Below are 60,948 nucleotides of genomic sequence, written 5' to 3'. Positions count from 1 at the left end.
ATATTTTCACTAATTTCAAAATTATTTTGAAATATTATTATACATTAATAAATTCAGTAATCGTTTATAAAATAAAAATTTTTGTAATATTTTATATTTATATAATTATAATCAATCATATTAAAAAATATTATATTGAGCTAAGTATAATAAAATTGTATTAAATTTATAAATTTTATTTTCATAAGTATAAAATATTTATGTTCAAAAATAAAATCTAATACGTTGGTAAGATGGTTAAGCAAAATATATAATACATGTATAAAAATTAACATGTATTTCTTTAAAGCTTATAATATAAAATCTTTATAACTACTTTAATCATAATATATTTTTATTTCAAATATATATATTTATATATTATATTTAAAAATTCTAATAAATCTGTGTAAGAGTATTTTAACAATAGTTTAATGTATTTTAAGTTATCGTTTATAAAATAAAAAATAAATAAATTATATCATATTTTATCCACTTTATAGTCATGATCATGTTAAAATAAAATTATTATACTTAAATAAATATGATAAAAATATATTCAATTGATAAATTTATAAATTTATTTTCATAAATATAAATAATTGATTTTAAAAATATAATATGATGATAGAACGGCTTAAAATTAACAAACTTTATAATACATGTCTAAAAATTAACATATCTTAGACTTTTGTATATACAATAATATATTATCTAAAATGAATAAGCATAAAAAATATTAGTAAAAAGAAATACAGCTTTGAAACACGGGTCAGAATTTAGCATAAAGTAAATACAAAATAATTTTCAAATATGTTTTTTCATGAATATATTAATTTGCTTAATAACTAAATGCAAATACAATAAGATAAATATATAATAAGAAGTAACCAAATGATTAATTATAACATGTAAATTATAAAATTATTATATTTAAAATAGTTATATAAATATTTAAGTATATGACTAATGTTAAAAAAATATATCACTAATTTTTAAAAATAATAATTTATATATAAAAAAAGTAAAAACAAACACCCGCGCGGTTGCGCGGGTCAAAGTCTAGTCAATAGTTAAAACATATCTTTGACCAAAAGCAATAAACCTTTTTCCTTTGCAATTTGTAACGGTTGGATATAAAATCTACATCAGTTTTTTTTTTCTCTTTTTCTTTTCAAAAAACATATTGAAAATGATAAAAAACTGACATAATTTTTTTAAAATCATCAAATTTTGCAATTTAATATAATCAATAATCAAACACCACAACCTGCAATTTATCTTCCCGTTCGATTGCTAGAACCCACGATCAGCACCTGTTGACTAGTTTCATAAAACTTAAACCAGTGTTACTATCATTAGTGCTGAAAACAAGATCGATCACTGCTATTGACTGAACAGGAATAAAACTAATAACCAATAAATCATGCAAATCATAACCGAAACACGTAAGTGCAGGAGAATTATTTTAAATAATTCAACCGATCCTGCAAAAAATAATGTTAGCTCAAGAACACAAGCTTTACACAATCTCAAAAGCTGGTTGAAGAAAACACAAATCCAGATTTTGTTTCGAGACCGTCGATTAACCTGTTCTTAAAAAAAACAATAACTTTTAACAAATATCAGTATTGTTAGTGCAAAAGCATAAACAATATTTAAAGATTTAAGAGTGTAGGAACCTTATTTTACTACCATAGGACAGCTGATATTTGTAAAGAATAATAAGAACATAAACTAAAATTTCAATACCAAAATATAAAAATAAAGAAGAATTGCAGAGTCGAGATAGTTAATCTCTTTCCTTAAATCTTTAAACGCCCCGTAGTGTGACGGTTTTATGGCGCTCAGATTCCCAAGATACAACTGCAGCATTGTTTCTGTTTACCATCACCGAAAAACAGAATCTATCGAACCTATTTCTGTGATGTACTCTCAGACTCAAAAGAATAAAAAATACTAGCATAACTATTCTGAGTGGGAGAAATGTTCTTGATTGTATGAATGTGTGTATTTTCTAAATGGCTCACAAGCCTTTATATAGAAATATAATGAGAAGCACAAGTTTCATTTTTCAACACAAAAATGAAACCTCCATAGTGCACTAATGGAGTTTTTAATTCTTGTCATTATTATGTGAATTTATTCCACATTTTGACCAAGAAATTAAAGAATAAAATTATTATTGTTTTGACCAATTCAAACAAAATAATATACTTTAAAATGGATTTCTTTTTTATATTTTATCAATATAAAAGATCAACATATATTTGGTTTATAAGATTAAGTCAATGAACATGAAGTCCAACTAACAAATCAAAAAACCCAAATCCAATTTCAAATATCCAATGTGTGTATTTGCTACTTTATACAAGTTTTTCAAATCACACACATTAGACCTCCATTTCTCATTCAAATAAAACTTCTTTTTTGACATATGAATACATTATTCATAATGTTCAAAAAATAGTTCCAACATTATCATATATCAACATGTTCCAGTTTCCTGGATCAGACATATCTTTCTTTTGTTGTTCCTTCTCTTCATCTTGATTCTCATAATCATCTTGATTTTCAGTTTCATCTTGATGATCCTCTTTACATCATCTGAATTCTCAAGTTCACTATTATGACCATTATCATCGACATCTTTATCTCCGTTTTCTTTGTAATCGTCTTTTTATTCTTCTCCTTGAGCAGCGTGAACTCCCAAATTCAGTACTAACTTTTTTCACATACTTGAACATAGAACCTTTTACTTATCAAAAAAAAAAACATAGAACCGTTTATTGAGTAACCGTTTATTGAGTACATGTATGCTTCTTGTTTCTTCTTCCTAGCTCTGTTTCCTGCTCCCGATGGTTGACTTTTCTTAATTCCACAGGGTTTGTTTTTGTTTATTCTTGATGGTGGCTTCTTCTCTTAGGCTCGACAAACAAAAGTACAAAACAAAACGTGATTCAGTGACCAACTAGCAATAAAACATCCTTAAAATTTGCTGATATTCTATGAATAATCGACTATCATTAAGATTGGTGAACACAATAGAAAGCAAAATTGTAATAACTCATAGGTCGTAACAATGTTAAAACATGATACTGCTATCAACTCATCAGTTTTTATAAAAAAATTGGAAAATAATAAAGTAGTCACAGTACTCAAATACCTTGTCCATACGAAAACAATGATCAAAAGAACTGAAGCAAAAGAAATCCTACTATATATTAATTGAGAAGTCACTTTAGTGACTTTTGCTTACGTATCGATCATAGGTAAACTCTTACAAAATTGTTATAATTTGATTGGTTGATGATTTTTAATTTTTATTTATTTTATTTAGATCTAAAAAAAAGGTAAGTCTATAACCAATTAATATTACTTGCCAAATAATTTACATAGTATTACAAATAATGATTTATGTTAAATAATTGTTAAAATTATAGAAAGAGAAAAAAATTGATCATTTCTTATATTTATAAACTACATAAAATAATAAATGACAAACTGTTCATATAAATTATTATAGTGATTTTATATTCTTATTTAAAAGCATTATATTTTGTGTAAATTATCATAATAACTATTAACATCTTCTAAAGTTCATATTACATGCTTTATAAATCATTTATAAAAACAATTATCAAATTATTTATCTTGGCTTATTGTATATTTTAAATTATTATAAGAGTTTGTATGTCATCTATGAGAGCTTATAAATTAATTTATAAAATTTATTTTAAAATCTTATTCTACTCTCCTACTATATATTAATTGAGAAGTGACTTAAGAGACTTTTTCTTATGTGTCGATCATATATGAAATCCTAAAAAATTGTTATAAATTGATTGGTCGATATTATTTTATATAGATAAATTTTGTATATTTTTAAAAATACATAAATTAATAAAGGACAATTTATTTTGATATAAATCAATATAATGATTTTATATTCTTATTTAAAAGCATTATATTTTATATAAATTATCATAATAACTATTAACATCTTCTAAAGTTCATATTATATGCTTTATAAATCATCTATAAAAACATTTATCAAATTATTTATCTTGACTTATTGTATATTTTAAATTATCATGAGAGTTTGTAAGTCATCTATAAGAACAGACTATTGATGGACTAGAAGACCATTGATGACATGGTGAAAGCTTTAGTGGAGGAGCGTCTGAAAGTTCTAGGGAAATTCCCGAAATCAATGATAACCTCTCAAACGCCGGCAAAGAAAATTTTTATCGTTGGCATCACCGCAGCAGAATATGCAGCAGAAGTCTGTCAATAGTCCAGCGTTAGGCGAGACTCCTGGTAAGGTTAGGGGACCGAAAAAGAATTTGGCCAAGGAGCTTGATAAGGATACATGGATGAAAAGGACTTTGGGTGAAGATTTTGGTAGTGTCGCTAAAGCTACTGATCTTGATTTCGTATATGTTTCTCCTTCAAAGGCTACTACGGATGATAAGGATGCTATGGTTCCAGCCTATGGACGTGGCTGCAGGGGCAGGCGTACTGTAAAGGATGAGGATGCCGCTGATAAGAAAAAAACAGTGTATGAAGAGGCTGCGTTGAAGAGGAAGGAGAAGGCTGATGGTAAGAGAAAAGAGGTTGAGTTAAAGAAGCAAAAACAGACTGAGTTAGAGAATCAAGAAGCCGAGGCTAAGATAAAAGAGACCGAGTTAAAGAAGAAAAAACAGGCTGGATAAAGAAGCAAAAAGAGGCTGAGTTAAAGAACAAAAATGTGACTCCACCGCGTGTCAATGTAATTAGATGCATGGTTGAAAAAATCTGGAGAGGACAGTGACTTTGCTGTGGTGAACGACGAAGTTCTTGCGGAAGAGAACGAATTGGCGCCGGAGTCTGATGTCGAGAATCAGGAAGTTGTTAGATCTACGGTAGTAAGGGAATATCGGGAGAAAAGTTTTCAATTTTCTCCAAAAGGGGTTGCATTGACGGCAGTTTCTTCACCACCAGTTTTTCCGTATATTGGAGACAATGGAACGACATGCATGAGGAAGAAGGTTAAGCCTTCATCAGCAATATATGACCCTCTAGAACCTGTTGATCCGGCGCTATTCGAAAAACTTATGCAACACATTAAGGTAATTTCACCCAAACCACCAAAACCAGCAGATAAACCACTACTCCTCTCAGCTGATCATGAGAGTGACTTCTACAGTATACTCATCCATGAAATACCGTGGCCGGAAAAGGAATATAGATGGGTGTTTGATAACGTAAGTCTTTATTACGGCTGAGTTATATATTCTTTTATTATATTGCCGCTAACTTATATATTTGATTACGGCTGACTTGTTAATATTCTTTGTTTAGCATGTCGCTGCGTATATTAACGTCCTCATTAAAAGGTTCATGTGAAATCTCAGCCCATTCTTGTCCAAGCGGATTGCCTTCCTTGACGTTTGGGTCTTAAAGCAGTGGTTATGAAGATCTAATAAACGGTAAGCTTCACCTTGAATTTCCAACAAAATTGAAGTGGTATGAAGATGTAGATCACTTGTACGGATGTCTTCAAACCGGCAGAAATCACTGGGTGGCGTTTCACGTGAATCTGAAGAAGGAGAAGATTGATTGCTACAATCCAATCTTTGGACATGTAACACCCGAAAGTGAGCAGAGAATACTAGATTCATTTAAACCGCTAACGCTTATGCTTCCCGCGATGTTGAGTGAATTTATTCCTGTCAATCTCCGAGCCCCTAGTAAGAAGAAGTTCACATTCGGAAGGAGGAGCAAAAAATACACTCCATAAAACACCCAGATTAGCGATTGTGGGGTGTAATCATTAAAGTTTGTGGAGTGTCTAGCGCTTGGTGTAACTTTTGATGGGATAAACGATAACAATATTCAAGGTTTACGGATGAAGATGGCAGCAGAGATCCTCGATGAAGGAGGAAATATTGGGATGAAAAATTTGCTGTCCAATTGAATCTGTGTTTGTTATTTTGTACTTGACTTAAGTTGTTTAATTTTATTAAGTATTTGACTTTAGCTAATATATCTCAGTCTTATAGTTTTTATAACTCAGCCATGTCGTATATGTGTAACTCAGCCATACCCCAAACATACCTTAAAATCGAAAATGTTCATATAACTCAGCCGAAATGTTATATGTAACTCAGACGTATCCATTTAAATAACACCATACCCTAAAATCGAAAAATGTTTATATAACTTAGTCGTATCGATTAGTATAAATCAGCCATTATGCTATTATAACTCAGCCATACCTCAAATATACCCTAGAATTAAAAAAAAAATGAAATGTTTATACTTTAAAATGTTATATTGAAACTCCAATTATCAATTTGAAGTGAATATATAATCAACTGAATGTGTCTTCTTTATTGAATATTCGAATTTAGAATCCATCATGATCTTCAGGTATATGTTGTCTTATGATTACTTAAAACCTTACATTTAGATATAAGGTGTGAGCATAATTCAAAACTCGTAAACTATTATTGTGTTATTTATTATGAATTTGTGTTATTTATTATATTTCTTACACCATAAATCCAAATCCGAAACCTAAATCCCCAAAAAAACAAACCTAAACCCTAAATAAGCAACTTTAAACCCTAAACCCCAATTATTAAGTCAGCCGTAAATGTTAAAGGAACTCAGCCGTGAAGTATAACTTAATCTTGACGTTTGGCGGGAAAAAGATAACTGAATCTTGGGAAATTTTAACTCACGACGTTTGACGTTCTATACTTCTCTATATATTGTCCCCTCTCTTACACCTTTGCTTACGCCTTTCTCTCTCTAGAAAAAAAACCTAAACAATATCTCTCTATCCCTATCAAAAGTTATGCCGATTGTTCATGGTTATTCGACGAAGTTAGAGAACAAAGTCAATGCAATACTAAGCTCTGCAAATCGTGAAAACCTCCCTCTTCTATACCCTGGTCCGGGTGACTTGCTTGACACAACCAGCACTACCTGGTTCAAATTTTTTAGTGATCTCTCTCTCGTCATCCCGTCGATTCTTGCAGAAGGATGGGTTCATGATTGGCCGAGATACCGCGTCATTCCCGATCATTTTAAGGAACGCTGGTTTCTTCAACTCGCTGTAAGGACGGGATATGTGTCCATATTAGATATATCAACAGTTTGTCCACTCTGTCTACATTGAGAACATGTGTGTTCTTACCAACAGTTATGTAATTTTTTTGTTGTAGCGCAAAAACACGTGGGATCGAAAGCATAATTCGACAGTTTGGACACATTTTAATCTTGTGGCCAGAACGCTATTTCGTTGTCAGATGCGCCATTTGAAGAGCACTTGGGCAAACGGAGGCGACAAGCCTCCGTGGATGCTAACTAGAGTTTGGCGTGATCTCGTCCACATATTTGAAGAGTTTGGTCCTTACAATTTTGGTTTCCGAAGTGATGCCTTGTCTGTATTTTGAACATGATAATTTATGTTTCTGAATGTAATTCGACATGTCGAATTCATATTTCTTTTATATTATGTATTATAACTCAGCCACAATGTAAATATAATTCAGCCATATCTGTTAACATAACTCAGCCACAACGTTTACATAACTCAACAGTGAATGTTAATATAACTCAGCCACAACTTTATGTTAACTCAGCCAAAACGTATAAGGTAACTCAGCAGTGAATGTTAATATAACTCAGCCACAACTTTAAGTTAACTCAGCCAAAACGTATAAGGTAACTCAGCTGTGAATATTAATATAACTCAGCCACAATATTACGCTAACTCAGTCTTGAATGTTTCTGTGAAGGTTTATACCAGAGCGTAGATTATCACTCACCCATTTCATTATTAATGGGAAGTTTCCACTTGCTTAATTGGACTGAGTTGTCGATTAATTATGGCACGTGAGGAATAACTCCACCAACGATATGAGAATATCGAGACTAATTATTATGAGTTTGAAATATACAATTGTCACACATGTGTCGAGTGATTTACAATATCGAGACATTGAAATTTTATATACTTAATACTTAAAAAGGAAAAAAATAAACGTTGCCATTTTATGATGTTGTCTTCTTACTCACCCTAAAGTCGCACTAATGTTTATGAAATTTGTTTGAGAATAAAAATGTCTTCCTCATCCTGCGTTTCAGAAGAAAATTCTTACAGACGACGTTTGAACGCGGAAATAGGAACGCGGAAACAATGTTGGTGTGGTGAACCCTCTAAAATTTTTACATCTGGAGCGCCACAAATCCAGGAAGAGTGGATATTGCTGCACAAAAGGATATAATAAGGTTCATTTTGGTTCGTATTTTGCATGTTCTGTAACGTAATACTTAGATCTGATTATATTGGTGAAAACAGAGACATTTATTCAAATGGGCGGATGAGTGTTTGGTGGAAGAGGTTGGGGATATTAAGTCACTGATAAGTGGCATGAACAAAGACATCTCAGAATTTAGACTTAACGTTGCTCGGTTGGAGAAAGAGATTGAAGGAATGAAGACGGAATCTGAGAAAAAAGGAGAAGAATGTATGAGTCAAGGTCGGTGTTTGAGGAATGTGATTGTTTGTGGGGTTGGAATGGCGTTACTTTGCTGCTACTACTACTTCTTTGTTTAGTCATGTTTTGTAATCATAAGTCAGCCTATGTTTTATGTAACTCAGACTTAACGTATTAAATAACTCAGCCGTCATACTAATGATAATTCAGCCATAATTAAACATAACCCAGCCATAAGTGACGAAAACTCAGCCGTAATTAAACCAAAAGATTCACATTACATCTTCACCAATTCCTTGTGTCGCTAAACTGGCTTATCGGTTCAAAATCACGGAAGAAGCACTTAATGTACTTCGTAACAATAACTCAGCCGTATCATTTTAATAATCTCAGTCTTAACGTTTAGGTTGGTTTAACTCAGACCGTAACGTTTATTAAGTCAGATCTAACTCAGCCGTCATTAAACAATAACTCAGCCATAATTAAACTATAAATCAGCCAAAAGAAACAATAACTCAGCCTTCATTACATTAATTTGTTGTTCGACATACATAATGACATAGCAAAGAACATACGAAAAGATAAGATTCTGATACATTACATCTTCACCACTTCTTTGTGTCCCTAAACAAGCTTATCGGTTCAAAATCACGTAAGAACATGCCCATCTCTTTGATCCAGAAACAGCGGTCACACATGTTGTCATCCTTAGCCACATCAATGTGCCACAAGCAGCGACATTGTCGCTCCACAAGATTTTCACATTGGCAACTATAAAACAACAGAAGATAAGCTGAAATGAACATGGCCCTATGTTGGCGGAACTCGTCAGAATCCACAAACCCCATCCCCATTTTACAGATCGCCTAGTTTCTCGATCCTGTCAACTGATTCTCTTGGAATACCAGCAAAATACTGCCCATCACACCAAAAGGTTGCTCGAGTAATTGCGTGTATATACACAATACACTCATATGCTGCATCTGCAGCACGCTTCATTAGAGAAAGCCCTTCTTCTTTAAGGCTGAATGAGAAGAAAAACTGTACACCTTTTATATAAAGTGTTCTTGAATTTCTCTCAGCGTAGTAAGTTTTCAACAACTCAGAAGGCATATTGAGTACCCAGGGAACGGATAACACATCGTAAAATGGTATACCCTATGCCGCTCTGCTAACACCTTCATCGACTTGGACGATGCTTTGAGGCCATAGAGATCTTGGAAGGAGTTACGGGCCACACGTTCAACCACCAATGCCTGAATTTCATCAGACAATTCGAAAAGAGGGAAATATTTCATTTACTCTCAGAGGGGTGAAGTTGATTTAGAGAGAGAGAGAGAGAGAGCAATTGTGTAAAAAAATAGAGAGTTGAACATGTAATTGTCCGAGAAGTGCCTTATTTATCGGCAGTAAAACGGTTTTCATACCGCGACGTTTCTTATTTTGGGCGGGAAGTTATTCCATAACCCAGACGTAATGTATTTCATTCAATAAACCAGCCATTTATTATAATAACTCAGCCGGAATTGACTTCACGACGTTTCGTATTTTTGGCAGGAATTTTAACAATTGCGTTTGAAAAAGAGAGCTGACATTAGAAATCGAGACCATTATTATGCGTGAGATAAAATTCGGATGCCGTGAGTAATTTAATCTCAGCAAGAAAGAGTAATTTAATTCGCGACTTTCGTATTTTAAGAATCAATAATTATGTAGGGGCTATTAAGTTATGTAGGGACTATTAAGTACAGACATATCATTTTTCGATGTTTTCCTCAGCTGTAATTGGCTAATTATGCCGCCATTGTTTTGGCTTGTAAAAATACGTCTGAAACTAATACCAAGATATGGCAATCCAAAACCCAGCCATAAGCTTATCTATGTTGAGAAATGATATCTAGGTGTATGTGTAATAGTTTTGTTTATGGTATGTTTTATGATTTGTATGTGTATTATTTTAGTTTTGAATTCTTTTGTAAATTTGAAGAGATGTTAATCAAAAGAATTTGGTATATATGTTCATGTTTTTCTCAAATTACTTGAGATTATTCAAATTATTGATACAACATACCAAAAATATTTTTAAACCATTCTACCCACTCATAACAAAACACAACAACACAAAAACTTAGTCAAATTTACTAAAACTAAGAGAGAAGACTTCACAAGAAAAATTAATCAAATTTACAAATATCAAACTTGAATTTTAAGTGAAAGTTAAAATTTTAAATCTCATGTAAGTTAAAAATTATACTTTATAATCTAAAAGGACACATTAAACCACATGACTTGATATTTTTGAACTTACTTATCACTTTTGAAAGTTAAAACATACCTTGAAGTTACTTAACACTCTTCAAAATATAACGTAGAAGACTTCTAGAGAAGTCTTCTATCGGATTAGCTAGAAATATTAGTAAACATAAATATTTGAAATCTCATAATTATCACTAAATAAATTATGAATTTCAACCAGGAGCCCTAATATTAACTAATACACATGAATTATTTAGAAAATATTAAAAAATCATTTTAATTGTAGAGAAAATGAAAGTTTATTAAACATAGACGTAAAAGATTTCTTAAGAAGTCTTCTATTTAGGCCATTTTGCAATTGCAAATTCACGAAGGAAGACTTCTACTATACACAAGACATCTTGAGAAGTCTTCCTTTTTAAATATTGGCTTAATTTTGAATTTGAAAAATTCTCGAAAATTCCAGAGAAGACTTCTCGAGAAGTCTTGTCGGATAAACATGTTAGTTTTGCAATTGACTAAAGGGTGTCAAAAAATTGACTTTTTATTGAAGATTTATGGGGAAGTCTTCTCGAAAAAGACATCTATAGAAGTTTTATGAAAGTCTTCTCAATGTCGCAAAAATTCTACCTAAAATACTTTTGCAATTGACTATATTTGACTTTTTCAGAGAAGACTTTTGTAGAACTATTCCGTCGGAAGACTTCTACCGAAGTCTTCTCTTGTAACCAAAGGTTTGACCAAAACCCGGAATAAAATTTGAGAAGGCTTCTCATTAATATTAAATGTTTCACTATTATTTTTCAATTGCAAAAGTAACTCACGCAACAATGAGAAGACTTCGAGAAAACTTTCAGAAGATTTTTATAGATTTTTTTTCCGAGAAGTCTTCTATAAAAAGTCAAATTTCTGACAAACTTTGATCAATTACAAAATTTCTGGGATTTTCGGTTTTTTTTCTTAATAAAGAAAAGTTAGAAGACTTCGACTTCCTTGATGGAGAACACATCTAGCGAAGTCTTCTGAAACTCTAGTCTTCCAAAAGTCTTCGCGAACAAATCTGAGAAAAATAAAATGGTTTCATACTTTGAGCCTGTGAGATTAGTTGCTTTGCTTCTCCAAGCACCCAAAACTTCACTACAAAAGCTACCTAGTCGTTAATCACCACGAATCATGAGGTTTAATGTCTCTATGAACCTTACAAAGTTTGGAATCAAAATCTTAGTTTTTTTGGATGAATTTGAAGAGAGAGAGTGAAAGATATGTGATTTTTGTGCATAACTAATGAGATATGAAGTGTAAAAATCAAAATTTGGTGCATTAAAAGTTACAAATTGGTTGTTCATGGTGGTTAGTGTATTGATGGCAATGACAATATTATAAATATTTGGTGAAAATGAGGATGATAAGGTAAAAGAATCATTTTCAAAAAAAGAGAAAAAAATGTAATGACATTTTCGTAAATAATTCAAACTTTTAGGCTGAATAAAAAAAATAAAGTTTCAAAAAAAACATGAGTTATTTTTGTATTTGACTTGAAATTTTAGGTCATATTTAAAAAAAACCCATACATTGAATACCTCAAGTTGAACTTTTAGATTTTCAATCCGGTTTGACTTTTGGACATGTTCTTAAGATTAAAGTCAATAACCATTAAAGCCGGTTCTGTTAGTTGCTTATCAATTATTTAACGTCGTATCTTCTTTAATGGGCTTCTAAATTTAATACTACTAGGTGAAATTTGTACACTAATTTTTGTTAAATAAAAATTAACAAAGACACAATGTTTACAAAATTTACAGCAATTAAGAAATACGGGAGATATATAGACGTAAACTTGTTTTATTCATCTTCTTCCTCCCTCCAATAGACTTATAACTAGATTTAGAACTAACAATCGATTTCATCTCTGAAGAGAAACTATAGTCCTCGCATTAATAAACAAATGATTGGAGATACGCATACCTCAAATAATGCACCCAATCTACTGAAGCCAAGAGAACACTACATATATGCACAATCATCACGGAAACCGCTATGACGCAAGATTGGGTTTCAGAATCTGCGTGCAAAAACTAAATCTTCAAAAACTCAATCAACCAATCAGCTTCAGTCATCAGACTACCGGACTCAATAATAGACCTTAAAGATCGACCATCCAAAAAGACCAGTAAAACCAAAATCCAAAACAAAAATGAGTCAAAAATCAAACCCTTCAACGTGATCTTTGTTGGGCCAAATTCTTTCTATATATAATTGGCTATCTCTTTCCAGTTTTCATTAAAAAAAATTGTTGACTTCGAAGCATATCAGACTCAGTGACATGGATCTTTTTATTATAAAACATTAAATTTAATAAGTCACAGCAATCCAGCCTACAAAAACAGAACTGAGTCATATTAAAGAGCCAATCCTTGAATACTAAGGCTTTTATAACTGTTATAACCGTAGTGCAGTTAAACTGCTTGTCTCGTACCGCTCAAACCGTAGTTACCATTCGGAGCCTAATTAATTAAAATATTGGCTCCGAATGGTGACTACGGTTTGAGCGGTACGGGACAAGCGGTTCAACTGCGGTCCGGTTTTAACAGTTATAAAAAATATTTAGATATATAGTATATGTAAAGATTTTTGTTACTGTTAACTGAGGGACGGGACGGGACGATGGTCACCATTCATTCGAAGCCTTATAATGATTTGTTTAGAATATGTTACTGAAACACATCTGGCTATGTTCGTTCCATTCCAAGAAACAGTCTCGTGATCGACTTCTCATCCATTATAATCATCCTATGTTCAATATTTCTCCACATCGAAATTCTTTGCCATCAAATCAAATCTTTCTTCTCAATCTTCACATGTTACGCATTTGATCATCTGACAGCGATATACACCAGATATACACCAACGTAAAGAGAATCAGTATCGTCTTTGCATCCAACTTCTTATATATTTTTTTCTCAAGAAAGTTAAAATATATATATCAAAACCCCAAATGGTGAGAAATTTTTATATAGCGTTTCGTGCTAACTAATTTTATGGCGTTTTTGGTGAGTCTTTCCTGAATGGCCTTAACTTATTTGTGTTATTTACTTGAATAAGAGAATTTTTTTTCTTTTTCAAGTAGTCTGTTTAAGGAAAGTAAATAAATATCAGAGTTTTGGTTCGTTTTGATGATCATCAAAGTCTTGCCTTCTGATTAAAGAATCTGAACTTGTAGATGTAATTCAAAGAACTTCGGTTTCTTGATCAGAACTTGAAAACTTGGGGCTCAATCATGATTATTACCAGACATAAAAGAGATGTAAACGTGTTCGTGCTTCAACTAGGAGCTGCCTTAGCCATTTCATTCGCCGGATTGCTCTTTTCTCGATTTAAAAAGCAAACGAAAAGAATCGGGCCCACTTTGCCTACTCTTCGACCTCAATCTCCTGGTTTGCATTTATGTCTTATTGCTTTTTTTATTATGTGACTTTATTCTATTTACCAATTCCTTGGAGGGGTTTTGAAAATTTTCAGATCACGGATACAGAGGAAGCTCTAACAAATCCGTTGATGTAAGTAAAAAGTTTCTTAATCTCATGAGCAGTTTATGCTACAACTTGCTATTTATGGTTTGACTTATTTAGTCTGTAGATTGATTTGCTTCTGATTGTACTAGAAACTGATAAGGAAATATAGAGGAAGTAAGAATAAAGAATATAAAGATTTCTATATTTATACACTGATAAACTATATATTTAAAAAAGATGGGCAAATGATAAAGATGGGTAAAAAAGAAAATCATCCATAATAATGAGATAAAAAGAGAAATTAGTCGTTGTAATTAATTCTGGACAGCAGAATAAATAATATACTACCGAACTTAATTAATTCCAGCAGATCTTACTTGTTTCTAAGAATACAAATGATTGTAAAAATGATTATAACATTGTTTCTTCGAGTTAGACAAATGGTGATGAAACTCATTTACTGTAAAGTTTGTTTTGCTTTTTTTTTTGTTTCTCTTGTGCAGAGAGGAGATTCAGAAACGCCTAAGACTAGTGAAGAAGAGACTTCAATTGGTTTTTCGCCAAGAAGTGAATGTGATGTTGATGAAAAAGATGTGTTTCTTTTACCGGAGTTTGAAGATGAAGTTAACAAGTTAGATTTGTTGGTCTATGATGACGAATGTGAAACCCCGAAGTCAGATTTATCTGCTCCTTTAGCGTTTCCTACAACAGAGGAAGCTGGTCATGAGAATGAGATTAAGCGGTTAAGAAACACGGTGAGAGCGTTACGTGAGAGAGAGAGGTGTCTTGAGGATAAGTTGTTAGAGTACTATAGTCTCAAGGAGCAGCAAAATATTGCAATGGAGCTTCGAAGTAGACTGAAACTAAACCAAATGGAGACTAAAGTTTTCAATCTCAAGATCAAGTCGTTGCAAGCCGAAAACGAGAAACTCAAAGCTCAATGTTCTGACCATTCTAAAGCAGTCTTGGAGCTGGACATGGCTAACTCTCATGTTGAGGTGCTTAAGAAGAAACTCAACATTAAAACCCAACAACACGTAGAGCAGCTATTGTCACTTAGAGAACGAGTGGCGAAGCTTCAAGAAGATGAGATTAAGGCTACTTTACCTGATCATGATGCAGATAAGATGATGCATAGGCTAACGGAATTGGAAGGAGAGATCAACGAGCTTAGAGATTGCAACATGAGATTACATTTTGAGAATTATGAACTTGCTGAGAAGCTGGAGTCTGTTCAAATCATAGCAAGTTCTAAGCTGGAGGATCCAGAGGAGGTACTTGTCAAACTTTCTTTAAAAACAAGAACTGAATCTTGATTTTCTTTACTTTTTTTTGTTTTTGTTTCAGATGGAGACATTACGAAAAGATGGTAACAGATTGAGGAGTGAAAACGAAGAGTTGAAGAAGGAGATAGAGCAGCTTCAAGGAGACCGATGCAGTGACCTGGAGCAGCTTGTTTATCTCAAATGGATAAATGCTTGCTTAAGATATGAGCTAAGGACTTACAAGCCACCCGCGGGTAAAACTATCGCTAGGGATCTTAGCACTACTCTAAGTCCTAACTCAGAAGAGAAAGCTAAGCAACTGATTCTTGAATACGCACACGAGGAAGATCATACATATTATGATGATCAATGGTCATCTTCTCAGGAGGAAGCATCATCGATGATCACTGACTCTATCTTCTTAGATGATTCTTATGTTGACACTTTGTTTGCTAAGAAAACGAGAAAGTCAGGGAAGAAGAAGCTTATGCATACGTTGATGAAGATCTTACACGGTAAAGATAGTACTCAAGAGCGTAACAAGAGAGCTGGTTCATCAGAACCGAGCAGTTCAAGGACAGGTGTTCGTACCACTCTTACTAGGCTTCGACCATCTCGTTCTATGGACTTCCAGATGTTGCTGTGTGGCAAAGACGAGGAGGAAGAGTTTAAGGATCACATCAGGATGTTACGAGGTAAGAGTGAAGCAGCAAAGTCATCCAACTATGGAGAAGAAGAGTGTAATTTGAAATCAGATCAACAGAAGAAGAAAGAGCTGGTTAAATACGGCGAAGCGCTTAGGAAGTCTAGTTCCACGAAGAAGCTTCATAAGAAATCTGTGTCGTTATTCTTCAGAGAGTAACTAGACTTCCTGTGTGTATAGAGATACTAGCTCAAAGTTGTATATTTGTGGAGCAAAACAAATGGGTTGCAATTGGATTATTAGGTTTCGAAGATAATTGCGGTTTGAGCAGTGCGGGACAAGCGGTTTAACTGCGGTGTGGTTTTAACAGTTATAAAAACGTATAGATATATGGTATATGTAGAGATTTTTGTTATTGTTAACTGCGGTGCGGGGCGGAACGGTTCGTAACATTCGAAGCCTTAACTTTTGGAATGGAATAATTTGCAATGGATTATTCCATTAATTATATTTATTTTTTTACATTTAACTTTAATGGAATAGAATAGAATATTCATTCTATTAATTTCATAACCATTCCAAAAAATTTGCAAAGAAAACATCCATATACAATTCTGATTTGGAATAGACAGAATGCATATATTCCATTTTAACCAATTTAATCATTTTATTTCATTTATTTTTATTCCATTAATTTCATTTCATAGTTGTATAACATTTTCGGAATTCGGATCCATTGGATCCTCACAGATCTTATTCACCTTCCTATGGTTGGAGAAGTATCTGCTCAGTTAGATCTCTAGTTAATAAAAGGCTAATCAAAAGAGTGAAAACATGACAAACTATCTCCGTATGGAATGATCCCTGGATTCCTGCTCCTCACCCGAGGTCAGCTAAACCAAAAACGCTACCCCAATTTTTAAATTTTTCTTTGAAGGTGGATCATCTCATCGATCCGTTGACTAAGTTTTGGAATATGGATTTGCTCAATGCATACATACATCCGAATGATGTTAAAATTATTAGAGGTCTGGCTATATGTCGGAATGATAGGAAGAATTCTTATGGGTGGTCCTTCACAGAGTCAGGAAAATATACGGTTAAGTTTGGATATAGAGTTTAATCATTATTTCCAGATAAAGCACATGAATTACTTCCTTATGGTCCGAATATCAAACCACTTTTGGCTTTTTGCTGGAAACTTAAATGTTCCTCGAAACTGAGACATTTTGTTTGGCAAGTTCTCTCATGTACTATATCGGTTGCAAAACATTTAAGGTCACGGGAGATTAACTGTGATACCCGATGTAGTGTATTTGTGGCACATAGGAAGAGTCAGTTAATCATGCTTTATATGAATGTTCTCCAACTCTGCAAACTTGGGCTTTATCAAAAAAAAATCAGCTCCTGGTATTTTCCCAACGAATTCTGTATTTACCTATATAGATTATCTCTTCTAGAGATTGCCAAAAGAGCATGATTTAGTAATTTTTCATGGATTATGTGGTACATTTGGAAAAATAGAAATAATAAAGTTTTCAATAACAGGGATAGAAATCCTCAGGAAATACTTAGATATGCAGAAGTAGAGAGCGAGGTATGGGCGGAAGCTCAGACTACAATTCCAGAAAGACAAGTTTCGGGTCCACAAACCTTTGATTGGCAAGCATCGGGACAGTCAAATGTCTGTTTTATAGATGGTGTGTGGAAGGAGAATGACAAATTCTCGGGGCAGGGATGGCTCTGCATAGAAGTCCGATCAGAAGATAAGATGATGGGAGCGATGAATCTCCGAAGAAGCTTATCAGCTCTACATGCCGAATGTGAAGCTTTGATATGGGCTATGGAGTGCATGAATACCCTTGATTTTTCAGACATAGTTTTTGCAACAGACTGTTCTCAATTGGTGAAGATGATGTCCTCACCAGACGAATGACCAGCTTTTGTTACACACATGGAGGAGTTTCGACGCAATAAGTGTTTCTTCCCTTCCTTCAAGATTCAATATATACCAAGAGCAACTAATCTAGTGGCAGACAAGCTTGCACGAGGTGCTCGGAGTTCCCCTTCAACTGTGTTTATGTTGATTCTATTCTACCGGTTTGATTTTCCGAGCCGGTAAGTTTTTTATCATAGTTTAGTTAAAAAGAAAGTTCTATAACATTTAAGCTCCATGATCGAATCCATCGTCCCATTCTATGCCTCCATTTCCGCCATTGGCTTCCAACTTTTGTGCCATTGAGAAACGATTTGAATCTAATGATAGAAATATATCATGTCAGCTTTATCAATCTGCGATATTTGCTATATTATGTAATAAAAATCGAAAAAAGAAGGGAATTTGCATTATATAATGATGAAAAAAAAATTAAGTAGATGGACAAAGCACTGTAATTTTTTTAATAACCCAACTATGCCCTTATCTATATATCTTCTTTTTTTAATAACCCAACTATGCCCGTATATGTATTTGTATATGGACTACCTACATCTGACACTATGATCTTACGTATCTAAATCTCTCTCATTTATTTTCTTTTAAATTCGTTATTTATAATTATTTTCTTGCTCACTTTTCATTTGTAATTCCCTTTAATTTTTTGATGTGTTCCTTCTGGTGATTGTCGATTTGTGTTCTTGGTTGGTTACGTAAATAATAATTTAAAATTGATCGACGAAACCACCATATATTTTGAATACTAAAAATTTGAAAATGTATCATGTCACACGAATAAATACATAAATTTACATGAACATCACAAACTCATCTTATATAGAAAAAATGAGTAAAACTTAAAAATACTTAGTTGATATCTAGACTTTTATGTCTGGATCCGAGTTTAACGAGTGGGTATAGTTTGGGTTTGGATAGTATGCCTAGTAAATTTGTAAATAACCAGATTTCGTCGGGTTTGTAGGCTTTTTAATAACTTTTGTGATTTAAATAAACATTAAATTAAAAAGAAGAAAGGGAAGAGTATTGGAGAACTTTTTTTTTTCACCAAGGAGTTTTGGAGCAATTGACTCGGCCGGAAGCCTTATGCTTCATTGGCTTCTAACAAGGGCCGGTTCTAGTAGCTTCCAGAAGATTGGTCGGTTGGGTCTTGTCCTGCCGGACATGGTTAATCAGAAATAAAAACAAGACACATATATAAAAACTGAAAGTTGTATATATATATTATGACCGATCTGATTTTACAGTCATTAAAGCTTGAGAATATGGAAACATATCTTCGTCTGACTATACGCAGTATGATTTTAGTATATAGATATGTCATATGTATATGCTGACGTATGTATGTATTTGTATCACACATATGCATAATTGTCTTAATCACTTTGATAACCCAACTAAGGAAAGAATAGTTTAGAACGGCAATCTTCATTCTTGATTTGTAGAATCTAAAAAGATGAAAACAGTGACTTACGAAAGAAGTTTTTTATTGCCTCTGTCATATATAAGCTTTCTCGGGATAGTGGTGGAGTTGTTGTTTTGATACCTAATTGGCTGATTGCTATGACTATGAATTCAAACTTGTGATTTGTGAATATATTATAAAGAAAACTTAAATAGGTAAAATAAAATTAAAGAAAAGTGTTGGAAAAGAAAGTAGTTTTCTCTCTTTTGCTTTAGGGAATGAGCCAAACAACTTGCAATGTCCACTTTAAGTTTCATAAAATGACTTTAACTCTTGGGTGAGTAACAAGGAATGAAGTTGCAACTTCGAGATGTAATAAAACAATAAATGCAAACTATGAACATCTTGGGTCTATTTTGGGATCATGGCATGCATACAATTGAATCGCTGATAAGATTCAAACCGTACGAACTGGTTGATACTAATCAAACGATGATACGGAGAATATTGCCCATATGTCTTTATTTGAGACAAGAAAACAGATACAAAAGTGAATTTTATATAATAATAATAATAATAGTTCTATTTTTCCAGATGATAATGATGATTGTCACTTGACCAAAACAAACTATAAACATTATAGTATGTCACTGCATTATTTTTCAAAAAAAAAAAATTGGATTCATCTGTTTTATGAAATACTAGTCTTTATAAATAATATAGTAAGTAAAACTATTTTACTCGTCACAGTTAATAACAAGTTTTGCTTACAATATGTATTTTACAGTGTTAACTTGTTTAGGCTTACTACTACTTTTGGGTTAAAAATGAAAAGCTAAAGAGATCTGTTGTCGAAGTATTCTTAGCTTAGAGGAAAGCCAAAGCATTCACTAGAAAGGAATAACTAGTTTAATTGCAACACACATTATGTTGTCGTTGTGGAAGCTTGTGGATTCCAAGATTGATTAATTTCCCTGGAATCAATTTTATTAGCCACTATACAACTTTTCCACATATCAGTTAGAGTTAGAGATTCAAACTAGTAAAACCCATGATTTATTTTTTATTCATAATATCCAATTTTTCAAGATACTCGAAAATAAAAATCCCCCCAAAATATCATTACATCTTTGGCATTGAATCAGCAAAACGGAGAAAAGAGTAAAAGAAATATTTAAGCAAGAAGAGAAAATATGAAGGAACACACTGATCAGATTGATTTTTAGCTGAACTCAATCATCTTTTTCTGCTGATTCAAGTTCTTATAAAACTTCTTTATAAAATCATCAGCGGCTTGGTCCACGTGTGCTTTATTCACGTCACCATTTTCCGGTGTTAACGGAAACGGTGAGTCCGTTACTCTTAATGGCCTAACCAAAGGAGTCCGACCAAACCCTGGAAAGTAAGGAGACAAAGCCGCCGTCAAATACGCCGGCGTAACGTTTCCTTTGTCACCATGAAGAAGCTCAAGAACTGCTCTAGCAGCAGCCGCGTCATCATCGAGCGTCTGAGGCGTTTGACCACACGCAAAGAGACTATTGTGACTCTTTTTCTTCATGAAAGAAATATTTGTAAAAGGGAAAGTGTAGTTTGGAGTGTTGCTACAGCTAAACTCGTATTCTTGTCGTGGTGCAGCTGCGGCTGCGGATGAAACAGCGTCGGAGGAGGTGGAGGCGGCGGGGACGCGGCGACGGTGGTGGAACATGAGATTCTTGCCGCGTTTGAGAGTGGCGTTGAAGTCGGCAATGAGTTTGTGTTTTGAGACGCCTTTGCGGATCATGTACAAGAGGAAACGTACGATGTTCCATAGCTTCTTGCTTATTGGTTCGTTTTGATCCATTATACGTTTAGAGTTTTCTTAGAGAGAGAAACAGAGATATGAAATATTGTTTTTTTGAGGTTTGATTACTTATGAGCTAAGGAGAGGATATGTGAGGGACTTATAAAGGAAGAAAGGTAGAGAGGTGCTAAAACGTGCAAGCTTATACAAAGATTATAAAGACAAAAGCAAAAGCTTATTTTAGATTATTGGAGCATAATTATTGAATCCATGTCACTTCATAAGAAAACAGCTTTTGTAAACATGGATCAAATCTTATATTTTAGATTACAGATTTTTTTTAGGACATATTGTTTTTTGTAGCCTTTGAATAAATTTTTAAATGATCAAGATTCTAGGGTAAGAATTTTCAACATTGTATTAACATTGTTTCCAACCAGGAGATTTCGGACTATATATTGTTCATACTAATTCCCGCCTTCCCGGTTTTGACTAAGTCAGATAACCAAAGTAAAAAAAAAAAATTGGAAAATTAGTAGATTAAAATCCATGATTCTATTGTTTGAAATGGATCATTTGCATGCATGCGTCTAGATATTTTTTTGTGCATTTGCTATTTTGAAAGTGTTTACATCAGAAAGTGAAATACACCAATAATAAAACATATTCTTAATGAGAAACAAAAGTTGAAGCAGTTAGGAGGAGAGATATGATGATTGACTAAGTGGAGCTCAGAGATGAAAGTAATATTTGAACCAGGTGTAAGTGAATGATTCTCCAGCAGCTGATCGATGGGTAATAAGAGAATTTGTGAAAGAGGACCTATTTGATAGGCACCCCAAATCCAAGGGCGCCATTTTTGCCTTCTGTAGAACTAAGGTTCCTTAATCAAAATCTTTTTGTAACTCATCGTCTGACTGATCAATAGAACTTTTTTCAAATAACCCAACATCAAGTTCCTGTATACTCATAGTACCTACCGAATCCAGATTCAACAAACAGGACAATGGGATCTGTATGGATCTGATGCTCCTTCTCCTTATAACCCACTTTAGTTTTTTTTTTTTAAATCTCAAAGTATATAAATCCATATCCTTCTCCAAGCTCCAAGACGTTTGAATACAATTGTGTTCCGTTTGCTTGCAGAGCAAGTTTTTTGTGATGTTTGCTGTTTCTCAAGTTTTTTATTCTTGGAGGAGGCTCTTTGCTTACTTATGTAAGTGCTTCAGCCTAAGCTAGGTCCTCGCTGCAAGCTTTATATTGGCTTTCTCAATTCTAAAAACCCTTTTTAATGATTTATGTATATTTGTGTTGTGTTAGTTGCTTTAATGATATGAGAACCAAATATGATGAATCAATTAAATTGCATATAAAAGTCTGCTACAACACAATGGTGCTTTTCCATTTGAATTATAGAAAATGCAACAAGCAAACCTAATTTTACAAGAAGAAAAAAAGAAACCGATTCTTTCAGGAGTATCTAGCCGTTGGACTTCTCATAACTCCAATAGTTTCAAGATAAGAACTCTTCTTGTTGGTTGTCATAAGACCTGTGACTTTGGACAGCAATGGTTTCTCTCGATCTCCATAATAGCTTTCTTTCTTCACTTCATTGTTCTTGTTACCCCATTGCATAACATCAGATAGTGATGTCCCTGTAGCCGTGTCCTCCGAAAAACTAAGTCTTTCCTCCTTCATTGTCTCTTTCACAAGATATCTATTCTTAGAAGGTGCATTTGTTGGTTCTTGAGTAAGCTGATCAGCATAAAGCACGTCTTCTATTTTCGACATCACCGTGTGAGCCAAACTCTCAAGCACTCTCGAGTAGCCCTCCAATATAGCAAGTCCTACATCCTGCACACAGCCAAAAACTCAAGAATAAGAAGTGTATAATCCTCGCAGCCAAGGAATCAGCTTAATTTCTTGAATTATGGTCTTTTTACTCTGTTGCATTGAATCTTGCTGATGTCAAGCGAGGATTGTGAGATTCCAGGAAACCCTTGTTTCAAAAGAAGCAAGATTGTTTCAGCTCTTTCTTCAAACTGTTCTCTTTTCTCAGTACTCACTCCTGAGCCCCAAGGAGATTTTGTGTCCTTCTGCACCATCTTTCTCTTCCATATCACAATCGATGCTTCGATTTTGTTCTTTAGATCAAGAATCTTGTGCTCGGATGATAAATCCATTTCAATCAGGAACTGATCTGCATCAAACATCTCTACTGTTATCATTTTGTATATCACATCTCCCAAGCTAGCTCTCCCGTTCTGTTCTCAATAAAAGAAAGAAAAAAACATCGGTAAGGAATAGATACATTAAAACAGATTCTTGATGAATGTTTCTGTCTTGACTAAATAACCTTAGGAAGTGATTCCAGGTAGCTTTCAGGAATCTCCATTTCAGACAGAACTTGAGCGTTTATTGCCATTGCAGCTTTAAGGACTTGATTAACACATTCCTTTTGGCTCTGTAGAAACCTTCTTGACATCTCGGAGAGGCCATTAGGTGGGACTTTAACCGCTGGTAACCACCATTTCTCATCATTTCTTGTCTCTGAAGAATCAGGAGAATCTTTTTTGACATAATAAAACTCATTTTGGTCCTTGAATTTGTCAAGACAATCCTGCAAATAAACAAAAAAAAAAGTCAAAATTTTAGGAGAATTATAATAAAATGAGAGATTAACATAGTAATTTTTGTTCTTAGTTCTTACAAGGAGCATTGCATCGAGTTTCTTAAGTGCAGGAACGTTGCAGAGTAGATCTGTTCTCTGTCTTGTTGTCATGACTTCCATTGAAGATCCATCTTTGTTTGTTTGTTGCGTTGGAGCGAATTCAACTATATGATCAGCCACAGAGATAAGCCATCCAAGTTCTCTTCTCCAGCGCGCTTTTCTATCAGCCGGCATTGGCTCCAAACGCCTCTGTTCTCCAAAGGCAGATGCTGCTAGATTGGTAATGGCATTAGATAAAGCCAAAGCCGAAGAAACGCCTTTTCCTCCTCCAGACATATCTTCTCCAAGAAGCAGTTTTGAAAATCTTTCTTTCATTTGCTCCATGGCTGTAATAACATAAGCAGAAGTTTAGATTTATCTGCCCTAACTTGCAACCCAAGAGTTTCGTCCTAACTTGAGAGCCAAGAAACCTAGAATATATGAATCAATCCATTAGATTTTTGTACCTGCTTGTAATTGTGCTTCCATGGATTCAGAAGAAACCATCCTCGGAGTACCAATCTTGTCACTGCGGTTGGGCGTTGCATCACCGCTTGAAGGCAAAGGTGGCCGTTCAACGCTGCCAAAATTTCCGGGTTGACTTCTGAACATCAGGTCATTATCATCATCATCAAAACTGTCTGAACCATCTATTTTCATGGCGCAATCTGAGCTCCAGCTTTTAACATGTCTTGAAGCTGAATGTTCGCTCATGTTCTTGAAATGAAACAATCTTGATTTGTAACTCTCTTGTTCTTGCTCCATTGCTTTTACAATTCTAATCAAAATAATAATAAAAAATAGAAGATTCCTGTGTTTTGAAGTTTCTTTTTAATCTCTATGTTTCTTAATCCTGTAATAAAGAGGAGTTTTAGGAGATTTTGAAGAAAAACAACAAACTTAATTATCCAAAAACGGTGTTTGATTTTTAAACTTAGCAATTACAGAACACAATTGTTTGACTTCTGTTAATGGTTTTGATTTCTTTTCTTAAAATCTGATTTATTTTAGTAACTATAATTATCCGTTGTCCATAACCGTAAACAAGTGAACATGGTCAGATTCTTTAGGGAAAATAAATTACTTATTCTTGGAATGTTTACTATTTATAACTTATAAGTTTGGTGGAATATGGGGTGCACGATATTAGAAAACCAAAATTTTCAAACATACTTTAAAATAAATCTTATATCATCAAGGAGGACATGTCACATACCCTTATTTGTACTTATTATTTTTAATCTCTCAATCAATTAACGAAATGGATATAGTATAATCTTGTTAGCCTGAGCCTTCGTATATCTATATTTAGTAGGCTTCGTATAGTTTATATATATGAAGAGTACTTGATGGGTCGTTGTCCACAAATTATGCTAATTATGTTTATTAATGACTATTGTTGGTGGTCATGATTCTGTTTTCAATTCAGTAAAGAAAAATGTATGAAGATTATGTATATTACAATCTTATTGAGGACACAAGGGCAAACACATAAATCACATATAACTGAAATTTCCCCATCTTAGGTCTATTTACAGACCTAGATTCAAACAAAACTATAAAGAGCCAACAAAAAGATTTTTGATAAGCTATTCAAGTTTTTTTCACAGATCTTCATAGAAGGATAAATAATAGAACATTGGCTTAGGGCTCCATTTTTTAAGGAGTAGAAGCGCCTTTGAAGATTAGGAACTTAAGTGTCTCCAATTGAAAAATAGATGAATGTCCCTTTAGAAATGTGTGAAGAAACACCTAAAATTTGATCCCACCACACATTGCACATCCACTCCCTATCTAGAGAAAATCTTTTCACGTTGACAATAACTTCTGGTTTCTGATAGTAATACCAAATTTGTGACAATGGAGTTCTCGTTTCGCCTTTCTGCAAGAGTTAAGCTACAAAACATAAATATATTCTCATAATATCATTAATTTAAATTATGAAGAAAGAATCATAGAATACCTTTTTAGGAACAGAGAAAATGATTTTGAATTAAATAATCAGAAACTTTTATCACTTTGCAACACTCAAAGACAAAATAAAATCGACAAAGAGGAAGACACCGAAAATATAGACAAACTGTTGAAACATGATTGGGAAATTATAATTCATTGTTGAAACGTGTGATTGCCAAGAAGGAACAGAAGACGCCATAGCCAAGATTCGAAGAAAACAAAAGTTCAACGAGCTAATCGATCTTCAGAAAACAAGCCTCAGAATCCAAACTGCAAGAAAAGAAGAATCGAGTAACAGAAGACGAGCTGGAAAATGAAATCCCTAATCGCGATACACAAGAGATTCCAGAATAGCGATACAGAAGAGATTCAAGAATTGCGAGAATAGAGATACCGGAAAGCTCATATCGAGGCGGAAGATTCATGTGTGTTCTCTGATACCATATTAAACATTGAGCTCAAGATCTAAGATTAGATGTAGAATGATGAAATCGAGAGAGATTGAAGAAGATGAATCATGAAAAGTTTGCAATTCAGCTCAAAGAACTCAACTGTACATAACGTTCTTTACATATCTAACCGATTAAGCAAAAGGAAACTTAACCAATTATCGATTGACCAGTATGATAATTTGTTCTATCTTCACAATAATGATCTTGCTGGACTCATTCTTATCACAGACCGATTGAGCAATGCTTCGGATTTTTATTTTGGCGACGATCGATTCATATGACATTGAATGTTCGCAACAAACTCGGCTTTATTGATGGTATGGTTTCTAAACCTTCTTCTACGCATCGTGATTATGGTGCTTGGTCCCGTTGCAATGATATGGTGGCCACTTGGTTGATGAACTTTGTTTCTAAGAAGATAGGTCAGAGCTTTCTCTTTATCAATACTGCTGTAGGTATATGGAACAATCTCTTAGCTAGATTTAAAAAAGATGATGCACCTAGAGTCTTTGATATAGAGCAGAGATTGAGTAAGATTGAGTAGGGTTCGATGGATGTCTCAACTTATTATACTGAGCTTTTGACGCTTTGGGAAGAGCACATGAATTATGTTGATATATAAAGAATGTTATGTACATTTGAGTTCTTTGAGCTGAATAACAAATCTTTCATGATTCATCTTCTTCAATCTCCCTCGCTTTAATCACTCTGCATCTAAGCTTTGATCTTGAGCTCAAGGTTTGATAATAATTTCGAGAAAAATAGGAATTTCAATAATTGACAGATATTTACAATCAAAGAAACGTGGTAAAATTTTGATTTTTAAATTTTGCAAAACATTTTCCATGTGTTATAATAGGATTGGTCAAATGACTTATATTTAGTATATAAAGGATATGTTGCATAACTTTTGAATTGTTAATTATTTTCTTAAAATTAATGTAAAATATTAATAGCCGGTTAAATCTGGGATCTGGCCATATTGTTGGTTGCTTGAAAAGTAACTCTCTCTCTTTTATCAATACTACTAGATTTTTTAGCCGCGCTACACGCGGATAAGAAATTATATGTATTTTTCAATTCTTAAAAAATAATGTATAATATTGTATTACATTACTGGGGAATTTGCCAAAACTAACCCACAACTTGATTTTAACCCCAAACTTGAATCAAATGCAAAACTAACCTAAAAGCCTTGTAAAATTACAGCCCAGCCCCTTGTGACCAAACAAAAAAACAGAAGCTATTTTTACGAATATAGCCCTAGTAAGTCGTCTGAGATGTTGAAAGTCGTCTGGACAACTTCAAAGTAAGTCTTCTGGTGTATCTGATCTTAAAAATAATTTTTAAAATTTTTAAAAAATATTTTGATAAGCGAAAAATTAAAATCATGTAATTATAGACAGTTTTAAGTGATATAAATTAAAATATAACAACATTGAATTGTTTTTAACATAGATGAGTGTAGGTAGTGAATCATGGTATTCTTTGGTCTAGGGTTTGCCAACATATGTTGTAGTATTGTATGTATTCTTAGGGTTATATTTTGGAAAGCTTGAATGTATTTTTGAAAAAACTAATTTTTTACCTATACGTGTTTATTTTTGTGTATAGTAAACACTTTTGAAGTTTAATCTGATTTTATGAAGTGTTTAGTTAGTTAATTAAGTTTAGGGGTTATATTTAGGGTCTAGACGACTTACATTTCAGTCGTCTGGTGAAGAAATTAAAACAGACGACTTACATGTAAGTCGTCCAAATATTCCTGCCTAAAATTTTTAAAAAAATTATTTTCCCGCTTAAATAATTTAAACCAGACGACTTACTTGTAAGTCGTCTAGAAAGTCTTCTATTTTAGTTTTCTGCTAAAAATATTTTAATTTCTCGCTAAAAATATTAAACTCTTCTGGACGACTTACTTGTAAGTCGTCTAGGAAGTCGTCTGAATCAACAATATTTAACCTAATTGGATTTTCTGTCTCCCTATATAAAGAAAAATTTACACATTCTCTCTCCTCCTCTCAAATGGCTGCAACAAAAATATAATGTTCATCATTCTAAAACTCTCCAACCTCTCTCTAATCTCTTTGACTTGAAAACACCAAACTTTATATGAATTTTTCAGTTTTGTCTCATGTATTTCTTACTAATCTATCTCTTTTGCATGTTTTTAATCAAATGGTACTCATCTTCCACTAATTTAAAGGTAGATCTATTAATTTTAGATATGTATTTTTGTGTGTTCTATAAAGGTAGATTTATCTAATCTTCCACTCATTTTCTCTATTTTTAAGTCATTTGAACGTTTTTGGATATGCAGGTTTTTCAGATCTGGATTTGAAGTCCAGATGACTTCCATGAAGTCCAGACGACTTCCAGGAAGTCGTCTGGACTTCCAGGAAGTCGTCTGGACTTCCAGGAAGTCGTCTGGACTTCCAGGAAGTCGTCTGGACTTCCCTGGAAGTCATCTGGACTTCATGGAAGTCTTCTGACGAAGTCTCCCTTTCATAATAGATCTGAGCGTTTTGGTAAGTTTTTATGTCTGATTTTTCTTCATTTGGTAACTTCTTGTTGTATAAAGTTCTTACTTTTTTCCCAAACTAAAACTCTCCAAACCCACTCTAATCTCTTTGACTTGAAAACACCAAACTTTATATGAATTTTTCAGTTTTATCTCATGTCTTTCTTACTAATCTATCTTTTTTGCAGGTTCTTAATCAGATGGTACTCATTTTCCACTAATTTAAAGGTAGATCTATTATTTTTAGATGTGTATTTTTGTGTGTTCTATAAAGATAGATTTATCTAATCTTTCACTCATTTTTTCTTTTTTTTAAGCCATTTGAACGTTTTTGGATATGCAGGTTTTTCAGATCTGGATTTGATATGCAGGTTTTTCAGATCTGGAAGACTTCTGGGACGACTTACCTGTTAGTCGTCTGGAAGTCATCTGAAAGTCGTCTGGACTTCCTGGAAGTCTTCTGACAAAGTCGTCTGGACTTCCTGGAAGTCGTCTGGACTTCCTAAAATTCGTCTGACAAAGTCGTTTGGATTTCCTCTAAAGTCGTCTGGACTTCCTAAAAGTCTTCTGACAAAGTCGTCTGGACTTCCTGGAAGTCGTCTAGAAGTCGTCTGGACTTCCTAAAAGTCGTCTGGACTTCCTGGAAGTCTTCTGACAAAGTTTTCTTCCATATCAAGTGGAGTCCAAGCTTGTCTTTGTAGAGGAATGATCTATAATAAATTTGTTTGTGGTCTGTTTTGTGAATTGCATGTCTACTCTTTTAGTTGTGATTTTTTTGTAAAATCAGTAATAATGTTTTCCAAGATGTAATAAATGTGCTAACAATGTGTTTACACATTTACAAATCAATGAAATAATAGACTTCAGTAGCCTTTTTCTTATCTTTGGATCTCTCATATGCAATAATAAGCTCCAATGGCCTTTTTCTCATCTTAATAAACAAGAATGTTGGTAGCTTCATATTGATGCAACATTTTAAGAAGCATTTTAATCCTTCTTCCAACTCATAACAATAATCATCATTATTGTTTATAACAATAATACTTAAGAGATGGAAACAAACAATAGTAACTAGTCAAAGCATATCATATTTTTTATAAGTTTGCGTTGAAAAACTTAGTCAAATTTAGTAAAACTAAGGGAGAGAACATATTTTGTAAATATGAGTTTTACATATCTTGAAGTTACTTATCACTCTTAAAAATACAAGTGATTCAAAAACTAACGTAGAAGACTTAAAAACTAGCGGAGAAGACTTCCACGAAAGTCTTCTCGGATCAGTTAGAAACTTTAACTAACGTGAATGTTGGTAACCTCATAAATATCACCAATTAAGTAATAAATTTTATTCAGTAGCCCAAATATTCATTAATAAACATGAATTAACAAGAAAATGTTAAAAAGTCTTTATAGTTTTAGAGAAAATGCAAGTTTATTAAACATTGACGCAAACGACATCCACGGAGGTCATTTAGTAGACTTCCAGAGAAGTCGTCCATTTAGGTCGACGCGGACGACTTCATTCTAAGTATTCCAGATGACTAACATATAAGTCGTCTGGTCAACGCAGAGGTTATTTATGCAATTGACTTTGATATCTGTTATTTGAGACGACTGAAAAATAAGTCGTCTACATTTGTTTGGTTAAAAAAACTCCAAAAAAACTAGACGACTTACATTTCAGTCGTCACATGTTAGTTTTGCATTTGACTGGATTATTTTAGAAGTTTGACTTTCCTGGACGACTTACATTTCAGTCGTCTCGTGAAAATTAAAATATCAATATTTTTTTAAAAATTAGACGACTTACAATTAAGTCGTTATAGGTTAGTTTTGCAATTGAAAAAAAAAACTTAAATATTTAATTATATATAGACGACTTACAATTCAGTCGTCCGTCAGACGACTTACTTGTAAGTCATCCAGGATTTACGAGGTTTGACCAGAATCTCAGAATAAAATCATGGACGACTTACATGTAAGTCGTCGGACGGATGACTGAATTGTAAGTCGTCTGGGTATAATTAAATATTGAAGTTTTTTTTTTTCAATTGCAAAACTAACCTATAACGACTTAATTGTAAGTCGTTTAGTGTTAATAAAATATTGATATTTCAATTTTCATCAGACTACTGAAATATAAGTCGTACGGGAAAGTCAAACTTCTGAAATAATCCAGTCAAATGCAAAACTAACCTATGACCACTGAAATGTAAGTCGTCTAGGTTCTTTGGAGATTTTTTTGTAACCAAACAAAATCAGACGACTTAACTTTCAGTCGTCTCAGAAAACAGATTTCAAAGTTATTACAAAAATAACCTCTGCGTTGACCAGACGACTTCCAGGTAAGTCGTCTACTGCCAGACGACTTCCCATGTAAGTCGTCTGACGAACAGATCTGGAAAAAAATTTGATTTCATACCTTAAATTGGTGAGATAACTTCCTTAGCACACATAACACTTCTCCAAGCACACAAAATCTCAAACGAAAGTGACCCACCCATAATCGTTAGCTTCTATGACTTTATGAACCACAAAAAATGTAAAATCAAAATCTTGGGTTTTTTAGCTCAATGTGGAGAGAAAGTGAGAGATGTGTTGTGTTTAGTTCATAAGAATGGAAAAAGAAGAAAGGTAACTCGATTTTGGGAGCATTAAGAGCTTCAAATTGGTTGTTCATGGTGGTTAGGGTATTGATGACAATGGCAATCTTGTAATTACTTGAAGATGATGAGGGTGAGAGAGTAAAAATGTCATTTTCGGAAAAAAATAAAAATAAAAAGTTGATGGCATTTTCGTGAATTATATGAACTTGTGGGGTGAATAGGGCAAAACTAATTTCCAAAAAAAAGGGAGGTTAGTTTTGTGTTTGACTTTAAGTTGTAGGTCAATTTTGCAAAAAGCCCTACATTATTTAAAGAATATAAAATAAGACTACATAAATATATTTTTAAAATATTCTTTGTGGAAATCATTATGTTGTTTGATTGTTGTACTTGATTCACATATTTGCATAGATATTTGTGATAGATGAATAACTATATTTTTATTATCAGTAAATAATATATATATTATATAAAATAATAAAAATGAAATTATTTACTTTTTAGACAAACTTGTCTCATGTTGGGGACTCGGTTATAGACATATCATATTCGAAAGAGCCATTTTTACAGTTATCAATCTTCTTAACAATCAAGAAACAAATCTGAATATCAAAGCAATATCTCATACGATCTCTTTGTGGAATAATTGCTCTGAAGAAATTGAATTTATGCATCGTCTTTGTAATCTTTCTCATAGTAGTAATATCTAAATAAATCTCTGACAAAAAAAAAATTGAATTTATGCATCAAAACGGACTGGAAATGGATGTCCAGATCTGTTATTTAAGTCAACTTTACAAAGTACTATTCATAGTTCATATATTATTTATGTCCATCCTATTTTTTTGTCCATCCTTTCTTAAACATCTTGAAATAACTGGTGCTAATTAATAACAAACTTTTGGCTCGCAAAAAAAATCAAATTTGTCTAATTATCGCTTAATTTGTCTAACTGATATATGTATTTCTCAATTCTAAAAAATAATATATAATATTGTATTACATTATTTAAAGAATATAAAATAAGACTACATAACATAAATATTTTTTAAAATTTTCTTTGTAGAAATCATTATGATGTTTGATTGTTGTACTTGATTCACATATTTGCATAGATATTTGTGATAGATGAATAACTATATTTTTATTATTAGTAAATAATATATATTTATTATATAATATAAGAAAAAAAATATTTACTTTTTAAACAAACTTGTCTCATGTTGGGGACTCGATTATAGACATATCATATTGGAAGGAGACACTTTTAGAGTTATCAATCTTCTTAATAGTCAAGAAACAAATATGAATATCAAAACAATATCTCGTACGATCTCTTTGCAGAATAATTGCTTTGAAGAAATTGAAGTTAGGCATCAAAAAGGACTGGAAATGGATGTGCAGATGTGTTATCTAAATCAGCTTTACAAAATTATATTCATAGTTCATATATCATTTATGTCCATCCTATTTTTTTGTCCATCATTTCTTAAACATCTTGAAATAACTGATGCTAATTAATAATAAACTTTTGGCTGGCAAAAAAAAATCAAATTTTTCTAATTATCGCTTAAATATTTTATTAATATTGTCTAAGAAGCTTTCAAGTGATATCATAGTTTAATTTTATTAGTATTTTTTGTTAATTTTTAGAGTTTTTTGTATTTATGATTTTTTTCCATATTAAGCTTCTTTTTCTTTCACATAATTGATATATATATATATATATCATAAAAATTACCATCAAATCAGTTTTACTTATTTATTATTTTGTTTTAATGAAAATACACTTTTTAAATAATTTAATTTAAAATAAAATTATATATTAATTTGCTGTATTCTAACAATTTGATTGATTTAATTAATTTGCTTTGGTGGATAACTTAAAAAGTTTTCATATGAAATGGGGAAAGTAAGGTTATGTTGTTATATTATATTTATTTGTGTATATAGAATCTATATATAATGTTAGTGTAATAAAGAAAGAACATTATTTTTTTGTAACTTCAAAAAGATACATTATTACAATTTGAAATTAATCAAAATTGAATAAAATGATAATTAAATATTTGTAAATCTTATTGTTTTTTATCTTGTTTAGTTGAATTCTCATGAAAAGAAATCGATAGCTTAAACAAATGTTTCAAAATTTGTTGTGTTATTGTTTTGTCTATAAATTACAAAATTTATTGAATTGATATATTTAATTATTGCACCCTTAAATAATATCTTATTAAAACATTAGAGAACTATGTTTTGAGTTGTTTTGTCAAAATTGTACAAAAATCTATGCTTTTTCATATTTGTCAATGTTCTCAAACTTTCAAAGAATATATTAGCTTAGTCACTTACTTATTTTTTTAACAAAACAAAGTATCGAAGTCTTGAAAGTTGAATTCATATTATTGTAACTGTACATAAGAGTTTGTGATTACATACTTAGTGATTCTTGTATATGTGTTCAAAAAAGTTTCAATGGCTTAGTGGTAACTGTCATATATTTATGTCATACTAACCCGGATTCGATTTTTTCTTTCGCATTGGTTGATTTTCCTATCCTACGTGGACACTCTCTCCATGGCTTATATTTATCTTTTAGTATTGTATATTGATTGCCAACGTATACACTACTGTATTAATCAATTTTAGTAACTCGGTTTCTAGTTCTTTTTTTTTTCTTTTGAAAGAATATTAAATATATTCAAATCAAAAAAGACTTTTTTTACAAACTAATACAACTTGAGTCTAAACTTGTATGATAGTTTTGAAACTAATTTTGTGGAATAGAACCCATCTAATCTCTAGACGAAAACCAAACCACCATCGTGTTGTTGAAAGATGTTCCAGCTTGTCCCCGGAGAGAACTGATTCGATTTCGTATTTGCTTGTCGATGAACACTGAATATCAAAAGGCGTCACAGCCTTGCTGTGACTGAGTTTCCTTGGACAAGCAAGTCAAGGGTCATTAGTCACACATGCTATGCATACTCCATAGCATGTAGATATAGGAAAATGATCAATTATGCATGTAGCAAGCTGCTTCCGTTGGTCATGGTTACATAATTTTGAAGGTAGAATTGGTAAGCTTTCTATGTAATGCTAACAATTCTTTATCGTACCCGTTTTGTTTTGCAGTTAGCTATCAACTAAAATTGAGTACCAAAAAGTTAAAACCGAAGGATGTCTCTGTTAAAAAAAAGGAATTGTAGTCCAGTTTGAGGAAATGTAGACAATACGAAACATTCACATATGATAATTTTGTGGCACTACATGATTGAAAATATTGTATGGAACCCAAAAGAAAATGGTCTAATAATAATTTGTTAGAATCTGTAATAATTCAAATGAACTGAAAGAAAAAACTTTCTGCTTGATTAGCACTCGCACCCTGTTGATCTGTGTTGCTGACCTCCAGCAACATCAATGGTGTCGGGTAGGTACCTAGAGGAAAATAAGGAGACGGGAATAAGAATCAACATGAAGTAACGCAAATCTTGACAAACAACAGTTATATATATACTTACGGTTCTTCTTCAGGTTCATTCTTGAAGGCATTTTTGGTGATGCACTCAAAAGCGGCGTCTACGTTGAATCCTTCTTTGGCAGATGTCTCAAAGTAAGGAATGTTTCCTTTAGATGCACACCAAGCTTTTGCTTTCTTCTCAGAAACCTAACAATAAGGGGATTACTTTAAGCACATGACAAAACTTTCTAGAAGAAAAGGAGAAAGAAACGCACTAACCACTCGGCTTTTGCCACCATCAACATCGGTCTTGTTCCCCAAGACGACAAACGGGAAGTTGTCAGGATCTGATGGAGCAGCCTATACAATGGACACCATGAATGAAGACGATGAAAACATTTGGAAGCAAACAAACTGTAGAAGGATATTATGTAACCTGAATCAAGAACTCTTCCCTCCAGTTATTAAGATTCTCGAAAGATTTCATAACATTGACATCGTACACAAGAACACAACAGTCAGCTCCTCTGTAGAACGCAACTCCCAAGCTTTGGAATCTTTCTTGCCCAGCAGTATCCCAAATCTATATGGATTCAAATTCAATATATAGATTTAAATACATGAAACATTTCTATTTTTACAAGAAAACACATGAAAAATTGTTACAAAGATTTGAACTTCATTCAAATCGTTACTGTATTAACAAATTGTTACAAGATTTGAAATTTATAATCAACTCAAATCGATACAGTATTTTCATAAGAAACACACAGTAGTAGGTGAATCAAATTGTTACAAAGAATTGAACTTGTTTAGGAGAATCATAAATTTAAAACTATATAATAATAATAATAATAAGCAATAAATGTTGACGATTCATATTTAAAAGAAAAAAAAAAGAGCAATAGATTTATACCTGTAAAGTGAAGATGCGGTCATCAATTTGAACCTCTTTAGTCAAGAAATCAGCTCCAATCGTAGCTTTGTACTGATTACTAAACTTGCGATTCACAAACCTAGTAACCAACCAAAATCGAATTTCATATTAAAAACAGGATTTATATATCAAAAGTTATAGATCTGTGTGTTTGTTTCGTTTTAGAAACGTACTGATTCATCAACGATGTCTTCCCAACCCTGAACAACAACAACAACAACAAAAATCAAAGCCTTCAGAATCTCTTTTATCAATGCAAAAAAGTCAAAATCACATCAAATCGTTTCTCTAATAACGAAGAAAACGAAATCGACGAAAAGAGAAAGTTACCCGCTATCGCCGAGGATGATAACCTTAAGAAGAACTCTCCTGCGAGAAGACATTAAAGACGGAATGGATGATGATGATGAGCTTTTATGATATTATTTTTTTTTGTTACCGGCGAAGAAAGCGTCTCCCTCTTGTTTCTCTCTAATATAACAGAGAGAAAGAGGAAAAGGTATTTTCGCTTTCGCATATTATAACAGCAAGGAAGGAAACGACACTATTTTAATTCATTTCCATATATGTCCCAACTTCGATCACTCGTCAATACTAAAATTTATTAACTAGGGTATAACAATCGCCTTGCGCTGCGTGAATTTTTATTAAAATTACTAGATATATTTAAATTTGTTACATTTATAATTTTTATTTGTATGTGAATTTTTGTATATTAAATTATATATAATTAATTTTTAAATTTAATTTTTATATATTTTTAGTTTGAGGTAAGTATTTCTATTATATGTAACACAATTAACTAATAAAATATAAAGAATCAAGTCCGAGATTTTAGATTTATGTAAACAAAATATAATTATGTATAAAACATAAATTATCTTAGTTTAAAAGATCGGAATCTCATCTCGAATAAATTCAGGAAAAGAAAAAATACTCCAATAACCTACTTAAAATATAAAATCTCATTTTAAAAAAAAGCGTACTTAATAATATTTTTTTTACGTGTAATAGTTGAAAACTGACAATTGAATATCGATTTAAAATATTATTTTAATAAATCTAATGGTAAAATATTAATTGTAATAAAAAAATTTGAATTTTGTAATATTACATGAATTAGAAGTTTTTAAAATCTATTTTAAATGTTAATAAATAAACTTTAATTAAAATAAATAATACAAACTATTTTCAATGTAATAAAAAATTCAAAATATAATTTTATTGTCAATTAAAATAACATTAACTTTAATTATTTATTTTCTTATTATTATTAGACAAATATTATCTCTTCTTTAAAAAAAAACTCTATGAAAACGTTAATGGCTTCATTTTTTTTACTATTCATTTTATTTGGCTATGAAAGTAAGTAATTGGATATGATAGTAAAAACTTTTTATAGTTATTTCATTTCTTTTATACATAATATTTAAGCTATTAAGAACGATAAATATTTTTATATTTAGTTCACCCATGATCTAAATCTTTAGATTGAGAAACCTTTACACGGCTTTATAAATTCTGATATTGGTGCAATGATTCTTTAATCAAAGGTTTGAAATATGTTAAATAGACGATTTGAAAAAAAAATATTTTTTCTTTGAGTGGTTTGATTAGTTTTGAAAATTGATTCAAACAATATGTTTTCGCAGATCTTTTTTTTAAATAGGAGATTATGGAATTAACTATATCATTTATAATATGATAAAATACTGTTAACTTTCTTTTTTTCAACACAATAATGTTATCTAATCAAATTTGAAAGAAACTGGATTGCTCTAAGAACATTATTGTTTCCTATGGAGGGAGAGGAATAACATGTTACACTCATGTGCTGCTAAACCTCATGAAACTACCTTTGCTCACATTGACATGCTTACCTGAAACATCCTTTTTAATTTACTTATTCTTGTGATCCTATCTATGCAAATACAAATAAAACTAAAAGGGATACTTACCACACTTGTTTGACAAAATCAACGTACTTTTCCGCGCGGTAGAACGATCAATAACTGGGGCGACCTTTGAACATGGCACTAAAAGGGATACTTACCACACTTGTTTGACGAAGCTGGGGCGACCTTCTCGTTTTCTAATCAGGCGGTGAAAACTGCAGTGGCTGTGACTTGGGAGAGCACAAACACTTTTACTTCTGACTCAAAACGGCGGGGAGGGATTAGATAGTTTCCGAGAGATGCTCAACGAATGTTGAGTGATGACGACAACACATGTGGTTTTCGTTAATAATATACACATCCCTAATTACAATTTCTTCAGACTGATAGCCTAAAACCACAAAGCCAGTAACCAAAATCTGGGAGTTTCAGTACTGGTAATGTGCAAAAGAAGAATTATATACCAACTTATGGCAACAGCCTGGCTAAACTGTTCAAAAGTTTCAGTATGCTTTCCGGTCAAGAGACTGAGCTCAGTTTCATTCGAGCTTAAGACGTCGACTGAATCCAATAGCTCATTAGGGATTGGCGTATCCATTCCTCCCACGTCAAGGATGGCCGGAACAACTGCTCTCTTCACATCCTGCAACACATCCACCACCAACTTAAGCTACTTAGAAAATTCTACTCAACCCAATGTTCCATTGGCAATCTCATCATGATGATTCAAATAATATATGATCAATCTACATTCTAGTTCCAAATGCTATGTCTTATCCACGACACCATTTCTCTATCTAAACAAAAAGATGCATCCTTGAATAAAATCAAGATTAGAATCAAATAAATTTTAAAACTTGATACGAACTTTAGCAACCTGAATGCTGATTGAGTCTGGAATCTCTATTTGAAGTAGCACAAATCAAGATTAGAATCAAAGATGCATTCTACTAACTAATCCTATTATTAAAATTTGTATTATAGCTGTTATATTTTGTTATTTATGTGGTTAGATTGCGAATAGAATTGATATGGGTGATAATGATTTATGTTTTAAGCTATGGATTAGGTGGATGGTTTTATTGGATGAGGGATTATATGTGGTATATTTATTTTGGTTGTCTATTTCTCTATCCATAGATCTCTATTCTTGAGACTTGTTTCTGAGAGCAACTCCAGCGTTTATTCAGGTGTTTCACCAAGACCGAACCAAGGCGACTATTCTCTCATCTTCGAGAGAGTTAGTTTCGTTGAACCTATCTCATCAGAGCATGATTTTCCTATTGTTCTGGCGTATCAAGTTGTTAGGTGATGTGCTGAATATTTTAATTAGTAAGTTGGATTTTTTCTTTTGGACATGTTTTAAAAAAAAATTATTTGTCAGGATGTTTTTGTCGTGTTATGAAAGATTGTCAATTTTGAACTTTTATGTGAAAATATTATGTATGTTTTTTGTATTTGTTTGTTTGATGTTTTTAATTATTTTTTGTTTGATGTTGTTAATTATGGAGTCATTTGGGATGATTTTAAGAAAAATGATTTTTTTCTCTTTCATTTTCTTGGGGTTACATTATTAGTACTACGAATGCAAGAGTGTTCTTTTAAAAAAAATATTCATGCATTTAATACAAATAATTGTTAATTTGATCCAAAAAATAATTTCAGAGGGTTCATGATCAAACCATCACTTTAAAAATTAACAAAATCTCTAAACTTGGAAAAATAAAAAGATTAAAATTAAACTTACGGCTCTAAGACGGTATATATATATGGAACTAAGTTCCTAAAGGTAGAATAAAGCTCCAGTAATTTTTAATCAGACTACTGTTTAATTGTTGCAACATATAGTTCAAGTGATTGCTAAGTTTATAATACGTTATACCAAATTAAATTTAAAATATTATATTTAAGAATTGTGTATATATTTTTTGTTTTTACATGTCACTTTTGATATTTTCAAATCCTATTATGAAACAAAAAAGGTTAGGAGCAATATAATTAATTGTTTTTTTTCAATATTTATGTACTGTAAGTAAAACTGGACAAATGTTTGATGACAGGTCCAACAATTTGCAAGTCATTTGTTTTTGTTTGAAGGCTTATTTATAATTTGATTGAGTTAAAACATTTTATTTATGTTGCACTTCTTATATCTTTAAATTACGCAACTAATAATTAACGATTTATCTTCGTGTCTTAATCAGTTAACCAATATTTTGAAAATATATAAAATAATATAGTAAGTGTTTATAGTTTACTCACTTTTGAGATTTTGAAAAAAAAACAAAAAAAAATGATTTTTGGCTAAAATACAAAAACCTTAACAGTTTGAATTCGGTCTATTGTTGTTATTCTCTATAATCAAATCACATGGGGTTTAGGTTTAGACCAACGTTTTTAAAATAGAATCACACAACACGAAACGTCTTCGTATGCCTTTTAAAAAACACAAGATATAACTATAACTCTTTATAAGATATATCAATCAAACTTTTAGCTTATAAGTAACTAACTAACCTCTTGTTGAATGTGGACACCGAAATCACCAAGTATCGTGTTTCCAGATGCATCTTTTGCATTAGTTTTCTCGAGGAGATTCTGCAACAAACCGGCCGATATGTAAACTAAAACATATCTTAAAGTGGAGATAAAAAGATCTTTATAGCCTTTACCTGTCCAGCTCCTTCTGCTACACAGATCACAGCGGAGCCTTTTGTTTCGATGAGGTACTTCATGTGCTTCAGTACACCATTAGGTCCATGAATATTGAAAGGAACCTTTTGAGTGAAGAAGAAGAACAAAAGCTCAGCAAACATGTTTTTGAAAAAAATGAAAAATTATAGCAAAAATAAATAAAAAAGTACCTCAGGAATCAAACAGATGTCGACTTGTCCGCTGGCTAAAGAGGCTTGCATGGCAATGAAACCACTGTTACGACCCATCAGTTTTACTATGCCGATGCCATGATAAGCACTATGTGCCTAGGCACACACAAGAAAAGTCCACATAGCAATAGTTAAGTAATTAAGGTAAAGAGACATAGTAGAGAATATAAATACATAGAAGGCTAAATAAGTTACCTCAATGTAGGCAGAGTTTATAGCTCGTTGTGCTTCTTCAACAGCAGTATCAAACCCATATGTCTTATCCATGTGCAATATATCATTGTCAATGGTTTTGGGCACACCAACTACAGCTACCTTCATCTTTCTTTTGCGGCACTATAAGAATTAAAAACCAAGAGATTAGAATACTATTAACTCCACTACGAAGGGGAGAAAAGCAAAACTACAACATGTCGTTTCAAGTAAGAACCTCATTGTGTATAGCGTTGGCGCCAGCATGAGTTCCATTTCCACCAAGCACAAAAAGCATGTTGATTCCTCTCTCCTAAATAAATTCAAAAATTTCAGAATTCAAACTCAGTGATCTCAGAAAGGTTTCTTAAGGACTTGGAAACCAAGTGATATACCTCCATGCTGTCAACAATCTCGCTCACACTGGGACCTCCACGTGAAACTCCAAGCAAGCTTCCTCCAGATAGATGAATGTTCTGTACCACTTTCCTTGATAACTGAAGAAGGTTAAAAGAGCAAAACATTAAACAGAAGAAAATGGGAGACAACATATTCCAACTTCAAAAAGAGGTAAATCAAACTTATACCGGCATTTCGGTTAGATCTTTATCAGAGAAGCCTTTGTAACCAAAAGAAATCCCAACAATGTTCTTAACACCATAAATCTCAAGAGTGATTACAATCTGCAAAAATGTATCCAAACACTTTAACACACTATCTCTCTCTCTCTCTATATATAATGCCAAAAGTTTTCAGACAATAATTAAAACTCACATGTCTAATGACATCATTGAGACCAGGACAAAGCCCACCACAAGTGATGATGGCAGCCTTCACTTGTTCCGGTCTGAAGTATATCTTCTCCCTCGGCCCAGCACGGTGAATCCTAATCATCCCCAACAAAAATAACAAATTATAAAAAACCAAACTCTAATATTAAAACTCAAAATCAAAAAGAGTTACCTTTGCTCAACCCAAGAACAGTCGGAATCAATACACTCAGCTCCAGCAGAAGTTGGTGAAGAGTAACTAATAACCTTGAGAAGAACCCTATCATTGTTATTAATCATGGTAGTTTTCATAAAAAGGAAAGAACTTTGATCCACAAATCTCATTTTTACCAAATGGGTTTTACAATTAGTGATACAAAAGTGGAAACACTCACAAAAGTCCCAATCTTTACTTATAATTTAAAAGAAAAAACAAAAAAAAGATGAGGAAGAGAAAGATGCTATACCTCACGGATCAAAGCGAGTCGCTTAGTCTCCTCTTCGACACGACCAAGCTGAGCTTGAACCCTTTCCCTAATCTCCATCTTATTCTTCTCGATCTCCTCTTCTTTCGCCCTGATAGCAGACAAAGTCGTCCTCGACATCTCCTCGTCTTCATTCGACATTTGGCTGCTGAAACTCATGCTTCCCGACAGCTGAGCTCCTAGCTGTCGGCTGTGCTTCGCCGGAGGAGCCACCGTCGGCTGTGACGTCTCTATTGCCTGCATCTCCTTCATCTTCACTCGAAACCCCTTTAGCTCTCTCTCGCTCTCTCTCTCTCTCTCTGGTTATTTCTAGGTGTTTATGTGGCAGAGAAAAATAAGATATTGAGAGCTTTTCTTTTTAGAACCCAGAAACAGTTTTGTGATATGAACGAAATTGGGATAATATTGATACTAAAACCCTAAATTAGATCGAATCGCATATCCAATTTAGTTATGAAAACAATTAAGAAGTAAGAGAGAGGGAAAAAAGAGGAAGCACCTTCAATTTTCCAGGGAAAAAAAAGAATCCAATATATTTTAAGGAAGCCTACTGACATGGAAGCAATCAAACAAAGCAGGAGGTTAGAATACTATGATTAATTTTCGCAGTTAAGGAGAGAGGTGGAGACGATAATGAAGCAAGTCAAACGTTTATGTTATTAGAGGTTCAATTTATGGCTTAGATACACTGGGGAAGAAACGTAGAAAACTGGCGAAGGTGAGAAATAGGAAAAGACAATGTTTATGAGTTTTGCTCAGTTTATTTTGGACTGGGCTTTTGCGTCAAATTTTACATCTTATGGATCAAGGAAACAAAACAGCCCATCCCTCGCGTGACGTGGAGAAAAAAAGACACCCTATTGGCTAATTATAATTGAGGATGTGGAAGCATGAGAGGAGCCCTTATTCCCCTTTTAGTATTGTATTGATTTAAAAAATATCGTATTGAAAAATAAAATTTATATTCTTGAATGAATTAATATTTTTGGTTTTTAAACAATTTTTTAAAAACATTTTTGTTAATTGCATAATTTTTTTACTGATGAGCTGATTTTATTTAAAACATATATATTTTATGTCAAAAAATCACTTATCGCATAAGAACCGAACGTTTAGGCCGAAGAATTTCAGGTTTACTATTTGGTTACAATGAAACTATGTCAGCTCGGTTTTATATCATTATTTTGCAATTTAAAATTTAACTATGGTTATGAGAAGTTTACGTTCACGTGTCAATTCTATATGTCTTCAATATTTTTTTCATTTTTGTGTCGCTTATTTAATTTTGGTTATTGCTCAATATAAATATTGATTTTTGAGTTTATTGTCACTTTGTTATGTTTTTGGCCTGGAATTTAGAAAATGTTTAAGATTTAAAATTATTAAAGATATACATACTTAAGTTAAGATCCGCGCTTTGAGCAGAATAAATTTTATGTTTATTACATATTTATTACTTATTTTATGTTTTTTCTGCATATTATGAAATAATGAAATAATAATCTATATTATTAAAAGAGAAGTACCTATTAAAAATACCCCCTTAGTTTTTAAATTTAATTACACTTTCATGCCACTGTGAATTAAATTGAATTCTCTATTTTAATGCTTGTCTTTTTCAGTTAGATTAATGTAGTTTCCTTAAATAAATTTGAGTTAAATGTAATTAAATCAACTTTAAAATATACCTATATTAACAAACTATTGAAACAAATATTAACAAACGATTGAAACAACCTAAACTATAAAAAGAATTTAAAAGTTAGCTTCCACGTTTTTAGTTTTATAATACGTATACATTACCATAATAAACAAAATTAATGTTTATGTCTATAACTTACCAATAAAATATTTTTCATATATACTAGACGTGATTCACTTATGTTTTAACCTTTCTTATTATAAACTTTTCAGAATATTATCATCAATTTGTTTTTTAAAAAAAGGAATATTCCAGCAATATCAACTTCATATTTTAAATATAAAATTAACTTTATTCTCATGATTTAGTTAAAATAGGCGGATCAATTTATATCCCGTCCAATTGGGTTTTTAGAATAGTTGTAGCTCATTTTCAGTTTGACCCAAACGCATAATATACTAATAATACATTTCAATTATACAATTAAATATGAAAGAAATGTCAATATAATTTTGATCCAACATAGTATATTAATATATATATATATACATCCAATCTTTTTGTATAGTTACATAATTGCCCCAACACACATTTAATAAATATATACATAGCACGAAACAGTAACAATAACAAAATATATGATATACATCGTTACATAAACATATGTGCGGTTGCACGGGTCAAGCTCTAGTTATAAATTAAATAACTAAGAAATCAGTTACTATTATGTAGTAAATAGGTGTGCACATATAAATCAAACGATCGCTCTTGTTTATTCGCAATCATTTAGGGTAAATAAATCAAAACAATCAATTTTATCTATCGTATATGATATATAATTAAATTTAAATGATATTAACATAGATATATAGTATATTTTTAATATGGATATTTATTAAATGAGGTTTCTACTCATATAATCTTATGATTATTTGCATATTTGTGTAACAAAATTTTACACCAACGATTTTTTTAATGTGGAATGTTTAGTGGTTTCAATACTTTATAATCATTTTTTAAAAAAACAAAGAAGATTGCAAAATTAAAATATTAACTTTTCAATATATGTTCAACGCAGATATCAAAATATAAGTATGTATTTCATATGATGTATAGTTTAATTTAAACAAAGAAGTTTAATCATTGTATCTTATTATAGAAAAAAATTTAAACTTTGATCACAAAAGTTTATGTGAGTCTTTTAACAGTTTTAGTAATTTATACTCGTTTTGAAAAATTCAAAATACAACATATACAAAAAAAAAATCTAAATTTTTATTATATGATTAATATAATTTTGTAATTTATTTTAATAATAAATAATTAAACAAAAATGATAGAAAGTATACAAATTGTTAACAAATCTTTATTATTTAAAATCATTATTTGTCATATATATTTTAATCACATTAGGCAATTTCGTAGATTTTATTTAAGGAAAGAGTATATAATAATGTCAGTTTGATAAATGAATGGTCCATAATGGACATACTTTATAATATAACATTTCCTAGCAATTTAATTTTTGACTAATAAATTCTCAATTGATTATCAAGCCGCCACGTAAGCAAAATTAGCATTTCAATTACGTGACAACTCAACAGGACGCTTTTTTAATTAGTACAAACTACAGGTTATAACTTTTTAAATGTTTTTCTATTAATATATAGGGGATATTTAGAAACGTATAATCATATGAAAAGAAAGCATTCTAATCCGTATAGTGGCTCCGATTATTTTTAGGAAAATTGGCATGAATAGCCATGAAATAATTGTGGGTTAATTTGTAAAACGTACATACTAAGACAATAAATTAAATAAATAGCCATGTAAGGATCACACAGTGGGATGTGACAGGTATTTAAAAAATGGCATCTTTAACCTTATTCGCGAGTGGGCGTGAAATTAACATCTTGTGATAAAATTGGCACTTCTTAAGAAAATTTAACATAAATATTCTACATAAAAAGCTACAAAATAAAATAGTATATCAAATAAAAAATACAACCAATCAATTCATAGAAATAAAAGAGGAGGATAAATTCTATTATATATCCATAAAATAGAATAATATTGATAATCTATACTATTAAAGCAGAATCCCTACTAGGATTCTGCCCTTAGATTTTGAAGTTATTTACAAGAATATGCCATTCCCTTATTTCTATCTTTTTAAATTATTTGTTTGCCTTATTTAACATTCAAATCAAAACAGAAACAAAATCAGTTATATTATATTTTCGAGGACGTTTAGGCAAACGTTGGATATTCTTCTTCCTTTAAAAATGCTATATTCACCAACTATAACAAATATACATAATAATCTATTTAATTAAATCCTAATATTATTGGAACGATTGTATTAGGCCTTTTAACCAAAAAATCCAACCATAATGCATCCGCTAACATAATCTAACAAGCTTGTGGCCCAATCTTATTTTAAAAAACTAAAATATATTTTATAATACTGATTTTCTTATCTAACCTATAATTTATTTTCTATCTTTTATATCAAAGTGTTAAATACAAATAAACAATTTATATTACATAACACCTTCACATAAAATAATTTATTATGTCATTTTTTTACATAATATTAATGTAGCAATTATGAGTGTAAGAATATTTTAAAAATTATCATAAAATTAAATTTAAATTTAAAATAAAAATACAAACTTATAATAGGTTATTAATAAAAAATAAACTAATACTGTCATATCATTAAAAAAATCATATTATCATTTTTTTTGGTTGACATAATAAACTTTCATCAAAATCTAAAGAATCACAAGTTTATGCAATATTACAAAGTATTTGACAAATTTAATTAGAAATAGTATCAAATCACGGGGTTAATAGCAATTTTTGGGTTTTTATTGAGGTTTTCAATAGGATTTTAATAAATGATTTTTTCATTAAATCCGGACCGGATTATAAAAAAAATTCACTTTTACTGGTTCAACCACAGATTTGGGTTGGATATGAATATAGTACTTGAAACTCAAACATTATAATAAAAAACTGTTAAATTATTTGTTTTCTAATAAAAAGTTGAGATAAAAACACTCATGCTTTCAAAAATAGTAGTAGCTTCTAAATCGAATAAGGATTAAAAATATTGTATATTGATGGTTAGACTTATCATTAAAAATATTGTATATTGTATATTGTGGCTAAACTTATTTTCAGTTTAAAGTTATCATTACTATATATATATGCTATTAAGTCACACATATCATCTTTAAATTCATTTCGAGAAATATCACATTTTGAATAAAAAAAAAGATTAAAACATAAAAAATTCAATTGTTAAGATTTAAAACGAAAATAATAGTAGTTTTTAAATCAGTTTTGGATCAATAATGAAAATAAAATAAACCCGCGCTTTCTAAGCGCGGGTCAAAATCTAGTTTTTAAATTATAGAAGAAGAAGGGCGAGGGAGAGCAGCAGAACCGGTCCGTGTGTATATTGGGCTGGAAGCATATATAAAAAGGTGGCCTATTTTTATTGATATCATTGAAGTATATCGAACCCTCAACTTCCCCTATCTAAAACCTCATTGTTTACCATTAGAGCTAAAGTTAATATCAATTTGGCGGCCAGAAGCACCCGCTTCTCCCGCTTCTGTCCAAGGCCGCCTCTAGAGAGCAGAGAAGGAGGATGGAAAACAAGGGAGAAATGAAAAAGAAAAAAAGAAGTGAAGAAGGAGGAAGAGAAAGTAACGTACTATTCTGATTTTATAATAGAATCATTATATCATAATAGTTGCGAGATATTACAAATGAATATGTATTGGTTTAGGAGGAAAAAGAATATGCGAAAATTTATTTTTGCATTAGATCTAGAATCTTGTAATCTTGTTTTCACAAAATTCTAAACTAGTCAATTTATATTAGTAGTATTCAACTATTACTATTAACATGAATCCTTATTTATGTTTAACTCAAAAATATAGTATAGTATATGAAATACTTTGAATTATGTTTTAATATGTATTCATTAGTTCTAAATTTTTGTAGATTTATTTTTATGAAATTGTAGATCGATCAATCAATTTATAGAAGAAAAAGAAAAAGGAGAAGAAGAAAGCAAAAGACCAGAAAAGGAGAAAGAAGAGAGGAGAAAGACGTGCGTATAAAAAGGAAAAGGGAGGAAAAAAGAAGGAGAATGATGAGCATGAGAGGACAAGAGAGCAGAAGTAAGAGGACAGAGAGGGAAGGGGAAGAAGAGGAGAACGAATGAAGAGGATGGAAAACATAGTATGATGCAAAAGAACAAAAGAGAAAAGAGGAATGCAGAGAAAAGAGGAAGAGAAAATAACATACTAAGCTGATTCTATAAAATAGAATAGTTATTTTAAGACGAATTTTTTTTCCCATAACAATAATTAAATCGAAACGGAGTAATAGTAACTTTTAAAGTTAACTTCTTTTTAATTAATTACAAGGCACTAAATATTCAACAATCCGAACCTCCCTTAATTAGTTGCAGCAGCTCTATTACATAAGAGTAAAGTCTTCCTTATATGGTTTTGAATAAGAATATTTCTCTAAATTTCGGATATACAAACTTCTGCCATAAACCTAAAACCTACGTCTACCTATAGAATAAGGTGACAACCTTACGTTTTTCACCAGTTCAAAAAAAACTTACGTTTTTGAAGCCATCGCAAACAATCAAAAAGAATCACCGAGAATTCGACTACTGCGGTATTGTAGTTACTTTAATTGTTTTTTCATGGTCTACAGACTTAGTTCGTTATAGTTTTCTTTCAATATTCTAAATAGCTTTTATAATATCTGCTGTTTTTTTCTAACTACTCATGTTATTCTATATTTTTATTATATACTTTGTAGTCCTTATCTGATTGCTATTTCGCTTATTGCATCATGCATTAATTTATGCAAAATTACATATAAGTTTGTTTACTAACCTTCGATTGTCGGTGTCAAAAAGAAGTAGATTTCAGAATAGACTCCAATCCACCTCTATGCAATTAACTTGGAGAAATTGTAACCTAAAACCTACGTCTACCTATATAATTAGTTTGGTTAGTATAGATGGACAAAACACAAAAAAAAAATGAATAAACTTTAACCTTTGATCGATAAATGTATATGACAAATCAATCCGATTATAATATAAAAATCTTAGTTTTTAACAAAATTTTCACACCATGCAAAGGAGAATTATCACCTAGTTATTCGATTAATTAACCAATTTTTTTTCAAAAATCATGGTACAAAAATGAAGATATGAATGCGCGTACCATCGATTTGTAGAATGATTGAAATTCTTTGATCAATTAATTCTCAATTTGTTTACTGCCTTTTATACAATGTTTAATGTCTTTTCCTTTTTTTATAGTCATATTGGTAGTTATATATCACGCCCTCTGAATGTTAAGTGTTAACCAATGCATGTGCCGAATTCTATTTATGTCATGATTTACATATTAAAAGGCAGTTTAGGTGGGTGGGTATTGGGTAACAAACCAATTAATCTTAAATGTTATCCAATGTGAACAAGCAATTATCGGATTCCATTATAGTTTACAGAAGAGAGATAAATATAACTCATGAAAATATGAATTATACACAATCTTAACATTTACACCAAAAAAACTAGTTATTCACAAGGAAAAATAGAGTTTTTATTCAGAGATTTGTTTTGCTGCTTCTTTCAATAATATCTTAACAACAGATGTCAAAAAACATTCTAATCTAAAACCCCTGTTCGGAAACTCGCTAGGCGCAACGCGTGCGGTCGACCATGACTTAGCGAGTTAACAATAAATCGGAAAAAATCGGAGAGTAATCGGGGATTTTTTTCAGAGTAATTATTGATTAATGGTTAGACAAAATACATTTCGGCATCATAACATATATATTTCTCTAGTCCAGCGGTTAGTGTGCAATAATTCCTAACTGAACCCGAATTCGAAACCCCATTAATACATTTTCGTGTGTGTTTTTCTTTTTATTATTAATGAAGGGCAAAATAGTAACTTTCCTTTCATCTTCTTCCTTACATCTGCAATCCTAGTTATTCGCTCCGGATTTTTTTCAGCATGATTTTTTTATTTTCTTGGCTATTTGCATCGATTAACCTTTATTTCCTTGTTATTACCAAGAATATATAATAGATTCATGATGCCATAGTCCATTTCGAGTTCCAATAAACCCAGAATTTTTTTTTGCCAATTTAGGTGAATAACCAAAACAGAGAAGATAATTAGGTGATCATGCATTATTTTTATTTATTTGCAAAACCATGTATAAAGAGATGGTGATTTTACGATTCTGTCCAAAATTGATCACCTTTTGAGCCTACTACCTTAAGTAAAAGAATAGGTGGATTATATTGGATATTGTGTCAGATTTGTGTAAGAGAAGATATTATGACATTTTGAATATATGGCTACAAAGTAATGCATGTGGTAACGAATAGTAATTTTTAGACTTAGATGTTACTCATCAAATATGTGGTTCTTGATGGCCTTGTCTTCATTCTTATTTAAATACGTGCGTTTTCTATATTTTTTTAATTTTGACTTCCACTTGTTGCAGGGAAAGGGCAAGGTTAGTCGGTCAACTTTTTTGGTCCCGGCGTTGATTGGGTTGCAAAACACCTCCCAGAGAAAATCTTAAGCTGGCAAAAGAAGAGACATAGACTCATCAGTGAACAATGGCGTCTAGAAGCAGTATGCATTAATTTTTTGTGTAAATAGTGGGATCTGATTAACAGATCTGAATTTGAGATTTAAAAATTAGAAAATCAAGATCTATGAAAATCGTTATACGAACCTAAATCATACACACACGAAAAAAAGAGAGATGAAGATGAAGATGAAAATGAAAAACTAGTTTCATATCGTCAAAAAAGTTGGAAAACAATATTGCAGGAAGAAAGAGTATAAGGAAGAAGGTGCTTTCGTAGAAACTAAAACCACTAAAAGACAAAAAAAGAAACAGTAAAAGAAATACGGAAAAGAGATTTGTATATATACATATATATCAGGATTATGGATTAATATAGGGGTAGATATGAAATTAAAATTGTCAAATAGTATCATGGTCATTTACCTAATTTAAGTATCTTATATGGTCATCCAGCGCAAAAACCCAATTTTTTTCCTGATTATTTTATCCAGATTTAAAGACTTGCAGATGCAACATGAATCTAATCAAAGTCTAAAATTTTTATATAAAAAAGGAGAAACAAAGATACCAAAGGAAAGTAGTAATCAGATGCTCAATAAAGAAAAAGTAATCTTGCGAACAAACTCAGAAGCCCAAAAACTAAGTTTAAACTCTTCCTGCGAACACTCACTCAATACACGGGTTTAAGCTGATGAAGCAGCTGCCTTGTTCCTTGGCTTGGCTTCGGTACCTACAGTAAGAAAAATGTGCAATAGTTGGATTACGAACATATTAATTCAAAATGGTGAATGATAAAAAGTTAGTGAAGAAAGGAGGTTGTACCTTCTCTGAAACCGGTCTTGAACCTGCGAGGCACATTGCGAAGATACCTCATCCTTCCAGTTCCTGTAGTCTTTCTACGGATTGCCTTCACACTCCAGTTATCTGACAACATTGAACACACAACAATCAGAACCAACAAACTAATCATTACATAATTTCAAATTCAAAAATGAGACTAACGCGGTTGTTTTTGTACTGGAATCTCTAATTGGCACAAATAATTTATATGCCTAACCAAACTTAATTGGATTAACACTAATTAGAAAAATACAAACTTTATCAAAAAAAAAAAGATTCACGTGGTTATACTAAACAGATTAACAATACGATTCTAAAACAAAGAAAGATCCATTTCTCAATCAAACACGATAAAACGAAAGCTGAGAGAGAGAGAGAGATGCATACACGTCCTCTTGCGAGCGGCGGGGTAGGCACAGGCGGAGCAACGGCTCTTCTGGATGTGGAAACTGCGACGGCCACATCTCACACAGAGTGTGTGACTCTTGTTCCTTCTCTTTCCGAAACTTCCCGTTCCCTTCGTCTGCAATCCTCAAAAAATATCAAATAAGCTGTTGATACCAACATACAAATAAACAAAACGTAGAGAGAGAAAGAGAGAATTGTAGATCACCATTGCAGTTAAGCACTTGCGGTTTCGGCGTCGTGAACGAAATAGGCGAAGAAAACTTTTTTATATAAACCTAGGGTTTTCCTTTTGCCTTCATTTTGTTTTGGGTTTTTGTTGGATCTAAAGGCCCATTAAGGTTTTAATTGGACCTAATGAGTCCCCTGCTCTTAGTGTTTATAGTTTGTACCGATCCTAGCACACATCATGATTATGATTATGTCGACTATAGATTATTGGTGTTAGATTGTTTGTGGTTTTATTTTATGTAGTGTTTGGATTTTTTTATGAACTCATGTAGTGTAGTTTCTTTTTCTTTAAAATAATTGTTACATTTACTAATCAAGATTCTTTTTTAGATGATTTCTTAAATTATAAGAAAACTAGTTTTACCAAATAACTATTTGCTAAATGACTTTTCCGTGTTCATACACGAATATAAATGATTACATTAAAATTAATTTACTTACTTTTAAAAAATCAGCGGAAACATGTTTTATAAAAACTTCGCAAATAGTTTTAGAAAATACAATATAAATTATTAATTAAAACTAAAATAGAAAAATTGATATGACAATTACATATTAATTTTAATTAATTAATAATATCAACCTATTTAGACATTATAAAAATGAATGTGAGCGCGATAAAAAATTAATTTGTTAAATAATATTATAAAGAATTCTAAACAAATACCAAAATTAATTTCTTGGTTTTTTTATTAAAAAAAATGTTTCTTTTTTTACTAAATATATTTCTGATATATTTCTTGTTAATTTGTGACAAGTACAACCCAATGAAGTATACAAATACCTTCAGCTTTCGTTGATACTGCAGTTACCATTCAAGAACGTAGTTAATTTAGTTTAAGCCTTAGTTGCTATAAGGGTAAAAATATTGCCGTGTCAAAGAAGCTTCTAGAAAATGTAGACTTACTACTAAAACTAATAGCTTGTGAACCAAGTCGCTATGAACTTGTTCACTAAGGATAATAATACATTATTGTAAAACCCAAAAGTATTACGAAGAATATTCAAAACATTAAAAAAATCTCATAGGTTATAGAGAAAGAGGACTGGAATGTTTTTGTATTTTCAAAGAGTGAACCGTGCTTACATATATGCAACTCAGTCTCAGAATAGTTGGAATATCTACATATTTTGCATACGACTCTGTTACACTAGTTACTAATGATAATCAGAAAAAAAAAATGCTGGAAAGAGAAATTTCTATTTTGTAAGTTTGGTTAATGATCATATGAGAAAAAGAAGGGGGAAATTTTACTTTTACACTTTGTTTGGTACCATTATTCAATTTTACCACCAATCAAAGGACATTTTCATAAATACCACATTCATTAATGTGTAAAAGACTAGACTAACCCTTACCTTATCCTCAACATATCTTCCTCTTTCTCGCTCGCCGAGATCCATCGTCTCCATCAAGCTTCGCCGTCGAGATTTCATCAAGTTTCGTCGTCGTCTTCATCGAACCTCTCCGTCGTCGTCTTCATCAAACCTTTCCGTCGTCATCTTCATCAAGCTTTGCCGCCGTCGGCTTCATCGAGCCTTGCCGCTGTCGTATTCATCGAGTTCCGCTGTCGTCATCTTCATCAAGCTTTAGTGTGTTGTTTCTGGTTTCTTAATGGATTGCTATGTGATCAAGCATGTGATAGAGAATATCCAGAGCCACTTTTTCATGACTATAATGTTAAACTATCAGATTTTCAATCATACACACGTTTGAATTGATGATGAGTTTCAGTCTTTCAATCACACAAACACACATTTAGACGACACTTCTTATTTGTTTAGTATTATCTAATCATATATAGATTCCTTAAAGTTTGGATATTTAATTGATGTGTTCGTTAATCCAATCAAATGTGTATATTTTCTTTGATTTTCTAGTTAATTTTTGCATGTTGGATAAGTTTGAGCTAGTTTTGTCTGCCAGATTCATGATTTTGAATGAAAGTTTATACATTTTTCTGATTTATGTTGATCTATGATGCTTTTGATTTGATTAGTATATGTTCTAGCTTGGTCTGTCAAGGTTTGATTCTCTAGACAGTTGATTTGATTTAGAGTATAATCAATAGATCACTTTTTATTGTGTGATTTTATATTGTTCGTCTGTTATGAAACTAATTTGATTTGTTAATACAGTGTGTTTTTAGATTCAAGAAGCAAGGGAAAAAGAGAGTGGTGATGGTGTTAGTTCCTAGGAGAACTACAATAAAACATGAATTATTGAGAAAGATGCTCTCAGATTTTTATAAATCTGGGTTTTATGATATTGTGCTAATACACTAAAATAATTTATAAGCTTTTATAAAGTAGTATTTGAATAACATATATATAAAGGTTTATAAAACATAAAAGAATATCTTCACTTAGACAATTTATAAGGGTTTATACAAAGATGCTCTAATATTCTTATAAATCTGGGTTTTATGATATTGTGCTAATACATTAAAAAAATTTATAAGCTTTTATAAAGTAGTATTTGAATAACATATATATATATATATATATATATAAATGTTTATAAAACATAAAAGAATATCTTCACTTAGACAATTTATAAGCTTTTATAAAGTAGTATTTGAATAACACACACACATATATATAAATGTTTATAAAACATAAAATAATATCTTCACTTAGACAATTTATAAAGGGTTATGAAGGTAAAATAAATCAGTTAGAAGAACTCTAAATCATTTAAAAAGTTTATAACCATTTAGAAAGTCTAATAAAAGAATTTATAAGGGTTTGTAGCATATTTTATAAGGGGTTTTAAGGATATATAAATAATTTATAAGGGTTTATAAAACATTCATAAAGTTTATAAAAACAATTTATAAATTCTATACACCATTTATAAATAATTTATAAGGGTTTATAAAAAAATCATAAATTTTATAAAAACAATTTATAAAGCTTATACACCAATTTATGAGGGGTTTTTAAGGGTTTTAAATGGTTTATGAATCAGTTTATAACACTTTTAAAACTAAAATTAGTTTATAAATAATAATAATTCAACTTAAACCCCCGAAAATTACCTTATAAACCCTAAATCTGTTTATAAAATAATAAATCAGTTTATAAACTCTTATAAATCAATTTATAAAATGTTATAAATGTATATAAACTAGAATTTCCTTTGTAAAATTTTTAAAAGGTATTGTGTATCATTCATAAACTCTTATAAAAATGTACCCATCAATAAGAGTTTATAATTATTTATAAGTCTTTATAAATTGGTTAAAAATAAATAATACTTTTATTTATATACGTAATAGTAAGAGTTTATAACAATTTTTACAACGAATTTATAAGAGTTTATAAATCATAGAGAGTTAAAAATCATTTTATAAAGTTTCATAGATCAATTTAAGAGTATGAAAATCAGTTATAAATATTTATAAAAGCTTAAATATAAATACATGATATATGATGTAACCAATTATTGCACCATGAAGGATTGATTACAACATGATCACTTAAAAAATCTAACAAGTCCTTTAATATGGCGTTGAATATTCCATTCTCCTATTCTATGATCATCATATGATTATCAGGTAATCAACACATGAATACATTTTTATATTAAAAATAATCTCTAGATATAACGAAATTAATATTTTTACCAGTCCAGAAGGGTGAGGCACCACATAAGATGATATACAATATGACACCAATACTTCAAATAACAGCTTCTGAATTCCTTTTCAAAGCCTCTAGTGCTATGTAATAAACATCGATCACCCACTATATCCTTGAACACATCTCCTGGCTTGTAGAAATCGGAGAGACCAAAGTCAATGGTTCTGAGAGGAGAGTTCTCATCTTCGTTCAGCAACAGAAAGTTCTCAGGCTTCAAATCCCTGTCCCTGTGAATAGCCCCATGTCATGACAAGTAAGCACAATCTGAACAATGTTTCTCAACAAAAAAACAGCTGCTCTCTCCGAGTAACTTCATGTAGCAATATCCTATTGAACAACTCTCCACCTGTGGAAAACCCCATGACCAAATGCACATAATGCTTATCCTCATAAGCTTTTTTAAGCTCCACAATGTAAACAATTTGTTTCTTCATGCTTCTATAAAAGCCCTAAAGTCCCTAAATCATTCATAAGAATCTATAACCATTTAGAAAGGTTTATAAAACAATTTATAAGAGTTTGTAAAATAATTTATAAGGGTTTACAAGAATATGTAAATAATCAATAAGAGTTTATAAATCTTTTGTAAAGTTTATAAAAAACAGTTTATAAAGTTTGTAATTCATTTATAAAATTTGTAAATCATTTATAAATGTTTATAAATTATTTGTAAGAGTATATAAACCATTTATAAAGGCTTATAAAGAAGTTTAAAAAGTCTATAAACCGTTTATAAAATGTTTAAAAAAGAAATCAGTTAGAAGGTCTTTAAATCATTTATAAGAGTCTATAACCATTTAGAACGGCTTATAAATTATAAGAAAATTTATAAGGTTTGTAAAATAATTTATAAGATTTATAAAGGTATGTAAATAATTTATAAAGGTTTATAAAACATTTATAAAGTTCATAAAAGTTTATGTGCCCATGAATACAAGCCAAGACATAGATCACCTTTGGCGGCCTGTCCAAAACATTCTTAACAGTTCAAATAACCTTTTCACAAATACACATACAGAATTGGACAATCTTGGTCCTAGTCCACCACGTACCTGAGCAATCATCCAAACAGTAAGGGGAAGCTTGTCGTGACCTTGATACTTAGGATCCTCTCTCAAAGTCGGTAATACACTAGTCAACGCCTCAGGTTTACAACGCAAAAAGATGGCTAATGCAACAAACATTCCCACCTACACATGAAGATGATGAAGGAGTAAAACGAATTAAACCATTAAATCACATCAACAAGCGAATTTGAGATAGATCACCTGAGATTTGGAGGCGTCACCACCCCCTAAGATGGATCAAAATAAGATGCACATGTGCCAAATGAATGTACTTTATAGTTTACAAACACTAACTAGAGGCTGAAATTTAAACCCGTTCATCTATTAACTTATTAAAAACTACATCTTTGATCTCATCAACAACTGTATAACAACTACAAGTTTAAACTTTACTATTGATATCTTGCATATTTCCATTGTTTTATCCATTCATCCATGTGCATTTTGATCATATAGATTAGGATTTAGCCGTGTTTAGGTTGCATTTTGCATACATGAGTCCTTATCAGGTATTGGAGTACCACATGGAGTTTTTGGAGACACTTGGAGGCATTTGGAGCTCAAAAAGGAGTGTTTAGAGTGGTCATTGGGCGAGCAAGGCATGGGAGCGACCAGTCCGGAGCGACACCACCAAGTCGCTCTGATCACCCTACTGGAGCGACCTAACCAGAGCGACAGGGAGAAGTCGCTCGCGGTTTCATCACTCGGAGACGCGAGAGTGAGCCCGGAGCGACCTCTCGGAGCGACACAGCGAGGTCGCTCCAGCTGGGAGAGACGTTATGAGAGCGACAGAGAGAAGTCGCTCGCGGTTTCATCACCCGGAGACGCGAGAACGAACCCGGAGCGACCTCTCGCAGCGACACAGCGAGGTCGCTCCCGAGGCCTGGAGCGACTTGTCGGAGCGACGGGCTGAGGTTGCTGCGCGTTTTATTTCTACTCGAACTTGTGATTTCTCAAGGGCCTTTTGGTCATTTCATTATGCACGTTTTTATTTTCTAAACCTATGTTTTAATACTCTAGGAGCCACCAAGAGGGGGATCATCTTTGTTCTGAGAAAAACCACCAAAAACCTTTGGAAAGTCATCTCTTTGAATCAATTGATCAGTTTATTATTGAGAATTCTGTGTTCTTATCTATTTCCTGTGTTTCTCTACATGATTAATCTGAAATCCAACATGGGTTTAAGAGGAATCATGGAGATTAGTGAGTAATCACCTTTTGAATTCATGGGTTAGGGAGATTGAGGGTGATTAGGTTAGAACTAGGATGTTTTAGTGTAGATCATTCATATTTCCTTGCTAGTTGAGTGAGCATAATGCATCTTCTGAGTTGGCCACTCAGTAGTTGAACTTTAGGCATTTCCCCCCGAAAGGTGTTCGAGGAAATGCCCGAGACAACTCTTCTTAGCTTTTAGCATACTTTGCCAAAGACATTTGTTGTTAGAGGTGCTAAGATAGCCATTGGACTTGCTAGTTATGATTGCTTTCATATTATTCAACCAAAGATATTTGATGTTTGAATTGTGTTAAGTAAATGAACATTCATCTAGACATAGAGTTTGTTTAGGATTGTGTCCAAGCTTAAGGTTAATAGATTGATTGATCGTTTGCCATCTTTAGTTCGAAACTTGATCACCCGAGGTCTAATCCCTATATCCATGAGTTCTCTTTTCCAATAGTTAAGAAAGTATCATTTAGTTATTTCTTTTAATTAGTCATAGTTTAAAAACCCATCTAAATCATTGGTTGCACTTAGATTAAGTGATTACTTGCATTCTCGGTGCTTTGATATCTCTCAGAACTGGTTCGACAATCATTTATACTACAGCATTTGTCTTAGGAGCCTTGAAAACTCCTAACATCAAATTGGCGCCGTTGCCAAATTCTGAGTAGATTTAAACATTGAGTTTTAGTCAATTGCTTGAGACTAAGTCATTTTTATTTTCTTTTGTTACTGACTCTTCTTCACCTCCTTTTAATCTACAGGTGTATGAACTTGCGGAGCAGGGGTCCATCAAACCTAGTTCCAAGAGCAGCAGACATCAGAACTTTAGAGAGAGAGTGTGCTAGAAAGAGAAGAGAAAAAGAACATCAGGCTCAATTGCAGAGACTGAACACTGACATGGGAGACATTCATCAAGAAGATGCAGGCGTCAATGGCGCTAACAACAATGGTCCACCTAACCAACAGCGAGCAGCTCGACCCATTGGCACTTACGACCGTCCCAACATTCATGGTCATCGATTGGGAATCCGAGCACCCGCTGTGGCAGCCAACAACTTTGAGATCAAGTCAGGACTCCTCAACGTGATAGAGAACAACAAGTATCATGGCTTGGCTCTAGAGGATCCATTTGATCACTTGGACAGGTTCGACAGCTACTGTGGGCTGTCAAAAACCAATGGTGTGTCCGAAGATGCCTTAAAGCTCAAGATATTCCCTTTCTCTTTGGGGGATAAGGCACGTCAGTGGGAGAAGTCTCTACCAAGCGACTCCATCACCACTTGGGATGACTGCAAGAAAGCATTCTTGGAGAAGTTCTTCTCTAATTCAAGAACTGCTAAGCTGAGAAACGAGATCTCCAGCTTTCAACAGAAGGGCTTGGAAGGTTTCAGTGAAGCTTGGGAAAGATTCAAGGGGTACCAAGCTCAATGCCCACACCATGGCTTCTCTAAAGAGAGCTTACTGAGCACATTCTACCGTGGTGCTCTTCCTAAGTACAGGGCCAGACTGGATACAGCTAGTAATGGATTTTTCTTGGGGAGAACTGAGGAGGATGCAGAGGAGCTGGTTGACAACATGGTTAAGAGTGATGCAGTCTACAGTGGAGACCACGACAGAGGCAGTAGATCTGATGATAAGCAAACGAGGAAGGAGTTGAAAGCTCTACAGGATAAGATAGACATCCTCCTTGCTGATAAAGCTACCCAAGAGCAGCTGCACTTTGTTGGCAACCCAAGCCAAGAGACACCAGCTGTTGTCCATGAAGTTGAAGGTTTGGAAGGTCAGGAAGAGCTGTGTTTCATCAACAACAATGGTAGCTGGTACAAGAAAGAGCCCAACTTTCAGTACAACAACTACCAACAGAAATCCTATTCCAACAACCAACAGAGTGGTTACCAGCCTCGCAACAATCAGCAAGGCAGCTATCAACCACAGCAAAACCCTCCTCCTGGTTTCAACAACAAAGGCAACAATTCTTCCCAACAACAATCTAATCCCTCTACCTCCACCCCTCAGGTCAGCAGCACTGATGCTCTACTGAAACAAATCCTGGAATCTCAAACAAGAAGTGAGAAGCATGTTGGCTATGAGTTGAAGAATCTTCACTCAAAGATTGATGGGAGCTACAATGAGCTCAACAACAAGTTCAGAGCTTTGGAGAACCAGTTTGCTGCCATGAACACTCAACAAAATCGCCAACAAGGTTCTCTACCTGGAAAGTCTGAGCAAAACCCCAAGGAAACCATGAAAGCTATCACTCTCAGGAGTGGTAAGGAGTTACCTCAGAGAGCTCTCACCAAGGATGCTGAGAAACAAAGTGAGGGGGTTGCCATCACCATAGATGATGAAGTGGTGATTGTTGATGAGAAGATCAATGACGAGATCTTGGAAAAGATAGTAGAAGCCAAAGGAAAAGGAAAGGTTGGAGAAGAGAAGAAAACAGTTAAGTATGGTGAAGTTGTCACTCCTGCAAGTGAAAGTTCTTTTGTTCCTCCTGCCTATGAACCTAAGCTTCCATTCCCAGGTCGATTCAAGAGGCAGTTGCTAGAGAAGTACAAAGCTCTGTTTGACAAGCAAATGAGTGAAGTCCAGGTCACAATGCCCATTATTGATGCTTTCATGCTGATTCCTCAGTACAGTAAGTTCCTAAAAGATGCTGTAGCTGCAAAGAAGAAAGAGATGGAGGGCATGGTGATTCTCACTCATGAGTGCAGTGCTATCATTCAGAGACTGGTCATACCAAAGAAGCTAGAAGATCCAGGATGCTTCACATTACCTTGTGCTCTTGGGCCTATGGTATTCGATAGGTGTCTCTGCGATTTGGGAGCTAGTGTCAGCTTGATGCCCCTATCTGTTGCTAAGAAGCTCGGTTTCACTCAGTACAAGAAGTGTAGACTTTCTCTGGTATTGGCTGATCGTTCAGTTAAGTACCCTGTGGGTATCTTAGAGGACCTCCCAGTGATGGTTGGAAATTATGAGATCCCTACAGACTTTGTAGTGCTTGAAATGGGTGAAGAAGCTCAAGACCCTTTAATCCTTGGAAGGTCTTTCTTTGCCACAGCTGGAGCCATTG

At 32.3% G+C, this 60,948-nt stretch overlaps 6 protein-coding genes and 1 non-coding gene across 9 annotated transcripts; 1 reads left to right on the top strand and 6 right to left on the bottom strand.

The window, feature by feature from the left end:
• The first annotated feature begins 967 nt into the window (after positions 1–967).
• On the top strand, positions 968–17,547 carry LOC103868518 (protein CHUP1, chloroplastic). The gene is made up of 4 exons (XM_009146612.2): positions 968–14,161; positions 14,247–14,284; positions 14,743–15,513; positions 15,587–17,547. Exons 1-4 carry the CDS (start codon positions 14,005–14,007, stop codon positions 16,364–16,366), a joined length of 1,746 nt encoding a protein of 581 aa, XP_009144860.1. The 5' UTR covers positions 968–14,004; the 3' UTR covers positions 16,367–17,547.
• A 2,999-nt stretch (positions 17,548–20,546) lies between these two features.
• Positions 20,547–21,656, bottom strand: LOC103868517. The gene has a single exon (XM_009146611.3). The coding sequence runs from the start codon at positions 21,344–21,346 to the stop codon at positions 20,729–20,731; it is 618 nt and encodes a 205-aa protein (XP_009144859.1). The 5' UTR covers positions 21,347–21,656; the 3' UTR covers positions 20,547–20,728.
• Positions 21,657–21,883: 227 nt separating this feature from the next.
• Positions 21,884–27,585, bottom strand: LOC103868516 (rop guanine nucleotide exchange factor 11). Of its 3 annotated transcripts, none has more exons than XM_033290979.1 (5): positions 25,960–27,585; positions 24,464–25,878; positions 23,643–24,343; positions 23,230–23,550; positions 21,884–23,140 (listed from the first exon to the last, which is right to left on the bottom strand). In XM_033290979.1, the coding sequence occupies exons 2-5, from the start codon at positions 24,759–24,761 to the stop codon at positions 22,757–22,759; spliced, it is 1,704 nt and encodes a 567-aa protein (XP_033146870.1). In that variant the 5' UTR covers positions 24,762–25,878; positions 25,960–27,585; the 3' UTR covers positions 21,884–22,756. The 3 variants fall into 3 exon arrangements, with proteins under 3 accessions (XP_033146870.1, XP_009144858.1, XP_033146869.1); XM_009146610.3 differs by having other exon boundaries at positions 23,643–23,906; positions 23,997–24,343; positions 24,464–27,583; XM_033290978.1 differs by having other exon boundaries at positions 24,464–27,585.
• A 7,115-nt stretch (positions 27,586–34,700) lies between these two features.
• LOC103868515 (ras-related protein RABG3d) lies at positions 34,701–36,499 on the bottom strand. Its single transcript, XM_009146609.3, has 7 exons — positions 36,262–36,499; positions 36,105–36,131; positions 35,911–36,010; positions 35,431–35,577; positions 35,274–35,354; positions 35,056–35,201; positions 34,701–34,972 (listed from the first exon to the last, which is right to left on the bottom strand). Exons 1-7 carry the CDS (start codon positions 36,312–36,314, stop codon positions 34,906–34,908), a joined length of 621 nt encoding a protein of 206 aa, XP_009144857.1. The 5' UTR covers positions 36,315–36,499; the 3' UTR covers positions 34,701–34,905.
• Positions 36,500–37,604: 1,105 nt separating this feature from the next.
• On the bottom strand, positions 37,605–42,651 carry LOC117133897 (ATP-dependent 6-phosphofructokinase 5, chloroplastic-like). Its single transcript, XM_033290981.1, has 11 exons — positions 42,141–42,651; positions 41,867–41,940; positions 41,678–41,789; positions 41,491–41,586; positions 41,299–41,400; positions 41,142–41,216; positions 40,907–41,047; positions 40,691–40,807; positions 40,499–40,603; positions 40,344–40,424; positions 37,605–38,469 (listed from the first exon to the last, which is right to left on the bottom strand). The coding sequence occupies exons 1-11, from the start codon at positions 42,408–42,410 to the stop codon at positions 38,218–38,220; spliced, it is 1,425 nt and encodes a 474-aa protein (XP_033146872.1). The 5' UTR covers positions 42,411–42,651; the 3' UTR covers positions 37,605–38,217.
• An 8,329-nt stretch (positions 42,652–50,980) lies between these two features.
• On the bottom strand, positions 50,981–52,112 carry LOC103868513 (60S ribosomal protein L37-2). The gene is made up of 4 exons (XM_009146607.3): positions 51,917–52,112; positions 51,691–51,826; positions 51,286–51,387; positions 50,981–51,193 (listed from the first exon to the last, which is right to left on the bottom strand). Exons 1-4 carry the CDS (start codon positions 51,917–51,919, stop codon positions 51,147–51,149), a joined length of 288 nt encoding a protein of 95 aa, XP_009144855.1. The 5' UTR covers positions 51,920–52,112; the 3' UTR covers positions 50,981–51,146.
• A 7,101-nt stretch (positions 52,113–59,213) lies between these two features.
• On the bottom strand, positions 59,214–59,320 carry LOC117134565. Its single transcript, XR_004458749.1, has one exon. It is a non-coding gene; the product is annotated as a small nucleolar RNA R71 (small nucleolar RNA).
• Between the last annotated feature and the right edge of the window lie 1,628 nt (positions 59,321–60,948).

The sequence above is a fragment of the Brassica rapa genome, chromosome A05, assembly GCF_000309985.2.
Source record: "Brassica rapa cultivar Chiifu-401-42 chromosome A05, CAAS_Brap_v3.01, whole genome shotgun sequence".
In the NCBI taxonomy this organism is placed as follows: Eukaryota; Viridiplantae; Streptophyta; class Magnoliopsida; order Brassicales; family Brassicaceae; genus Brassica; species Brassica rapa.
This window is presented reverse-complemented; position numbering and strand designations above follow the sequence as displayed.

What these genes read in the sequence shown, in the direction of transcription:
- LOC103868516 (XM_033290978.1), bottom strand. Translation starts at nt 24,761, where the DNA reads ATGGAGCAAGAACAAGAGAGTTACAAATCAAGATTGTTTCATTTCAAG. An exon ending in GGAAGCACAATTACAAGCAG is followed by an intron (nt 24,344 to 24,463) that starts GTACAAAAATCT and finishes ATGTTATTACAG; the next exon opens with CCATGGAGCAAATGAAAGAA. An exon ending in GCAAGATTCAATGCAACAGA is followed by an intron (nt 23,141 to 23,229) that starts GTAAAAAGACCA and finishes GGCTGTGTGCAG; the next exon opens with GATGTAGGACTTGCTATATT.
- LOC117133897 (XM_033290981.1), bottom strand. Translation starts at nt 42,410, where the DNA reads ATGAAGGAGATGCAGGCAATAGAGACGTCACAGCCGACGGTGGCTCCT. An exon ending in CCAACGCTATACACAATGAG is followed by an intron (nt 41,048 to 41,141) that starts GTTCTTACTTGA and finishes TAATTCTTATAG; the next exon opens with TGCCGCAAAAGAAAGATGAA. An exon ending in TAGCAGAAGGAGCTGGACAG is followed by an intron (nt 40,425 to 40,498) that starts GTAAAGGCTATA and finishes GGTTTGTTGCAG; the next exon opens with AATCTCCTCGAGAAAACTAA.
- LOC103868515 (XM_009146609.3), bottom strand. Translation starts at nt 36,314, where the DNA reads ATGTCTTCTCGCAGGAGAGTTCTTCTTAAGGTTATCATCCTCGGCGAT. An exon ending in AAGACATCGTTGATGAATCA is followed by an intron (nt 36,011 to 36,104) that starts GTACGTTTCTAA and finishes GTTGGTTACTAG; the next exon opens with GTTTGTGAATCGCAAGTTTA. An exon ending in ACCGCATCTTCACTTTACAG is followed by an intron (nt 35,578 to 35,910) that starts GTATAAATCTAT and finishes GAATCCATATAG; the next exon opens with ATTTGGGATACTGCTGGGCA.
- LOC103868513 (XM_009146607.3), bottom strand. An exon ending in CGCCGCTCGCAAGAGGACGT is followed by an intron (nt 51,388 to 51,690) that starts GTATGCATCTCT and finishes CAATGTTGTCAG; the next exon opens with ATAACTGGAGTGTGAAGGCA. An exon ending in CAAGACCGGTTTCAGAGAAG is followed by an intron (nt 51,194 to 51,285) that starts GTACAACCTCCT and finishes TTCTTACTGTAG; the next exon opens with GTACCGAAGCCAAGCCAAGG.
- LOC103868517 (XM_009146611.3), bottom strand. Translation starts at nt 21,346, where the DNA reads ATGGATCAAAACGAACCAATAAGCAAGAAGCTATGGAACATCGTACGT.
- LOC103868518 (XM_009146612.2), top strand. Translation starts at nt 14,005, where the DNA reads ATGATTATTACCAGACATAAAAGAGATGTAAACGTGTTCGTGCTTCAA. An exon ending in TCTTCGACCTCAATCTCCTG is followed by an intron (nt 14,162 to 14,246) that starts GTTTGCATTTAT and finishes GAAAATTTTCAG; the next exon opens with ATCACGGATACAGAGGAAGC. An exon ending in GCTCTAACAAATCCGTTGAT is followed by an intron (nt 14,285 to 14,742) that starts GTAAGTAAAAAG and finishes TCTCTTGTGCAG; the next exon opens with AGAGGAGATTCAGAAACGCC.